Source organism: Carcharodon carcharias, chromosome 31 (genome assembly GCF_017639515.1).
Source record: "Carcharodon carcharias isolate sCarCar2 chromosome 31, sCarCar2.pri, whole genome shotgun sequence".
Lineage (NCBI taxonomy): Eukaryota > Metazoa > Chordata > Chondrichthyes > Lamniformes > Lamnidae > Carcharodon > Carcharodon carcharias.
The window spans coordinates 17,272,859-17,344,947 of NC_054497.1; the positions used below are offsets into that span (position 1 = coordinate 17,272,859).

The 72,089-nt window shown below is 43.0% G+C and overlaps 1 protein-coding gene across 7 annotated transcripts; it reads right to left on the reverse strand.

Moving 5' to 3' along the window:
• Positions 1–18,956: 18,956 nt before the first annotated feature.
• LOC121271558 (GTPase HRas-like) lies at positions 18,957–44,675 on the reverse strand. Of its 7 annotated transcripts, none has more exons than XM_041177559.1 (7): positions 40,064–40,080; positions 36,868–36,882; positions 36,505–36,635; positions 32,208–32,386; positions 28,242–28,401; positions 22,890–22,959; positions 18,957–19,570 (listed from the first exon to the last, which is right to left on the reverse strand). In XM_041177559.1, the coding sequence occupies exons 3-7, from the start codon at positions 36,613–36,615 to the stop codon at positions 19,560–19,562; spliced, it is 531 nt and encodes a 176-aa protein (XP_041033493.1). In that variant the 5' UTR covers positions 36,616–36,635; positions 36,868–36,882; positions 40,064–40,080; the 3' UTR covers positions 18,957–19,559. The 7 variants fall into 7 exon arrangements, with proteins under 7 accessions (XP_041033493.1, XP_041033497.1, XP_041033498.1 ...); XM_041177563.1 differs by lacking the exons at positions 18,957–19,570; positions 40,064–40,080 and adding exons at positions 42,605–42,664; positions 44,443–44,674 and having other exon boundaries at positions 21,064–22,959; XM_041177564.1 differs by lacking the exons at positions 18,957–19,570; positions 40,064–40,080 and adding exons at positions 42,605–42,664; positions 44,197–44,221 and having other exon boundaries at positions 21,064–22,959.
• Between the last annotated feature and the right edge of the window lie 27,414 nt (positions 44,676–72,089).

The following is a 72,089-nucleotide window of genomic DNA, read 5'->3' on the forward strand; positions in this document are numbered from 1 at the left end:
GGCAGTAATGAGGTCAGGAGCTGAGAGGCCCTGGCAGAACCCAAACTGAGCATCAGTGAGCAGGTTATTGCTGTGTAAGTGTCATTTAAAGGGGAATCCCAAAATCTTCTGTAGGCATATAAATAGTAAAAGGGTGGTAAAAGGAGGAGTAGGGTTGATTAGGGACCTAAAAGGAAATTTACACATGGACAAAGGGGTCATGGCTGAGGTATTGTTTGAACACTTGCATCCGTCTTTATCAAGAAGCTGGATGCTTCCCAGGCCATGTTGACAGACAAGGAAACTCTGTCACCAGAAGGGTTCAAAATTGATAAGGAGGAAATGTTGAATAGACTGTCGGTGCTTAAAGTTGACAAGGCACTAGGACTGGACGAGACGCATCCAAGGTTATTGAAGGAAGTGAGAGTAGAAATTGCAGGGGCACTGGCCATAATTTTTCAGTCTTCCCTAGACTCAGGGGAGGTGCCAGAGGACTGAAGAATTGCAAACGCTATGCCCTCATTCAAAAAAGGTTGGAAGGATAAGCTCATCAATTACAGGCCAGTCAGTTTAACTTCAGTGGTGGGCAGGATTCTAGAAACAATTATTTGGGATAAAGTCAGTAGTCACATGGAAAAATATAGGTTGATAAGGAAGAGCCAGCATGGATTTCTAAAGGGGAAATCATGTTTAACTAACTTGCTGGAGATTTTTGAAGAAATGACAAAAGGTCAGTGAGGGTAATGTTGTTGATGTGGTGTACAAGGGCTTTCAAAAGGCATTTGATACAGTGCCATACAACAGACTTATGAGAAAAGTTATTGCTCATGGAATAAAAGGGACCGTGGCAACGTGGATACAAAATTGGCTGAAAAATAGGAAGCAGAGATTAATGGTTAATGGAAATTATTCAGGATGGAGGAAGGTTTGTAGTGGAGTTCCCGGTATTGGGATCCTTGCTTTTCCTGATATATATTAATGATCTAGATCTTGGTGTGCAGGGGCCAATTTCAAAGTTCGCGGATGATATGAAGCTTGGGAGTGTTGTAAACTGCTAGGAGGACAGTGTAGAACTTCAAAAGGACATAGACAAATTGGTGAAGTGGGCAGATAGGTGGCAGATGAAGTTCAATGTGGAGAAGTGTGAGGTGATGCATTTTGGTAGGAAGAACATGAGGCAATATAAAATAAGGGGCGAAATTTTGAAGAGGGTGCAGGAGCAGAAAGAACTGGGCGTATATGTGCATAGATCATTGAAGGTGGCAGGACAGGTGGAGAGAGCAGTTAATAAAGCATATAGTATCCTGGGGTTTATTAACAGGGCCATAGCGTGCAAAAGCAAGGCAGTTCTGCTGAATTTATATAAGACATTCATTAGACCTCAGCTGAAGTATTCTGAACAGTTCTCGGCGCCACATTATAGGAAGGATGTGAACACATTGGAGAGAGTGCAGAAGAGGTTTACAAGAATGGTTTCAGGGATGAGAAACTTCAGTTACGAAGTTAGCTTGGAGAGGTTTGGAATGTCCTCGTAGAGAAGGCTAAGTGGAGATTTGATAGAGAAGTTCAAAATCATGAGGCGGCTGGACAGAGTAAATAGGGAGAAGCTGTTTGCACTCGTAAAAGGATCAAGAACAAGAGGGCACAGATTTAAAATGATTTGCAAATGAAGCAAATGTGACATGGGGAAAAAAACTTTTGGGCCTGGAATGCACTGCCTGGAAGTGTGGTGGAGGCAGGTTCAATCGAGGCATTCAAGAGGGCATTAGATGATTATTTGAATAGAAACAATGTGCAGGGATACTCGGAAAAGGCAGGGCAATGGCACTAGGTCATAATGCTCATTTGGTGCAGATATGATGGGTCAAATGGCCTCCTGTGCCATTGAAATTTTGTGACACTTGATAGCAGTGTCACAACACCTTTCATCGATTAGCTGATGATTGAGAGTAGACTGATTGGGTGATAATTGGCCTGGTTGGATTTGTCCTTGAGGACAGGCCATGCTTGGGCAATTTTCCTCATTATTGGGTAAATGGAAGTATTGTAGCTGTACTGGAACAGTCTGGCTAGGGGTGTGGCTAGTTCTGGAGCACTAATCTTCAGGACTACTTCTGGAATGTTGTCAAGGCCCATAGCCTTTGCAGTATCCAGTGCCTTTAGCCATCAGAGAATGGGAATTGTAACGTGAGTAACTCGCCTTGTGACTCCCCAAACCTGTCGACAATCTACAAGGTATAAGTCAGGAGTGTGATGGAATACTCACCACTTACCTGAGTGAATGCAGCTCCAATAAAACTTGAAGCTTTACGCCATCCAGGACAAAGCAGCTGATTTGATTTGCACCCCATCCACCAGCACAAACATTCACTCCCTCAATCATCGGCACACAGTGTCTGCAATGTGGTCTATCTACAAGATGTACTGCAGCAACTCGCCAAGGCTCCTCTACCACCAGAAGAACAAGAGTAGCGGATGCATGGGTACAGCACCATCTGCAAATTCCCCTCCAAGTCCCACACTGTCCTGACTGGGTCGAAATTGTGGAAGTCACTCGCTAACAGCACTGGGTGTACCTACACCACGTGGACTTTAGTGGTTCAAGAAGGTGGCTTGCCACCACTTCTGATGCCCACATTCCATGAATGAATAAAAAAACCTGAACTTTCAGTGGGAATCTGAACCTTTTTGTCACAAAGAAAGGACATCTTACTTTTATTTAATGTCATACTGGATCTCCGAGATCTGAAAGTGCTTGGCAGTGAATTACCATGTCCACTGCTATTATGTTGCCAAACACGAGCATTTGTTTTCAAGATGCCACAGACAACAAAATAATGTTAAATCGAACTGCTGAAACAAAATAATTTAAATTATAATGTAACTAACTTAATGCAGAACAGGGTATTGACGCTTAAGTCACCACATGAGGATACAGATATTGCATAACTCTGTGTATAATGGCATAATCTATAGGCTCTTAAAACTCAACCTTGCTGCATAACCATTACTCCCTGATTTAGTTCACGTTCTTTTCAACAGTTTAAAATCTTTGTTATGCCAATGCTGACCCTTCACTAAAGTTTCTCAAAATAAATGAGGCATACATGGACATGCAACAGAACTAGCAAAGATCACAGCATTATATGCTGACAGCCAATTTTTCTTTATTCTTTCATGGAATGTGGGTGCTGCTGGCAAGGCCAGCATTTGTTGCCCATCCCTAGTTGCCCTTGAACTGAGTGTCTTGCTAGGCCATTTCTGAGTCAACCACATTACTGTGGGTTTGGAGTCACCTATTGGTCAGAGCAGGTAAGGATGCCAGAGTTCCTGCCCTCAAGCATATTTTGGAACCAGATGGGTTTTACAAAATTGGTGATAATTGTCATCGTCACCATTACTGAGACTAGTTTTATGTTCCAGATTTGTTGATTGAGTTTAAATTTGACCAACTGATGTGATGGGATTTTAACCCATGTCCCCAGAGCATTAGCCTAGGCCGCTGGCTTATGAGCCCAGTGACATTACCCGATCCCTCCTGGCTCCCTGATGGGGGTGTTTCAAATGATGTGGCTTGCCTTTAGATGGAGCACTGACTTGTAATATTCATTGACTGAATTATAACATATATTGGGTCAAACTCTTTCCTAGTCATCAGTTGCTGATTATCACTTAATATGTCTGCAATAATTATTGTCACTTGCAATCATTAACTCTTTGTCAACATATATCAAGAACACCAAGGTACGGGCTGCACCCATCCATACTGAAGACCACTGCCAGCAGAACATGACCAAATAGGATAAATGGCACAGAAATAGGCCATTTGACCCAACCTGTTCATGCCAGTGTTATGCTCCACTCAAATGTCCTCCCATATTTTCTCATCTAAATTACCATCGTAACCATCTATTCCCTTCTTCAGATGCTTCTAAACTGAATAAAATCACTCATTGATCTCAGTGTGGGAAGCAGTTGTGGTTATACAATTTACCTTGTTGGCACTGGGCTAAGAAAGGGACAAAATCAGATAGATTCCCATGCCTGATCATTATCCATTGACTGTCCACCCTACAGACTGTAATGGTATTTTCTGGTCCTGTATATTCCTGTGTCTGTATGATTTGGTGGAACGTGGCTGTATGTGGAGATTGACAGTGGACATAATGACCATTACTGAGACTAGCTTTATGTTCCAGATTTGTTGATTGAACTTAAATTTGACCAACTGACGTGATGGGATTTTAACCCATGTCCCCAGAGCATTAGCCTAGGCCGCTGGCTTATGAGTCCAGTGACATTACCCGATCCCTCCTGGCTCCCTTATGGGGGAGTTTCAAATGATTTGGCTTTCCCTTAGAGGAAGCACTGACTTGTAATATTCATTGACTGAATTATAACATATATTGGGTCAAACTCTTTCCTAGTCATCAGTTGCTGATTATCACTTAATATGTCTGCAATAATTATTGTCACTTGCAATCATTAACCCTTTGTCAACATATATCAAGAACACCAAGGTACGGTATGCACCCATCCATACTGAAGACCACTGCCAGCAGAACATGACCAAATAGGATAAATGGCACAGAAATAGGCCATTTGGCCCAACCTGTTCATGCCAGTGTTATGTTCCACTCAAATGTCCTCCCATCTTTTCTCATCTAAACTACCATCATAACCATCTATTCCCTTCTTCAGATGCTTCTAAGCTGAATAAAATTACTTATTGATCTCTGTGGGAAGCAGTTAGGGTTATACAATTTACCTTGGTGGCACTGGGCTAAGAAGGGGACAAAATCAGATAGATTCCCATGCCTGATCATTATCCATTGACTGTCCACCTACAGACTGTAATGGTATTTTCTGGTCCTGTATATTCCTGTGTCTGTATGATTTTGGTGGAACGTGGCTGTATGTGGAGATTGACAGTGGACATAATGACCTCTAAGGAGAATCGGCAGTGACCATCACTGTCTGGGTGCAGGCATGACAAATAATTACCTTGGCGAGGTGCTGAAGACCTGCCCGTACCTGTAGAGTTAGATGATGATAAAGTCATCACTTTCAGAAGAGGCAGGTACAAAAGCATTGCCATGAAAATTGACTGAAATGATAACAAGATTCTAATATTGTGATTCAGATGACAGACTGAATATTGTAAAGTGATGTGAAACCCTCAGTTAGAGCTGTGCTTTGTTATCACTCACAAGTGTCCAGTATCTGTTTTGCAACATCTAGTAATGAATATTCAATTAGCTATCTTAAACTTCATTTTTCATTTTGATTTAATAGTACATCAAACGGAATGCTGTGCAATCAGAGTCAGCAGTGATGGGATCAGCTGAGCAGTGAGTATTGGGTAAATTTGCCATTTTTCAGTTTGAAGATTTTTAATAGGCAGTGTTATGGCACAGCGGATGGTAAATGCTGAGCTGCTCAAATCCCAGAGGGAAACTTGGAAACAGCTGCCACAACTGTTTGCAATTTGTGCTTCATTTCGAGATGCGTGCCTTGAATTCAGTAGTAATGAGCCCACCAAGACTTAGAGGTTTTTTTACAAAACTAAACAGTTATTAATAGGAAAGATTGTAAGCACATACATAGGTCTACAAATTACTACTATATTAAATCCTAGCTCCCTCAATTAATCTGACTCCCAGTTACACCTCCGTTAAGGCAACAGTAAAACAACATAGATTTCAACAGATCCAGGCAAAGCACATAATACCCTGGACAGGGTTACTCACAATGAATTTTGTTAGATTTGGTTCCTGTAGACAGCAGCTTGGTGCATAGATGCTGGAGGCTTTTCACACTTATTAGATCTTAGAAATCCTTCCCTTTACACATAACCTCAGCTCCTTATTACAGGTTTCTCCCTTTTTAATGTAAATTCCATGTCTCAGTATGTCTTTGCAACTTTACTTTTTCCTTAATAAAAATCTTCCATAGTACTCATATTATCAGTAATCTTTGGGAAAAATAAAACAACCTATCAAATGAAGCCTGATCCAAGTTTAATTTGGTGACAGATACCATTAAAATATAATGAGATAGGCACACTTCGCCTGACCTCTACAACCTGGTTCCCTATCCCAGTGATGTTTTCTGGTTATATGTGTTCAACATAAAATGAATATTTGAATAGAATTAATCCAATTGAACATGGGCAGATGTCCAAATCACAAAATTGCTCTTAATTTGAGATGTATATTGGGGTTGTAACATTGGGTGGTCTGATTAAAGGAATTGGTTCTATAAGTGCTGTGATTTTAAAATTGCTAGATCTGGTTAGGAGGAACAAAATCATTGAGTTAAATGTGAACCTCAGGAATAGTGACCATAATGATACTGTTAAGGCCTAAATGGAAAGGGGAAAAGTTACTACAAAAAAACCCACCAAATTGGAATAAAGCAAGTATTGGAAAGATAAGGAGCAAGCTAGCTGCAGTGAGGTGCAAAGTGAAATTGACATACAGGACAGTAGGTTAATAATGGGATACAAAAATCCTCCCCTTATCCAAACACTGAAATGGAATACTTGTTAAGTAGCCCTGCCAATTTGTGATATCCTCTATTTCTTCTCCTCACATTTAACAGTTTGTCTTTTACTGATACATTTATACTATTATTTAATATTTTTGAGATTGTCTCATCATACATCTTCTTTGCTTTTCTTATCATTTTCTTAATCATTTTTGTATTTTCTCTTTATTTTTTATCATTACAGTGGGCCCAATATGTCATCTGCTTCAATTTTAGTGTTCCTGGTCTTCATCTGCAGTATCCAAAAATTTTAAGTAGTCATCTTTTTAATGGTGTATATTTATTTAACAGCTTTGCAGTCTCCTTACTAAATATATCCAACATGGTTCTGTTCTGTGACCACTTATTTTCATTGCACATCAGTGACTTGAATTATAGCTAGACGGAGTTGTGTCCAAACTTGCAGACTTTTAACGAAAATAGGAAGCACAGTAAATAATTCTGAGGACCAAAAGAAATAGTAAGGGGACACTGATACGATGGTGGCATGAGCAAAAAGTAGCAGATGGAATTCAATACCAGTACATGTGAAATGTGATAGGGTGGGTTTTGGAGGATGTTTCCTCTTGTGGGGAGACTAAAACTAAGGGACATTGTTTAAGAATAAGAGGTCTCCCTTTTAAGACAGAGATGAGGAGAAACTTTTTCTTCCAAAGGGTTGTTGTGTGGAATTCTCTTCCTCGGAAAGTAGTAGAGGCTGGGTCTTTGAATTTATTTAAGGCAAAGTTAGACAGATTTTTGTTAGGCAAGGGAGTCAAGAGTTATAGGGGCAGACGGGAAAGTGGAGCTGAGACCACAACCAGATCAGCCATGATCTTATTGAATGGTGGTGCAGGCTTGAGGAGCCAAATGGCCTACTCCTGCTCCTATGTTCCTAAGATAGAGTTTGGTGATACCAGTATCCATAGAAGAATGCAAAAGGTCATGACCATAAAACAATTTCCAAATGTTGGGGGTCAGTATAAGAAAAATGTAATGCCCAAAGATTACTGTCAAACATGAATCTTGTCTATATATTGATTGCATCAAAAGATTCCCTATCATTGTTCATTTTATTTTTGCAGGATGCAAGTGGCTTTACTGGAGCAGCAGCTAGTGTCTGGGCATTATCCTGCTGGCCAAGCAAGGGCTGTTAGGTGAGAATGCATTTTCCAGAACAGTTGGTAATTTTTACTATTATTAACCTGGACTCAGGTGCACATTCTTGAAACAAGTTAACTATCACCATGACTAACTTAAGCAAGGGTACATGTTTAAGAAGCATAGGCAAATGTTAGCATTACTTGGATTGTTTTGTTATTTGTTACTTCTTAATTCTTTGAAGTAGAAGTCAACAAATTAAGGAAGAGGCACAGCATCACCTTACAGATAGATTTAAAAATCAACTTTCCACGGTTGATTCTTTAAACAAAGCTATAGTAAAGCATCTTCAAATGGTTAGAGTATAGACATAAAAGCCACAAATAAGGCAAATGGGTTTCTGGATTTTATACATCAGGACATTGAATATAAAAGCAAAGAAAAGATATGCACAGCACTGGCTAGTTGGAAAAACTGCACTTCTGGAAAATATAGGAAGGGATCTTAACAATGCACTTACAAAATTATAGTATGATCGGACAATGTTAAACATGGTTTTACAAAAGGGAAATTGTGTTTGACAAATCTATTAGAATGTTTTGAGGATGTAACTAGCACTGTAGACAAAGGGGAACAAGTAGATGTAGTATACTTGGTTCCAAGTATAAAGAACCACGCAAAAGGTTAATATGCAATATAGGGGCTCATGAAGTTGGGATTCATATATTAACATGGATAGAGAATTGGTTAACTGACAGGTAGAAGAGAGTAGTGATAAACAGAACATTATCAAGTTGGCAGGCTGTGGAGTGCCAAAGAGTTAGTGCTGGGGTCTCAGCTATTTACTATATTATTGTATTAATGACCTAGGCAAAGAGACCAAAAGTAATTTGAGTTTACTGACAGTACAAAGTTAGGTGGGAATGTAAACTGTGAGGAGGACATAAAAAGGCTGCAAAGAGATCTGGACATTTAAATGAGTGGGCAACAAGATGACAGATGAAGTACAATATGGGAAGTGTGAAGTTATTCATTTTAAGTCATAAGAATAGAAAAGCAAAATATTTTTTAAAAGATGTGAAACTTTTAAATGTTGATGTTTTGAGAGATTTGGGTGTAGTTGTACAAGGAACACAGTAAGTTAGATTTCAGGTACAGCTGTTAGGAAGGCAAACGGCATGTTGGCCATTATTGCAAAGAGGAAGTCTTGCTGCAATTATATAGGGCTTTGGTGATACCACACCCGGAGTACTGAGTGCACTTTTGGTCTCCATATTTAAGAAATGATGTATTTGCATTGGAGGCAGTACAGCAAAAGTTTACTAGACTGATTTATGGGAAGAGGGGGTTGCCCTATCATGAGATGCTAAGTGAATTGGGCCAATATTCTCTCAAGTTTAGAAGAATGAGAGGTCATCTCATTGAAATATACAAAATTCTGAAGGGACTTGGCAGGTTGTTTCTCCTCGCTGAGGAATCTAGAAACTGGAGGCACATTCTCTGGATAAGTGATTGATTATTTAGGACTGAAATTAGGAGAAATTTCTTCACTGAGGGTTTGGAATCTTTGGAATCACCTATCCTAGAGGGTTAACATAGGAACATAGAAAATAGGAGCTGGAGTAGGCCATTCGGCCCTTCGAGCCTGCTCCATCATTCATTATGATCATGGCTGATCGTCCAACTCAATTGCCTGCTCCTGCTTTCTCCCCATATCTTTTGATCCCTTTTGCCCCAAGAGTGATATCTAACTCCTTCTTGAAAACATAGGATGTTTTGGTCTCAACTACTTTCTGTGGTAGTGAATTCCACAGGCTCACCACTCTCTGGGTAAAGAAACTTCTCCTCATCTCAGTCCTAAATGGTCTACCCCATATCCTCAGACTGTGACCTCTGGTTCTGGACTCCCCCGCCATCGGGAACATCCTTCCTGCATCTACTCTGTCTAGTCCTGTTAGAATCTTTTGGTTTCTATGAACCCTTCCTCAATCTTCTGAACTCCAGCGAATATAATCCTAACGGACTTAATCTCTCCTCATATGTTAGTCCTGCCATCCCAGGAATCAGCCTGGTAAACCTTCATTGCACTCCCTCTATAGCAAGAACATCCTTCCTCAGATAAGGAGACCAAAACTGCATACAATATTCCAGGTGTGATCTCACCAAGCCCCTGTATAATTGCAGCAAGACATCCCTGCTCCTGTACTCGAATCCTCTAGCTATGAAGGCCAATATACCATCTGCCTTCTTTATCACCTGTTGCACCTGCATGCTTACCTTCAGCAACTGTTGTATGAGGACACTCAGGTCTCATTGCACATTCCCCTCTCTCAATTTATAGCCATTCAGAGAATAATCTGCCTTCCTGTTTTTGCTACCAAAGTGGATAACCTCACATTTATCCATATTATACTGCATCTGCCATGCATTTGCCCACTCACTCAGCTTGTCCAAATCACACTAAAGCATCTTTGCATCCTCGTCACAGCTCACCCTTCCACCCAGCTTTGTGTCATCTGCAAATTTGGAGATGTTACATTTAGTTCCCTCATCGAAATCATTAATATATATTGTGAATAGCTGGGGTCCCAGGACTGATTCCTGCGGTACCCCACTAGGCACTGCCTGCCATTTGGAAAAAGACCTGTTTATTCCCTTTCATTGTTTCCTGTCTGCCAACCAGTTTTCTATCCAGCTCAGTACACTACCCCCAATCCCATGCGCTTTAATTTTACACTCCAACTTCTTATGTGGGACTTTGTCGAAAGCTTTCTGAAAGTCCAAATAAAGCAGATCCACTGGCTTCCCCTCATCAACTCTACTAGTTATATCCTTGAAAAATTCCAGTAGATTTGTCAAGTATGATTTCCCTTTCGTGAATCCATGCTGTCCAATTCTGCCACTGTTTTCCAAATGCTCAGCTATTAAATCTTTCATAATGGACTCTAGAATTTTCCCCACTACCGACGTCAGGCTGACTGGTCTATAATTCCCTGTTTTCTCTCTACCTCCCTTTTTAAATAGTGGGGTTACATTAGCTACCCTCCAATCTGTAGGAACTGTTCCAGAGTCTATAGAATCTCAGAAGATGACCGTGGGTTGTGGATTCTCCATTGTTGAGTAAATTTAAGGCTAAGATAGACAGGTTTTTGATCTTTCGGGGAACTGAAGGATATTGGGAGCGGGCAGGAAAATGGAGCTGAGGCAGAAGATCGGCCATGATTTTATTGAATGCTGGACCAGGCTTGAGGGACAATATGGTCTGCTCCTATTTCTTATGTTACATTCTTATGATGGGAGCTAAACTTCATTAGAATGATACCAGAAATGAAAAAAATCATAGAATTGTTACGGCGCGAAAGGAGGCCATTTGGCCCATCTGCACTGGCTCTCCAAATGAACATTATGACTTAGTGCCATTCTCCTGACTTTTCCCTGTACCCTTGTACATTGTTTCTATTCAAATAATCATTCAATGCCCTCTTGAATGCCTCAATTGAACCTGCCTCCACCACACTTCCAGGCAGTGTATTTCAGACCCGAACCACTCATTGGGAAGAATTTTGCTGTCGGTGAGCAGGGGACGAGGCCCACTCGCCGATGCGTAAAATGACGTGGGATGACATTGGGCGGAATCCCCAATGTCACCCCGCCCCATTTAAATTTTCAGGAAGGCGGGCACGCAGCAAAATCAGCTCTTTTGTGTGCATGCGTGAAAGAGTGCACTCTCGCTTTTGGGGAATCCCTCCCCGCCCGCACAGGAAGGCATAGTGCTTCCCGCCGGATGTCACACTGGGCAGGCCTTAATTGGCCAGCCCACGTAAAATGGCAGTGGGGCCCGCTTCTCTGGTGGGGATTGTCTCCCTGCCCGCTGGAGATTGGGTCAGGCCTGCCCTCCCGACAGGCGGAAAAGTCTGCCCATTGTGTGAAAAAGTTTTTTCTCACATCACATTTGCTCCTTTTGCAAATTACTTTAAACCTGTGCCCTCCTTTTACAAGCGGGAACAGTTTCTTCCTGGGAAGAATTTTCCCCATGTCAGGGGGGTGGGGGGAAGTTCAGGAGCGAGTGCGTGTGGGCCCGCCTCCTCTTGGCAACCCAGGTTGGGGGCGCGCTGCCATTTTACGTGGGCGGGCCAATTAAGGCTCGCCCAGTGTGACATCTGCTAGGAAGCGCTACGCACTCCATGTGCGGGCTGGGGGGGCGATTCCTTAAGCCGGGAGTGTGCTCTTTCACGCATGCGCATGACAGAGTGCACTCATCTCCCTGAGGCTAAGTGCTGTCTCAGGGAGATTGACACCAAATTGAAAAATGGCCAATGCACATTTCCCTAACGTGTCCCCTCATGTGACACTGTCACATGAGATGGGACATGTCCATCGCTTCTATTCAAACTTTTATTAAATTTTTAAAAACCTACATGAAACCTCATCCGCCCGTGGATGAGGTTTCATGCTTTTTCCGAAGGCTGCCAGGGCTCCCGGCCTGCCCGCCAACCTTAAGATTGGAAGGGCAGGTCCATTGACTACTTGAATTAATTTTTAAATGGCCTCAATTGACTGTTGACAGATTGGTGGGCGCACATTGAAATGACGCGGGGTGACGTCGGGAGTTCCGCCCGATTTTACGCTTCGGCAATTGGGCCCCACCCACCACTTGCCGACCTCAATAACCTGCCCTATCTACTCTATCCAGCCCCCTCATGATTTTGAACACTTTTCAAATCTCCTCTTAGCTTTCTCCTCTCCAAACAGAACAGTCCCAACCTTTCCAATGTATCTTCATAACTGAAATTTCTCATCCGTGGAACCATACTTGTAAACATCATCTGCACTCTCTCCAGTGTCTTCACATACTTCCCATAGTGTGGCACCCAGAACTGTACATAATATTCCAGCTGAGGTCTAACTGGTGTCTTATATAGGTTCAGCATAACCTCCTAGCTCTTGTACTCTATCTCTCTATTAATAAAGCCCCAAGGATACTGTATGCTTACTGTTCTCTCTACCTGTCCTGCCACCTTCAATGAACTATGCACATATACACCCAGGTCCCTCTGCTCCTGCACTCCCTTAAGAAGCATACCCCATATTTAATATTCTCTTTCCACGTTCTTTCTACCAAAATGTATCACTTCACACTTCTCCGCATTGACCTCTATCTGCCATTCCATCAACTCCTTTTTAAGTTTTATACCGTCCTTCTCACAGCTTACAATGCTTCCAATGCTTTATCATCTGCAAACTTTGAAATTGCCCCGTGAACACCAAAATCTGGATCATTAATATTTATCAGGAAAAACAAGGGTCCCAATACTGACCCCTGGGGAACTCCACTACAAACCTTCATCCAGCCCAAAAGATATCCATTGGCCATTACCCCCTATTTCCCATTACTCAGCCAATTTTGTATCCAAGTTGCTACTGTCCCTTTTATTCCATGAGCTATAACTTTTCTCACAAGTCTGTTGTGTGGCACTGTATCAAATGCCTTTTGAAAGTCTTTGTACACCACATCAATAGCATTACCCTCATCAACCCTCTCTTACCTCTTCAAAAACTCCAAGTTAGTTAAACACGATTTCCCCTTTAGAAATTCATGCTGGCTCTTCCTAATCAACGCACATCTTTCCATGTGACTGCTAATTCTAACCTAAATGTAGTAGTTGTGAAAAAAAATTGGGACTTACCTCTGGAACAGTGAAGATTAAGAGAGTTTTAATAGAGGTTTTTCCATGTTTTGAGTAAATAGTGAAAAATTGTTTCTGCTGGTTGGTGAATTGATATCCAAACAGGGCTTAGGATTATCAATAGAAGAACAAAGGAATAATGATTTTAGACAAAGGATGTTAGGAACCAAAACAAAAATACTTGGAAAAACTCAGCAGGTCTGACAGCATCTGCGGAGAGGAACACAGTTAACGTTTCGAGTCCGAATGACTCTTCATCAGAACGGACTCGAAACGTTAACTGTATTCCTCTCCACAGATGCTGTCAGACCTGCTGAGTTTTTCCAGATATTTTTGTTTATGTTTTGGATTTCCAGCATCTGCAGTTTTTTGCTTTTATAAAAGGATATTAGGATATTGAATGCTTAACCAGAAGTAACTATTAAAGTAGAGACTGTAACATGATTTAAAATAATTGGGTAAATATCTGGAAAGGAAGAATATACACAGGAAAACAGGATTGGAACAAATGCTATGCTATAATTCCATTGATTGCTGAAATACAATTCCCATCTACGTCTCTAATACAAAATATGCGGGTGATATTTACCCAAAGAACAATGACGCAAAAAATTTAGCTTCTTTTATGTCTATTGTATTGAACGGAATTCTAATACGTTTTCGTTTTTATTTATTTAAATTTTATGGGTATGAGATGCTTCTGTTTGTTTGCTTTCCCCCTGGACTACTTGCCCAAATGCATACCAAAGCTGAAAAACCTCTTCCGCAGTAGTTGTAGTTGCCAAAGCCACATTGGGTCACACAAGAGCAGCATCCAAACCACACCAAGGCTGGGATCAGAGAACTGAGCAGAGTGGGGTGAAACTGTATGTGTGAAGCATTTAGCTGGAACTCATGACAAAATACAAATGTCATGACCAGTGTCCTTATGTAGTTTACAGACATAATTTGAACATTAAGATTAGATTATAGCTTTGAAATATTTTTGGCTACTGTAAAATTTGAATTAGTCCTTGGATAGTTCCTGTGCTAGGTGGAGCTATTAGTGCAGATGCTGTGTGTCAAGGGATTTTAACAGTGTGTTTATTGTGCACTGGAATGGCCAAAGCTTATTGTGTTGGAAGACACCGTGATTGGAAAGATTAGAAATGAAGATAAGGCAAATTAGAAAATAGTGATTAGGTGATGACAAATTGAGGCTTGATTATTGAAAGAAGGGTAGAGTCTGGCAGATGAGGACAAAATAAGCCTTGATCTCAACAAAAGAATTAGATACATTAAAAATGAAGCTGAATGGTATTGGAAAGTTAGAGTATTAACAATAGGCTGAGTTTTAATGAGCTTTTCCTTAGCTTTGCTGCTTTGAACATAAAGATCAAAGATGTCAATTGCTGAAAGATTGTTTAGGATAATAAATTTGCAGCTCAGGAGAAATGAATATCAATAAAAATAGTGACAATTGTAGTACTGTTAATGTCTGATGTATAGCTTGTAGCTGATAACGGATGCCAGTAGCTCATTTTATATGAATGATTCACTGGGAGTTGTCTGGTATTTTCACAAAAACAAACTGTGGATGTTGGAAATGCTTTTAAGGTCAGGCAGCATACGTGGAGAGAAGAAGGGTTAGCATTTCAGGTCAGTTTTGTCAGTTTAAACAGACGTTAACTGATCTGCTGCAGAGTATTTCCATAATTTTCTGTTCTTATATGTCTGGTGTTTTCATAAGGGATAGAGGTTAGTGAATTCAAGATTTTTTTTAATGAATAAAAGACACTTCTTGATAGATTTAGCAACAATGGAATTAATGTCTGACCAATGTAGCCACTTTCATGTGCTGTAGGACAGTGTCTGACAGGAACTTTAGTGGTCAACAAAAATCAGTTTTCTTAGTATACTATACTGTGTTAGTACCAGTACTAAATACATTGTTTGATTAAATGTGAGCAATAGTTGTATAAACCTCTTCAGAAGTAAGCAGCATAACCCATGATAATTACTTTACTAGGAATTTGTCATTTGCAAGGTTGTGAGCGTCTTTGTGCTGGATGTATGAAGGCTTTGACATAAGATGATTGACCTATGACATATTTTCTAATATTAATGAAGATGTATTGCAATCTAGGAAATCTGCGGAATGCTTTAGAAAGTAACATACTGCATTTGTTGCTTTAGACCAGTCCTGATACAGTATTGCAATTGGCAATTTTTTAAAATCTCTCTCTCTCTCTCTCTAGATACAAAGACCAGTCAGACCTGTTCATTCAGTTTTGTTCTCAGATTAAGAACATAAGCCTCGCCTGTCTTCTGGTGGTCTTCACAATGATGTTTGTGGCATTTTTTAGCCTTTTCTCCTTAGTACCCTGGTCCTGTCAGAAGCACTCCTTTGCAGAATGTACTGACAGCAGCTTCTGGTCTCTGGTGAAAGCCTTACTTTGCCCTCAAATCAGGCTAAGGCATGGAGCTCCTCCACCTGTTTGAAGCAATCATCGTGCTATTTCAAAATAAACAACCACTTTTAAATTTTAACCTGATTTTAACAAGTTACTGCTTTAAACCATTCATATACATGATAATTTCCCTTGCCAACCTATAGGTATTATTTTGCCAGATAAGTGCTTTGCTGTATCTTTACACATACGCAAGTCATAGAGTCATTACATTGAACCCATATGACTGTCTAGAGCAATCCAATTAGTACCATTCCCACACCCATGCAAGTTTATTTCCCTCAAGTGCCCATTCAATTTTCTTATGAAGTCGTTTATCGTCTCTGCTTCCACCACCCTGGTGGGCAGCAAGTTCCAGGTTATTACCATTCACTGTATAAAAAAAATTCTTCCTCACATTCTCCCCTACAAGTTCTTTCTGTGCCTATAAGAAACATGACAATTTAGACTGAATAGTATAGGCTATGTCATTAATTTATGCCTAGCTTTTGGAAACCCAGCCCAAGAACATTAACTTTTATTGATTCTCTAAACAACTGATATGAGAGGGGGAAAGCAGGAGGAGAGCATCCCATTTCCTCCATTTCATCTGGGGCTGAAATTTCTGATTTGAAATAAATTATTTTAGCAGGATAATCTTAATGCACATTTTTATTATCCTATTTCAAAGAGGGAAATCCTATTCAGCAGGCCATGTGTTTTCTGGAAATTTATTTTAAAAAACATTAAATTGAAGTAACAAATATTTCATGTTCTGCAAAGCGGTCACCCAGTCTGCTTTTAGTCTCCCCAGTGTAGAGACAACCCCATTGTGTGCAGCGAATACAGTAGACTAAATTGAAAGAAGTGCAAGTGAATCGCTGCATCACCTGGAAGGAGTGTTGGATGGTAAAGAGAGAGGAGGTAAAAGGGCATGTGTTACATCTTCTGCGATTGCATGAGAAGGTGCCGTGGGAGGGGGATGAGGTGTTGTGGGTGATGGAGGAGTGGACCAGGGTGTTAGGAAGGGAATGTTCCCTACGGTATGCAAACAAGGGAGGTAGGTGATGATGTGTTTGGTGGTGGCATAATGCTGGAGTTGGCAAAAATGGCAGAGGAGGATCCTTTGAATGTGAAGGCTCGTGGGATGAAAAGTGAGGACAAGGGGAACCCAAACGCGGTTCTGAGAGGGAGAGTAAGGGGTTGAGGATAGAAGTGCAGGAGATCGGTCACAGACACAGTTAAGGGTCTTGTCAACCACAGTGGGCTTCTGCTATGTCTTCCTTTTTCCAAGCCGAGGTTCCACTCCACCCCCCTCTCCCACCCATGAACCTGTATAAAACTCTGGTTCAACCCTAACTAGAATTAAGGGCAGAATTTTACGTGGGCGAGCCAATTAAGGCCTGCCCAGTGTGACGTCCGACGGGAAGCGTTATATGCTTCCTGTGTGGACAGGGGGGATTCCCCAAAAGCAAGAGAGCGCTCTGTCGCACATGTGCACGAAAGAGTGCACATCTCCCTGAGGCTAAGTGCTGCCTCAGGGAGATCGCTGACAGTTCCGCCGGGGCTCCTGGCCTGCTCGCCAATCTTAAGGTTGGACGAGCAGGTCCTTTATTTGTTTTAATGATCCTGTCAATGGCCTCAATTGGCCATTGACAGGTTGGTGGGCCCACAGCTGATTTTGCTGCGCCCCTGCCTTCCTGAAGATTTAAATAGGGCGGGGTGACGTCAGGGGTTACCCCCGACAGCACCCCGTGTCGGCGAGTGGGCCCCACCCCCTGCTCGCCAATGGCAAAATTCAGCCCCAAATTCTGGTTATCACACTTTAGGAAAGATATGGAAGTCTTTGAAAGGGTGCAGAGGAGATTTATTAGAATTGTTCCAGTGATGGAGCCAGGGTTAGTTAGAAGGTTAAGGTGCAAAGGCTAGGGTTGTTCTCCTTGGAGCAAAGGCAATTGAAGGCAGATTTGATAGAAGTGTACAAGATTATGACAGATTTAGATAAGGTATACAAGGAAAAACTCTTCCCATTAGCTGATGGTACAAAGGCTAGCAGACACAGATTTAAGGTTTTGGGCAAGAGACAAGAAAATTGAGGAAGAACTTTTTTTTTTACATAGCGAGTGATGTTGACCTGGAACTCGCTGCCCACAAGGGCGGTGGAAGTGAAAATAATTAATGATTTCAAAAGGAAATTGGATGGTCACTTGGAAATAAACTTGCAAGGCTACGAGAAGCAATGGATTGGGACTGACTGGATTGCACCATGGGAGCCGGTATGTACTTGATGGACTAAATGGCTTCCTCCTGTGCCATAAATAACTCTACCATCTAAATGTGATCAATTAATTTAAAATCAGAGGGAAATAAACTAATTTTAAATTGTATCCTTTATTTACATTTTATGCTACAAAGCTATTAGATAATATTACTAAAAAATGGAATTAATTTTTAAATCATGAAAGAAAAAAGTTGCACCCAGTCCTTTATTTAAAAAAGATAGTATTGAATTAAACACAATGGATTCCACTTTCATAAAAAACATTTATTGTCACGTAACACTAGTCACTTTGTCAATTTCCCAATGTACTTTTTTTAAAAAGTCAGTATTTTAAGTCTTACAGACTTTTAACATGGATTTTATGTGCAAAGAATGCACATTATGATATTTCTCTGAATAGCCAAAATTATTAAACATCACTGCAATAGCTGCATTGAATGATCAGCAAGACATTTGATCATGAGAGTCAGCTCGGATCAAGTCACCTTGTCAGGAGGCTGTGGGTTCAAAGACCACAGGACTGCAGCACAAAACATAGGCTGCTACCTGAGTGTAGTACTTGGGGAGTGCTAAATTTATAGGTGTCATCGTTTGGGTGATATGTTAAACAGAAGCTCCGATCCAGTCAGTCATTCAGCTAGATATAAAATATACTGTGGCTTTATTCAAAGAGCAGGGGAGTTTTTTTCCAGTGGCCCACTACCACTAAACCATACCTAGCATTTGTTGGGAAAATTGCCAGCTTTGCCTCCATAACAACAGTACTTCAAAACTCTCAATACCTCTGTGTTTTAGAATGTGATAAGACACTAAAAATCCAAGTTCTTTTTCTCGGGGAGAAGGGGAATCCATTACAGCACAGTGAAGCCAATTTAAACCACTGTTCAACTGTTTTTTGGGAAAAGAATGAACTAAATTATATAGAAATTCACCACCGCAAGGATACGAAAGGTCATTTAGTCTCAGTCTGTTGGCACCTGTAATCTATTTAAGTGCAAAACAAAATGAGATTTATATTTCACTTATGTCACACATAGTACAATTGTGGCAAGGGACCAAAAATAGAAATTCCCATTGTTTGTTATGTAGTCTCCATAAACTTGTCAAATACATAAGATTTTTCATTAATGACAAATCATTAAACATTGCCTTTTATACCCACATCATATCAAGACAACAGAAAAGTCATTTTATGTTATCCAAAGAACTTACTACAGCACCCTTTTCATAAAGTAACTTAATGGGTTTCAGTGTGTCAGTAGATGCAATGTACACAAAATAACTCTTTATATTAGGACATAGACTAATTTTTATCTAAATTTAGACAGTGTTAAAAATCAGACATCAAGTTAGAATGAAAGATTTAATTAACTCAGTAGGTGGAATTTTCCCAACTTAGTTCCTGGCCAAACAGCAGGGCCATTTTATGGGTCGGGAACTTGTTGATAGCTGGAGTGAACTTTGCCGAGACTCTAATTGACCCACATGTTAGTATCCCGCCTCCAGGTTCCCTAGTCAATCACGAAAGGTGGGCAGGATGATGCGTCCATTTTGTCAAAGTATTTCTAATTAAAGGAACCACAGCGTGGGTTAGAACGGCTTATCAGCATCTAGATTTTTGAGGCTGCAACAATCACAGGAATGGAGAGCTGGGAAGGCTGCTCCCCAGGGTCCCACTCTTACCTGGAGGTCCTGTTATGGGATCTGAGGAATGGCAGTGAGATGAGCTTTCGCAAGGACAGGAGGAAGAGGTCAGTCTCGCAAGCCAAGTAGACATGGATGGAAGTAGCCAAGGAAGTCAACAGTAATATGGTCCCCCCAACCAGGAGGCAATCCAGGGCCTTAGGCATAACGGATGAGTGGCACAACACTTGTAGCTGCCGAGTCCACACTTTCCCAGTAGTCTCCTGCACAGCACTCTTCAGAATAACACACATTGCAGCTCCACTCATTTCCTCTCCTTGAAGACACCTCACTTCACCAATTGAGCAGCCAATGTTCACACTCACCCTATTGCCCTCCTAAACCCAGTCCTCATGACGTTCCAAAAATGTTGTCATTTCCTCCTCTCCATACAAGCCATTACAAACACCAATATCTTTCTGCAGCAAAAGGCATAGACCCAGGAGTTGGGGTTGAGGAAATGGTCCTCCAGTGACACACAGATTATTGGGCACTGCCCACCCACTGCACTGGGAAAGAGTCTTGTTCCAGGAGGCTGAAGATATCTGCAGCGTCCTGCCTTGAGAGTCTGAGGCACTGCTGCTCAGAAATGTTGAAGGAAATGATCCTGTCTGCTCGGGGGTCTCTTTTCCTTTCAGCTGGATTGCAATATCCATCCCTTCTGCCTTGTGGAGAATCATGCAGTTGGTGCCACTACTTGATGTTGCTCCTGCTTCCCTCATCTGAGGTGTAAGGTGGAGCTACATAAGCTGCTGCTATGTCATTCTGAAGGCTGCTAGGTAAGAGCAGCTGAAGGCCAGTGAAGTCTCTACAAGTGTCTTACAAGAAGTTGGAAGTAATAATGGGACTTCTTCAAGAGTGCAATGAACAGCAGCCACTTACCTGGTCCTTGGTTGCAGCTCTTCAGTTTCACCAGTCAAAGCCTTACGAGCTTTGTCAGTTTCAGTAAGAAAGCTTTTTCTGCTGAGCACTCACCGCGCTGACTTTCCTGACTGGTCAGGAAACAAGTGCCCAGAATTGAAGGTTAAAACAGTACTTAATTAGCTTTTTAAGTATCTTAATTGGTTTCCTGACAGATCCGAGGGTATTCCCGTTTGCATCTGAACCCACCCCAGTGAAACCCGGAAGAGAGCAGCATCAGTTTTGGGAGATTTAATTGTCACCCCGCACACACAAAACCTGCCTCTTGCTTGGGAAAATTCCACCCAAGATCTTTTGTCACTTCTGTCATCAGGTGGCTGTGGAATAAATAGTTACTTCACAGTCACACATTATCATGCCCATTGGATGATTAAATGACGAACAAATCACATGATTGATACACCAAGTAACAAATTTACAGACATTATACTGGATACGGAGGGGAAGACCAGAGTTGCACAGTACTTATTATTTAATGCATAAAAGGAGGAGACACAATAGTGATCCTTTAAACAACACATCTTTTACAATCGGAGTTTATAGGCACCCCATTGGCTACAGCAACTATACTTGTGTTCGGTATGAAGAACAGTTGCAAGTTTTCCTTGAGTTACTAGTTATGTAATTTATTTGGTAAATTAGAAAGCTCAGCTGAAATAATTTCCCCACCCCCACTATGCACTTCAAAAACTGAATTCCCAGTTCTTTGTCCCCCCTGCCTCACATGGATACATGGTCAAAGAGATCAAAGACTTGAGCTGCGGTTTGTTGTGAAGATTAGGCATTTCTTAATGTGAAGCTTCACTTATTTTTACTAAATAAACCATTGATTATTTTTGAGTGAAATTATTCGTATAATAAATTGGAACATTTGTAGAATGTTCTTACAACAAGGATCTTGTTCAGTTTGATCTTAAGCGGCTTTATTATATTTGTGGAGGTTAAAGATGTGTGAAACAGAGTAGGTGGCAGCTGTTCACCAGTTAAACAAAGAGGACATATAAATCTTCAAGTTAAGAACTGCCCATTGCTACCGCCCACTACAATAACGTCTCCTTTATTTGTGAAGAAGGAACAGTTTAGATCACAGACTTCACACCCATCATTAACAGCAATTCTGAACAGTTTCCAGAAGCTGTGCATCTGCAGAATGGGATGTTGTGAAATGGAACTGCATCTCCTATGTATTTGGAGGGACTATGCCTTGATAGAGTGTTCTGCTGACTGCTCCAAATGGGGACCTGGGAATCTTGCTCAATGGCAATAAACAGGAATGAAGACAGCCATGTCTAGGGCCCAAGTCCGAGTCCAACTGCTGCATCTTTTAGCCCACCACTTTCCAGAACTGTTAACATTTTGAATCAGTTCACAAATTTGGCACAAACACATCAAAACAGCCACATATACTTACACATCTACTACCTGTCTGCACTTAAATCAGATTGCAGTTTCTTTTTAAAGTACTGGATATCTAGATCGTACCCATGAAAACACAAGTGTTCAAGATCTTTAGCTCTTCTCACATTTGTATTAAACATCATAGCTATTTAATATTCCTCAATAGCATCAGCACAACTAACATGCAAGGCTTGTTTATGTGGAATCTGTTATGTGGGACAGTGGGTGTTTAAATAATACGATGGGATGGGAGAGAATGGGTGTTTAGGCCAGCAGAGTAAAATGATGTAGTGCTCACTATCTGCCACTGATTGCTAGAGCACCTAAAAGAAGAAATTATGCACTGCACTGTGCAAAGAGTTGACTTCGTCTGTTTTCTTAATGTTGACCATCAGACCAAAGCAGAAACTGCCTGAACATCTCTCAACTTGCATTGTTTAAAGTTTGGAATTTGCAAAGATATTGGGGCAGGGCACAGGTTTTCTATATAATTAGAAAGATCAGCTTTGGAATCCAGTGTTCTGCTGATTTTCTCACAGATGTTTAATGTTTGATGTCCTAATTAAAAATGGCTGTGTCAAGATATATGCCACTATGTGGCATTGCAAAAGCTGAATGGTTCCACACAGGTTATATTTTACCTCATACTGTAAATAAACTGCAACATTAATGAGAACCTGGATGTTTAAAAAGCAAAAACTGCAACATTTCTAGTTTAGTTTTTTTCTGCATTTGTTCACTTTCAATGGGAAGGAGATATTATACTCCAATTTGTTTTCTTCCTTCTCTGATATACAGTCCTTGGAGTTTTGGATCACAAGTCTTGCACATTATTTTAAAGAATTATGCATTTTTTTTTTGAGGGCTTTTTCTTCTTTTTACCATTTTTACTGATCTTCTCTTTGTATTTGCGAATTTCTCGCACCAATGTATAGAATGCATCTTCCACGCCCTGGAATGCAAGGATGTGAATTAGAGACAGACAAGAAATAAAACAAGGTTTACGTTCTTAGTTACAATAAGATTGAGTATATAAGCTGAACAAGTGTTTAATTCACACTCCAGTGCTTGAATTAAAGGAGGGCTAGAAATGGCAAACTTTATTCCATGCCTAGCAGCACAAGGCAGCCCGTTTCTTTCACTGATTTTACATCCTGCAAATGATGTGTTATCGCTATAATGAGGATCCATTTTTTTGCGGGCAGGTAGGTAGCCTGATCAGGGTTCTGTAGCTAGATGTAAAAGGGAGTGCAGGGATTAGTGGTGGCAGCAAGTCACCACTCTACTTCAATTGGACACAGGCCTGCTTGTGTCAACCGAATGTTGAAAGGCTGGAACCATTATTTGCCCTTGCCTGGTCAGTCTGGAAGGAGACTTGAACCTGTAAACTTCTGACAGTAGCTGGAATATTACTAAAGCCAAGGCTGGCTCATTCTGAACTTGGGTATAGGAATGCAACATTTTCTGAGTATAAAAGAAGTAGGTTTGGCAACAGCAACGATGATTGGCAAAGACAAGTCATACAGACAGGTTGGCAGAATGGGTAGACAGATGGAAAAACATAGTCCAGAATCTCTTGGCATTGAGGGTCCCGACAACAGGACTAGAAGTATGTGGGATGGCTGGCCACATGCAATGATGTGGCTCTCGACCAATTAGCTATTCATGGACAAGATGCCCAGCCAATATTGCAATGGGGGCAGGCAGGAGGTTGAAAACTCCACCATTATCTTATTGGGGTTGAAAATCTGGATGCCATATTTAAAGGGCACCCAGATGGCAATCATTCCCTGCAATCCAACAACATCAGTCTGGCTGTGTGAGACTACAGCTGCTGCTACAACCTTCTGATCTACCCCCACTTAATAACTCCAACTGTTGCTACCATCTTCTCCCCCCACCCCCCCAACTTGGATAACTACAACTGCTCCTACCACCTGCTAGAGCAGACAAGTGGCCCACAGTTTAGCGATGCCTCCCTGCAGTTTTTCTCCAGGCCATCTTGGAACTGTCATGAAAAGTCAGGTCCAGCAGAAAACTCAGTGGCTGCTGGATATGCACTTGAATCTGAATTTTGTCACTGACCATAGGCTCTATACAGCGGTGGCTAGGTGATAGGGGGAATGAGGGATCTCAGTCTCCCTCAGTTGCCTCTCCTGGAGTCAGGGAGGTGCCATCACCCACCAAGGAGCTCCTGCAAACCACCCCAAAGCCATCATTTTAGCATACTCAAAGGATGTGCTGTTGCTCCTCTCTTTTGCCAGTGTTCCCATTGTCTACGGCAGATGAAGCCAAAGATTGCAACCAGACCTGTGCAGGAAACCATCAGCAGGCCAGACTCTAGGCCTTGGATCATCAGAGGACAGTGGACAAGATCATTTCAGGCAATGGGGCAGAGAACTCAGCTGACTCCCCCTCAGCTGTGGATATCAGGGTTACATGAAGGCATCGTGTTTGGAGACGCAAAGTGAAAAAATTGTAATGGCACAGAGGTGGCAGAGATGTATACATTCTATGGATATTGTCATAATCACCTTTTTTCATGTTTTATATTAATATTTTAGAAGTAACTTGTGGTTGGCAAAATTAAATTTGTACGGGTAAGAAAATTTAAATTCTAGACTTTAGGGATTTCCAGACCATCTCAAATAATGACAGTTCAAAGTGTTTATTTACTAAGGTCAGAGTAATTGGGAAGAAAGCTATAAGATGGCAGGTGGGCTTCTTTAGCTGGAGCAAAAACAAAAAAGTGCTGGAAAAGCTCAGCAGGTCTGACAGCTTCTGTGGAGAGAAAGACAATTAACATTTCGAGTCCGTATGACTTCTTCAGAGCCATACAGACTCGAAACAACTCTCTTTCTCTCCACAGAAGCTGTTGGACCTGCTGAATTTTTCTAGCGTTTTTTGTTTTTGTTTCAGATTTCCAGCATGTGCAGTATTTTGCCTTTATCCTTGTTTAGCTGGAGACCATGTTTCTGAGCTGCATTGTCCTGTCTTTGTTAAGGAGATGAATTATTCATGCAGACCTCAGGATCAAAAATGTTGGTTTTGAAGCTAAAAGATAATTAAATATCCATCAGACATCCCAACTAGCCTGTTACCATAGAGATAGGAATTCAGGATGGAGCCTTGATTGGAAATTCTGGGGGTTTAACCCAGGATTTTTCCAGAAGGTTTTGGGATTGGAGTTGGAAGCAACAAAGTTGGTGCGTGTAGATCCTGAGTTCAGAAGGCAGAGGAAACAAATTTGCAAAGAGCTTTGGAGCAAGAGAATAGAGCTATTAGAAACTGGGGCGTTTTTAATTTTCTGTTGGTATTCTGGCCATTGTAGCGCCTGGCCCTAGACCACCCCCTGGTGATTCCACTTCAGATGCTCCAGAGTTAGCAGTAGCACTTGGTGGACTTTACCCATTTTGTCGGGCTGAGGTGAACGGCAGACACAAGGCAGGCTAAGATCTGGTCAGCACGGACTTTTCGACTCCCTCTTCTAACCCAAGAACTTTTGGCCAATGGAGAGCCTATACTTTGCACACCCTGGTCTCCACCCATCCAACTGCAGACATCTCCATCCTCGACCTGTACTTTGGATACCTCTGTGTTGTCGTAGCTATATCCCTGGACACTCCCACATTGACCTTGGAGCTTGAAGCCATCACCTTGCATTCTCCCTCAGTCATCTTTGCCTTTCCCTCTATCAACCTCAACCCTCACTCCACCCTTATTCTGCCTTTGTTGACCATCAAGCTACCCTCGTTGCCCTCGACTCTCAGGACCTCACCATTGATCCTGATCTGTAACCCTGGATCTCCTCATAATCACGCTTGACCTCCCATCTGTAGATAATGACCTTCCATGTGTGGTCCAGCTTCCTCCTGCTCACCCCCACAAGTGCTTGTAGGTCTGCCATGACCCATCCTCCCTTCCCCTGGTCAGTCATATCCTGGTCCCCCTTACAAAGTCAGCACCCAATCTCAGTGCATCAGTGCCTCCTCTCCTGTGGTCCAACAAGGATTCCCAGGAAGAAAAGCAGCTCCTACTCAATCCAAATCCATCAGGAAGGTTACCTTGCTTGATGCTTGCCACCTTTAACCAGTTACAAATCAGAAGGCATGTTTCTCGTTCGCTGTAGTTAATTGCTAAGGTACCGTTTAACCTGGCAAAATGGTGTTTATAGAGTATACATGACATGCTAAGGCATTACAAATAGATTCCAGCTGCTTGCTGTCGATAAGTTCTATGTGCCCACTGCAACCTTAATTCCCTTTCATCCCGCTGCCGGGAAGCTGACATTTCGTCTCCCACATAATTAAGTGTACCCATCCGCCTCGTTGATTGCTGCCAGTAGCAGCACATGATTCCAGTTCTAATGTGTATATGGATGCAGTAATACCTATTGGAAATCGAAACATCAAATGTGCATATAGTTATTGAAAAGATATAAAAAGGGTCTGGATAAGCAGAGATGGGAGCTCAGGTACATAATTCCCTGAAGTTGCAGGCACAGGTAGATAAAGCCATTATGTATGGGGGCTTTAGATTACAAGAATAAAGAAGTTACAATAATCGTGTACAAGCATTTGGTTAGGTTTGTTTTGGATAGCCTTGGGTGCTCCATTATTGCAAAAACAAAAAGCCATAAAGAGCAGTGTAGATTCACCAATGGTGTTATGAGGCTGGGAGACAGTCAAGAGAGACCTGAAATCACAGAATTGTTACAGCACAAAAAGAGGCCATTCGGTTCATCATGTCTGCACCAGCTCTTCGAGTGTCACTCACCCGCCTTTTCCCCATACCTAGCATATTCTTCCTTTTCAGATAATAATCCAACATCCTCTTGAGTCTGCCTCCACTACACTCACAGTGCTTTCCAGATCTTAACCACTTGCTGTGTGAAAAGTTTCTCCTCGTGTCTCCATTGTTTCTTTTGACAATTACCATAAGTCAGTGCCCTATTGTTCTCGATCCTTCCATCAATGGAAATTTTTTTTTCCCTATTTGCTCTGTCAAAATGAATCACTTAACACTTTCATTGGCATACAGAAGGCCAAGAATTTTTTTTTAATATATACCCCCCTCCAGAGGTTTTTGGATTCTGATAGAATATTAAAAATCTCATTCATTTGGTTGTGGAGTCAGTGACAAGGAGTTTATTAAATCAAAACTGGCAAATACACTGAGGAAAAGTTTTAGAAATACTTCAACAATTATTTAGATTAAGTAGAGAATACTTTGCTGCAGGAAGTGGCTGAGGTAATGTTACAGGAAAAATTGCATAAATATCAGAAGCAAAAGAAGGTTGAGAGAGTTGGGAGGTAAGTTTTGGACTGCTGTAGCTTAGAGTGGGCATAGAGATGATAGTACAGAATAAGTAAGGCAATTGGGTCGATTACTTTATATGGCTCAACTTTGGTAATAGAACAGAGAATACTGTCAGAGGGAATTTAACGTGGATATATGAGCATATATTCTCATATCCATACTCCAAATAACACATCCCAGGACATGTCATCAGTTTTCTTAAAACCTTTTAACTGTTTGTGAATTAATGTATTTACAACGTAATGCAACTTTTAAAATTATGCTGTGTAGTTCAAGGACCAATGCAGGATGGCTTGTTATATTAGCCACTCTCACATGGCTAAGCAGCTGAGTGCAGGACCAGTAATGCTGGAGCAAATACCTGCCTATCCCACCAACCAGGGAAACTAAGGGCTGTGAAGAGCCAATTTTTTATTTTAAGTCGTGCTTTTTATACTGATGCACTATTGTTGTTTTTATACTGCACTATTACCACTGAGTCCTTGATGCATAAGTCTCTCTCAGTTGATTGCTAATCAAAACAGATTTTCTTAGCAGGCAATCTTAGTTAATATCAGTTTGATATTTACCTTGTATCCAACTGTGCAAGTCCCGCACATTTGAAACCCAGCAACACTACTGCAGGTCTCACATAATAGCACAGACACTAATTAAAACTGAACCAGTTACTTTAACGCACATGATTGGAGTGAACCAGAAATAGAACCTAAACATAAGAATGGGTACAGGATGCTCACTACTTGTCAATTTACAGCAGCATCAGCACAATACCAGTTATGCAGTGGCATCAGGGTCTCAAGCATAGGAGGAGGGAAGGAAAAGATTTATATTTCACCATACACATAGCAATTGTGTTTTTCCCTGTACTCTTCCTTCCCATCTGCCCCACCTCCACAATAAAAATTGGCTTTGTACCTGTCTAGTTTTAGCTGAAGTTTCTATGAATGGGATTCCATAACTTTTTGCTAGTTCCTGTGCTTGCTTTGTGTCCACAGTCCGTGATGGAAGGTCACACTTATTTCCAACTAATACCATGGGAACATCATCCGAGTCTTTCACTCGATTAATTTGCTCTCTGGAAAAGATAAAATGAAGGGGTTTTTTTGCGTTTTGTTTCTTAAACCAACAGTCTAAAACAACTACTGGATGCTTCCTCTTTCCAAGTACATTTGAAGCGAATACACCAAAATAAAGGTTTGACAGTACCACATCACGATAAACCACATATATCACAATCACTTGCACAAGTATGATATCATTCTTCCTCTAATGAAAAAAGCAAACACTGGATTCTGCAATGGCTCAGCTGGTAAGCTCAATGCTGTCCAGGGCCAGAGACCAGGAGGTCCCAGGGTTAATCCCTAGTCTGCTGAGCTAGAAAATAATGGGGTGCTACGATTGGCCTTGGCACCACAAGCTTGAAGCTGATGGGGGAAATCAAAAGGTCTCTCTTTTCGATTGCAACATAGAAAGTGCATATCTTTGTGAATGGGCATTGAGGAGAGGGTTGGGTTTGTCCATGCTTCTCCCCACAATTGAATAGTCTGAGCACAACCACTGTCAGGGCTCACACAAGAATGTTCACTTGGGTGAGGTACTGCAGACAGGACAGTTATCTGTGGAACCATACTTCAACCTGATGAAAAAGGGAGTTAGAAAACAGGGTGCAAATTTCTGCAGGGGAAAAAAGGCTTTTGCATATTATCAGATGCCCAAACTGGAGTGGTGGATAAATAGCAAGTTAGTTTGATGGGCATCTGTTGCACACAACTTACTCCTGGGAAAAATATTTCCACTAATTTATAGCCTGTTTATGCTTTGTGTTCTGATAACTACAATTACAGTTTTCATTTAAAAGTAAATCCGGTCCCATCCATGTACTTTCAGCATTTTGAATATCTTAGGCCATCTGTTGCCCAAGCAAAATAACAGTAATAAAAAAATAATAGCAGTAAGGAGTGACAAATAACCAGGGTTTTACAGGAAGTAGATGGAAACTATAATTTTCCAAAGGGGCTGAGTGGCTGGAGACAGAGTCGGGATAAAAGGCAGATATTCTGATCAGTAGGATGTGTCAAAGTCCCACATAAAAGATTAGCGTGTAAAATTAAAGCACATGGGATTGGGGGTAGTGTATTGAGATGGATAGAAAACTGGTTGGCAGACAGGAAACAAAGAGTAGGAATAAACGGGTCTTTTTCCGAATGGCAGGCAGTGACTAGTGGGGTACTGTGGGAATTAAATGTAATATTTCCAAATTTGCAGATGACACAAAGCTGGGTGGGAGGGTGAGCTGTGAGGAGGATGCAGAGATGCTTCAGTGTGTTTTGGACAAGCTGAGTGAGTGGGCAAATGCATGGCAGATGCAGTATAATGTAGATAAATGTGAGGTTATCCATTTTGGTAGCAAAAACAGGAAGGCAGATTATTCTCTGAATGGCTATAAATTGAGAGAGGGGAATGTGCAACAAGACCTGGGTGTCCTTGTACACCAGTCGCTGAAGGTAAGCATGCAGGTGCAACAGGCGGCAGAGGCAGCAAATGGTATAAAAGCAAAATACTGCGGATGCTGGAAATCTGAAACAAAAATAGCTGGTAAAACTCAGCAGGTCTGACAGCATCTGCTGAGAGGAATAGTTAATGTTTCGAGTCCATGGTATGTTGGCCTTTATAGCCGGAGGATTTGAGTACAGGAACAGGGATGTCTTGCTGCAATTGTACAGGGCCTTGGTGAGACCACACCTGGAATATTGTGTGCAGTTTTGGTCTCCTTATCTAAGGAAGGATGTACTTGCTATAGAGGGAGTGCAGCGAAGGTTTACCCGCCTGATTCCTGGGATGGCGGGACTGACATATGAGGAGAGATTGAGTCGATTAGGATTATATTCGCTGGAGTTCAGAAGAAAGGGGGGAGGGGGATCTCATAGAAACCTATAAAATTCTAACAGGACTAGACATGGTAGATGCAGGAAGGATGTTCCCAATGGTGGGGCAGTCCAGAACCAGGGGTCACAGTCTGAGGATTTGGGGTAAACCATTTAGGACTGAGATGAGGAGAAATTTCTTTACCCAGAGAATGGTGAGCCTGTGGAATTCGTTACCACAGAAAGCAGTTGAGACCAAAACATTGTATGTTTTCAAGAAAGAGTTAGATATAGCTTTTGGGGCGAAAGGGATCAAAGGGTATGGGGAGAAAGTGGGAGCAGGCTATTGAGTTGGATGGTCAGCCATGATCACAATGAATGGCGGAGCAGGCTCGAAGGACCGAATAGCCTACTCCTGTTCCCAGTTTCTATGAATAGTGGTATCTCGAAAATATTTGTGTTGGGGCCTTAACTATTCCCAGTATTTATTAATGTCTTAGATAATGGAATAGAAAGCAACATTTCAAAATTTACTGATGACAAAGATATTGAGAATTTAAGCAGTGCAGATGGGAGCATAAAATAACAAGGAGCTATTGAGATTAAATGAATGGGCAAAACTATGGTAAATGGATTTCAAGGTAGGAAGATGCCATTCACTTTGGACCTGAAAAGGATAGAACAAGGTATTTTCTAAACGATGAAAAGTTAGAAACAATGAAGGTTCATATACCACAAAAATGTCATCAACAAGCTACAGGAGATAATCAAAAAGGCTAATAGAATGCTGGCCTTTATATCTAGAGGACTAGAGTACAAAGGGTTGAAATAATGTTTCAGCTTTACAAAGCTCTGGGTATACCATACCAGAAATAACATGAGTTCTGGGCACTACACCTTAGAGAGGATATACTGACCTGGGAGGGAGCACGGTGTATAGTTACCAGAATGAAACCCAGACTCCAAGATTAAATTACAAGGAAATATTATACACATAGTGGGGTTGTATTCCCTTGAAATTAAAAAGCTCAAGAGTGAGTTGATATAAGTTTACGGTATTAAGGGAACAGATAAGGCAAATAGAAACAAACAATTTCTATTGGTTGAGGAGTTTAGGATTTGGGGGACTGTTCAGAAAAATTAGATGAGTGAAATAAAAACAGAAAATGTTGGAAAAACTCAGTAGGTCTGGCAGCATCTGTGAAGAGAGAAACAGAGTTAATGCTGAGTCCATATGAGTCTTCTTCAGAGCGGGAGCTCCAGAGCTCTGAAGAGTCATACGGACTCAAAACGTTAACTCTGTTTCTCTCCATAGATGCTGCCAGAACTGCTGAGTTTTTCCAACCCTTTGATTTTTATTTCAGATTTCCAGCATCCACAGTATTTTGCTTTCAATAGTGAAATTAGGAAACACTTTTACAAAATGAATGGTATAAGTTTGGAACTCTTCGCAAATGGCGATTGATGTTTGTTCAATTGTAAATTTGAAATGAGTTTGATAGTATTTGTTGATAAAAGGTAGTAAGGATATGGGGCAAAAGCAGGTATATGGAGATAAGTTGCATATCAACCATGATCTCACTGAATGCAGAACAGGCACAAGGGGCTATAAATGATCTATTCCTCCTACATCCCTAGACCATGTTTTTCACATTTTCTCCAATCAGAACATTTAGCCCATTCCTTATAAAAATTTATTTTTGGAGTCAGTCATTCTGTCCATTCTCTTTCTTTCCTAAGATCAAAGTCCTTTGCAAAATACTTGTCTTTGTGAACTTTGAGTAAAAGTCTATTTTTTCCATTAGAAGTACTGAGAATGGGAATTTTGACTCAAATCTCACTTGATATTCGAATCTTACAAATAGTAAATATTTATGCTAACAGTATAATAAGAGTTTAAACTTCAAATAAGAGTTTAAACTTCAAAATTCCCCAATTTTCTGCTGTGTTGTTTGGGTTGAACAGATAGAAATCTCATGTCAGTTTTCTTCAGTTCTGAAGCCTATATAATACTAACCTATACAGATGGACATCCTCGAAGGATTTGTTGTTATTGATAGCAAAGACACAGAGGAAGCCCTCGCCCGTTCGCATATATTGATCTCTCATTGCGCTGTACTCCTCTTGACCTGCTGTGTCCAGAATATCTAATAAACATGTTTCCCCATCAATAACCACCTGTTTTCTGTAGGAATCCTATGCAAGGAAAGAGTGAAAGTAAAGTTGGTAATTAAGTCATAATTATATATTTCACCACTACTTGACCCTCATTTGCCTCACCTTGCCTAACCAATAATGCACAAGTTAAAAATGAAACTGATAAGAATTGAGAGGAGTTAGAAAGAAGTCCACAGCTCCTGAGCATTTCAACTGACGTCTCTTGTGTTGGAATTTTCAAACATTTTCCTGGTTCCATTAAATTTCTCCGAGTTATTTTCATGCTATATCCATTCCCACACTAATGTGCTGGTGTCTGAGTACCAGATCTTTCTCAGTCCCACTTGGGCTTGTTGTTAGGAAGTTGCCTGCTCCAATTCCTGGAAAACATCTTTCCCCAGTTAAGATCAAACTCCCAGCATCTGGGTACTACACCACCAGAAATTCTTAAAATTATAATTTAGGGATTTGCAAAGCCTGTTGCACCTTACCTACTCTGCAGTTATTGTATTCCTCAACTGTAAAGTTCTTATCTTCTGCTTCAATCTCTCTTTGACATCACCTGACGCTATCCCCATAACCTCATCCAGCTCTACAAACTGCCCAAAACACTGTGCAATTCCAGAAGCACACCAGTAATTCAATTACTAATAAGTGAAAGGTCTAGAAAGAAGCACCATTGGTACAAGATTAAACACAAGAGATTTAGAACATTTAGCAACAGAAATATCCTTACACAATAAGAAATCGAACTTGCAGGGTTTGTGGCTGAAGCAAACAACAATCAAAATTAGATTGGATTAATCAAGATTAATTAAGTCAAATGGCCAGCTTGTTTTTTAGGATTTACTAATTTCTTGTGAGCCCCACCCACCTGTTTCACCACAACATTGGCAGCCACATCTACAGCTACTGAAAAGCTTGGCCTAAATAGCCAAGTGGTTATGGTACTGGGCTTGTAACCCCAAGGTTAAGAGTTCAAATCTCACAATGGCAAACAATGTAACTTCATCTGAATAGGAACAGATGGAAATGAGTTTGTACTCAAAAGAGTTACAGCTACTGAAAAGGCCTAAATGACCAAGTGGTTATGGTACTGGGTTTGTAACCCCAAGATCAAGAGTTCAAATCTTACAATGGCAAACTATGAAACAATGTAACTTCATCTGAAACAGATGGAAATGTGTTTGTACTTGAAAGAGTTACAGCTACTGAAAAGGCCTAAATGGCCAAGTGGTTATGGTACTTGGGGTTTGTAACCCCAAGATCAAGAGTTCAAATCTCACAATGGTAAACTATGAAGCAATGTAATTTCATCTGAAACAGATGGAAATGGGTTTGTACTCGAAAGAGTTACACACTCTGTTGAAACAGTACATTTGCTTGGCCTAAATAGCCAAGTGGTTATGGTACTGGGTTTGTAACCCCAAGATCAAGAGTTCAAATCTCACAATGGCAAACTATGAAACAACATCTGAAACAGATGGAAACGGGTTTGTACTCGAAAGAGTTACAGCTACTGAAAGCTTGGCCTAAATAGCCAAGTGGTTATGGTACTGGGTTTGTAACCCCAAGATCAAGAGTTCAAATCTCACAATAGCAAACTATGAAATAATGTAACTTCATCTGAAACAGATGGAAACGGGTTTGTACTCGAAAGAGTTACATTGGAACAGTGACTATACTTCGAACTGCTTATTTGGCTGTGAAGCACTTTTGCTTGGCCTAAATAGCCAAGTGGTTATGGTACTGGGTTTGTAACCCCAAGATCAAGAGTTCAAATCTCACAATGGTAAACTATGAAACAATGTAATTTCATCTGAAACAGATGGAAATGGGTTTGTACTCGAAAGAGTTACACACTCTGTTGAAACAGTACATTTGCTTGGCCTAAATAGCCAAGTGGTTATGGTACTGGGTTTGTAACCCCAAGATCAAGAGTTCAAATCTCACAATGGCAAACTATGAAACAATGTAACTTCATCTGAAACAGATGGAAACAGGTTTACTCAAAAAGAGTATCAAGAGTTCAAATCTCACAATGGCAAGCCATGTAACTTCATCTGAAAAAACAGATGGAAACATGTTTGTACTCAAGAGTTACAGCTACTGAAAAGGCCTAAATGGCCAAGTGGTTATGGTACTGGGTTTGTAACCCCAAGATCAAGAGCTCAAATCTCACAATGGCAAACTATGAAACAACATCTGAAACAGATGGAAACGGGTTTGTACTCGAAAGAGTTACAGCTACTGAAAGCTTGGCCTAAATAGCCAAGTGGTTATGGTACTGGGTTTGTAACCCCAAAATCAAGAGTTCAAATCTCACAATGGCAAACTATGAAACAATGTAACTTCATCTGAAACAGATGGAAACGGGTTTGTACTCGAAAGAGTTACAGCTACTGAAAGCTTGGCCTAAATAGCCAAGTGGTTATGGTACTGGGTTTGTAACCCCAAGATCAAGAGTTCAAATCTCACAATAGCAAACTATGAAATAATGTAACTTCATCTGAAACAGATGGAAACGTGTTTGTACTCGAAAGAGTTACAGCTACTGAAATCCTACATTTGAACTTGCTTCCCTCAACCCCTTCTGGCTCTCAAGTTTCATCTCTTATTTTAAAGGGTCTCCTTAAAATCTGTCTCCATCTAAGATTTTGGTCACTCTCCTAATCCTCTCTCTCTTGGCTGAACATCTATTTTCCTTACATGTCTAGGAAATGATGCATGGTAATTTTATGTTAAAGACATTACATATGTGCAAATTGTTATTGTGATTGATGAACTAACCATTTGTTTTCTTCCTGCTGTCTACTCTATCTCCCTACAGTATTGGCTCTACCATTGCACCCCTTGATCCACCCTGCACAAATTCAAATAGCTCATCAGAATGCAGTTCAATTGCAAGACACTCCTGGTCTGTGTGGCTTAACTACTCATTTGGCTTGACTAATTCGACCATCAGAGCACACCTTCCCAAGCAATGCCGCAAGTCGATGATATACAGTGCAATTCAGATGACAGCAGCATTGGGTAGAAACAGATACTGCCATCGGCAGGGGTCTAAGAGGTTATGTGTCTCAGCAATTAACTATTACTCTCCATAATTTTCTAATTTGTTCACTTGGCAAAACTAATTGCAGTTGCTTCCATCATGGGATTGAGGTACAAATTCTGTAAACTTCACTAGTTAAAGTTTACAGGGTTATAAATTGCACATTAGATAGTTTTCTTTTTAAAAAAACAATTGAGGGTTACCAGTAAATAAGCTACAATGACAAGTGCACTCCCTTGTAGTCAGTATTAACATGGGGCCACCAGTAATTACAGACTGGATTTTAAGTGTAATCTCCAGCTCATACATGATAATCCTTGGCTGAAACAAATCGTATTGGAACAATAATAAATGCTACAGACATGATTTTCTTCAGTATTAGCACAACATTACAAAGAAAACACTAAGATAAAAACAAAAAACTGCGGATGCTGGAAATCCAAAACAAAAATAAAAATACCTGGAAAAACTCAGCAGGTCTGGCAGCATCTGCGGAGAGGAACATTAACTGTGTTCCTCTCTGCAGATGCTGCCAGACCTGCTGAGTTTTTCCAGGTATTTTTATTTTTGTATTACAAAGAAAACCTCAGCTTTAACCATCTTTGCTTCTCCCATTTAGCTTTACATTGTAACTTCAGCACCTATTAAATATAGCTAAAGCATCTTAGATACTTCTTTCATTTCTCATTTTTAATCAAGTTCTGAACCAACTCTTAAGCAATTGCTGATTGGCTATGAGCCACTCCAAAAATTGCTCATTTTTTTTTTAAAAAGGCCCAGGAGGGAGTCTGAACACTAGTTTGCCCAGTGGGAGCAACCAAATTAAATCACTAAATAAAAATTCAGCCCATCAATAATGTTTAATTAGAGTGTTTAATAAGACAACTTATCATTAGCCATCTTCAGCAGTACTTTTTAGGGAAGCAAGTTTATCGGAAGAACCTAAAAGATTACAGTAAACATTGAAACTAAATGCATGATTCATCTCCCTGTCTTTAATCTTCACTGCCACAGTTCAGTATGGCATCTCCTCAATTATCCGTTACCTAGATTCCATTTGCCCCTCTAGTCTCCAAGGCAGAATTTTATTTTTTTGCCTCACCTCTATGGTTGGATCGTATTCATCCACAAAATGGTTCTGTATCAGCTGAATAGTCAGAGCACTTTTCCCAACGCCACCAGCTCCTACCACCACCAATTTGTATTCTGTCATCTTTCTGTTAAGTGTAGCAACTGGAACAAAAAAGAGCAGGCAATACCATTAGTAAAACACATCCCACAATGGTAATCTAATCATACAGAACAGGCTAATACAAATAGTAACTTTTCTTTCAGCAATATCAAACTAGTTGATTCTTTTAAAATAACTCTTAGATGCTCTTGATATTTTCAAATTGTTGTTCTAAAAAGATTCTCCAACTTCTAATTTACTCAAATTGAAACAGAAAATGCTAGAAATACTCACCAGGTCTGACAGCATCTGTGGAGACAGAAACAGAGTTAATGTTTCAGGTCTGTGACCTTTCATCAGAGTTCTGCTAATTATTTCAAGCATTTTCTGTTTTTATTTCAGATTTCCAGCATCCACAGTATTTTGCTTTTGTGCCACATTCAGTTGAAATGATCTCCCCACCACCACACACCCTCCCCACTCACCCCTGGAATAATTTATTGGGACATCTTTTAAAATACCAGCACATCAAATTCAAAACCAGGGATATGTACTCACACAGACACACACTCCCACACACTGGTATAATCCAGCAGGAAACCAGCAGGAGAAAACCAACAAAGTTCACCTTTCATGGAATAGCTTGAGAGGAGATCTAGACAAGTGTCAGCCTTCGCTAAGTGGCAGTGACTCAGAGTCAGATTTTGGGATCAAGTGTTCCCTCCTGTGACTTGGACGCATAATCTAAGGGAGGGAGTACTGTGCTCAGAGGTGCAGTCTTTTGCATGTGGACATAGAAGGTTCCATGGTACTATTTGAAGATCAGAGAACATAAATAGAAGTAGGTCATTTCTCCCCTCGAGCATGCTCTGCCATTCAATAAGATAATGGCTGATTTAATTGTGGCCCTAACTCCACTTTCCTACCTGTCCCCCATAACCCTGAACTCCCTTGTCAATCAAAAATCTATCTAACTCAGTCTTGAATATATTCAATGGCACAGCCTCCGCTGCTCTCGGGGGAAGAGAACTCTCAAATATAATGACCTTCAGAGAAGAAATTTCACCTAATCTCAGTCTTAGATTGGTGATCCCTTATTTTAGAAACTGTGCCTCGGGTTCTAGATTCTCTTATGAGGGAAAACATCCTCCCAGGGTGCATCTACCCTATCAAGCCCTTCAGAATTTTATATGTCTCAGTAAGACCACCTCTCATTCTTCTAAACTCCAATAAGTATAGGCCCAACCTTCCCTCATAAGAAAACCCTTTCATCCCAGCAATAAGCCTTGTGAACCTACTCTGAATCACTTCCAATACAAGTATATTCCTCCTTAAGTTAGGAAACCAAAACTGCAGACAGTATCCTAGGTGTGGTCTCACCAACACCCTGTGCAATGGCTACAAGACTTCCCTATTTTTGTATTCCATCCCTTGCAATAAAGGCCAAGATTCCATTTGCCTTCCTAATTACTTGCTGTACCTGAATGCTAACTTTTTGTGATTCATGCATGAGGACATCCAGATCCCTCTGTACCGTAGCATTCTGCAATCTTTCCCCATTTAAATAATATTCTGCTTTTGTATTCTCCCTACCAAAGTGGAAAACCTCACACTTTCCCACAGTATATTCCGACTGCAAATTTTTTGTCCAATCAATTAATCACTTAACAGGAGTAGAAGTTCTAAATTGGGGGAAGACAAACTTTACAAAGCTGAGCTGAGCTGATGAGAGTGGACTGGATACAGCTATTAGAAGGAAAAACTGTGTCAAATCTGTGGGAGGCATTCAAAGGCGAGATTACGGACACCATGTAGACATGTCCCCACAAAGAGAAAGGGTGGTAATGTCAATTCTAGAGCCTCCTAGTTATCCAGAAGCATACAGGGCAAGATAAAGCAGAAAAGGAAAGTTTATGATGGCCACAAAAGACTTAATACCGTAGGAAACCTAGAGGAGTGTAGAAAGTACGGGGCGAAGTAAAAATGGAAATTAGGAAAGCAAAGAGAGGATGTGAAAAAAACATTGGCAGGTAAAAATCAAAGAAAACCCAAAGATGCTTTACCTGTACATTAAGAGCAAGAGAATAACTAAGGAAAAGGTAGAGTCTATCAGAGATGTACATGGTAAGTTGTGGGTTGATGCTGAAGATGTGGACAAGGTTCTCGATGAGTACTTTGTCTCTGTCTTCACTAAGGAGAGGGATGATGCAGATATTCTAGTTAAAGAGGAGTGTGAAACATTAGATACAATAAGCATAGTGAGAGAGGAAGTACTGGAGGGACTGGCATCCTTGAAGGTGGATAAATCACCAGGGCCAGATGGATTGTAGGTTGTATCCCAGGCTGTTGAAGGAAGCCAGGGAGGAAATAACGGATGCTCTGAGGATAATTTTCCAATCCTCACTAGGCGAGATCCCAGAGTATTGGAGATCTGCAAATGTTGTACCATTATTTAAAGAGTGATAGGCCAGAAAATTATAGAGTTAATCTGACATGGGTAAATCATTGGCAAATCATTTGAAACAATTCTAAGAGACAGGATAAACTTTTTAAAAAATTCATTCACAGGATGTGGGCTTCGTTGACTGGACCAGCATTTATTGCCCATCCCTTGTTGAGATGGTGGTGGTGAGCTGCCTTCTTGAACCACTGCAGTTACTTAGAAAGACACAGATTGATCAGGGATAGTCAGCAGGTTTTGTTAGGGGAAGATTGTGTCCTACTAACTTAATAGAATTTTTTGAGGAAGTAACAAGGAGGATTGATGAGGGTAGCACAGTGGATGTTGTCTACATGGATTTCAGTAAGGCATTTGACAAGGTCCCACATGGCAGTCTGGTCAGGAAAGTGAGATCCCATGGGATACAGCAGAAGGTAGCAGGTTGGATCCAAAATTGGCTCAGTGACAGGAAATAAAGGGTAATGGTCAATGGATGTTTTTGCAAATGGAAAATGGTTTTAAATGGTGTTCCACAGGGCTCAGGCATGGAGCCCTTGTTATTTGTTGTATATATTAAAGATTTAGACTTAAGTATCAGAGGCATGATTGGGAAATTTGCAGACAACATAACAATTGGCTGTGTAGTTGATAGTGAAGAGGATAGCTGTCAACTGAAGAATGATATCAATGGTTTGATTGAATGGGCTGAGAAGTGGAAAATGGATTTCAATCCGGTAAAGTGTAAGGTAATTCATTTAGGGAGGGCAAACAAAGCAAGGGAATACTCAATAAACCTCTGTCTAAGGAAAACAGCCCAACCTATCCAATCTCTCATAGCTGCAATTTTTAATCCCTGGCAACATTCTTGTAAATCTCCTCTGCACTCTCTCCAGCGTAATTATGTCCTTTCTGTAATGTGGTGACCAGAACTGTACACAAAATTCCAGCTGTGGCCTAACCAGCATTTTATACAGTTCCATCATTACATCCCTGATTTTTGTATTCAATAACTTGCCCAATAAATGAAAGTATTCCATATGCTTTCTTTACCACCATATCCACCTTCAAGGACCTGTGGACATGCACTCCCAAGGTCTCTCACGTCCTCAACCTCTCTCACTGTGCCATCTTCAAACCCAAGTCTCTTCATTCCATGGCACTGCAACGTATTTTCTATGAATGGGAACTAAATATTCACAATGTATATCCCTGAGGTTTTGGGTTACCATAAATAAAATGTTCAAATATAACAAAAAAGCTGGCAGTGTACAGAAGTTGCAAGTCAATCTTATGATTTATCTGGAATACAAACTGTTCAAAATTCACAATCTGTAATATTAGATATTCATGATAAAGTATAGTTTTGTAACATCTCAAGTAATTTTATGATCCAAAAAAAGCCCTGTTCAACTGGAGATAAGATCCATCAGGAAGTAGTTTCATAGAACTGCTATTTCTCATATAAGCACCCAACAAGTATTACATATTTAAATTGTAATTGCTGTTTTTTCTCCATCCACATACATCAGGGAATCAAATAGCAGATTCTAAGTTAATTGGGATAGTTGCAGTAGACACCTGTGCTTGAAAACTGAGCAAATCCCAGCTGAACAGCATTCATTTTGATTCCCCACAAAGAAAATTCTCTTTTACATCCGCAGTTCTTGTACCTAACCACATCTGTCCTAATAATTGCAGGCTTTAATCAGATGTGAATGCCTTCTTGTATTGTCCTGACACACTGGCCAGCACTACTTGACAATCTGTCCTTCAGCATTTACCAGATTTTCTCTGCTCTTTTGCCGAGGCAATTACTTTTGCTGGCACAAGTCCCCCTGAAGTACCTCACTCAAGTGGCTTTTCTCCAAATGACGAAGAGGGTAAATACTGATCAGTCCAGGCAGGGCTTTAAAATTAAGCTTGATTGCATCCTCATCCAACAGATGTGCCCTTCCATCACAAATAATTACTTTGACAGGAGATGGAACCCTACCTGATTTACTCCCCTGCTTAAATCAGAAGTCCCGCATTTCATTTTGAATAACATTTCTTCTTTGGAAGATTATGACTGTATCCTCAATTTCTTTGCATTGGGCTTGAAGATTTTGCCACTGTTCCTCTGACCCTTCTTCCCGTCAAAATTAAACCATATTACAGTTTCTCCTACTTTAACTCACTCTCTCCCAGAATTGTGGCACTCTTTAATCTCCATTTGTCTTTCCATCCTTGTACAGAGCTTTGAACACCCAAGCTGGACCTCTCTTAATCATGACTTTCTGATTTATCTGTTTCTCTTTTACTCCTGTTCTGCACTACAGGCCCTAGCTTAACACCTAGGATTTAATAAAAAAAACTAAAAACATTGCATTACTCCAGAAAGCCCAAAGTATAGCATATAGTAATACCCAAAGTATTTTGCTTCATAGCTGCATTTTTGTACTGCTTGTACTGATTTGGAGTTAATATCCATAGAGCTTGCAAGTTTGGCAAATCTCAAGTTTTGTTTCATGAACCATATTTTTCACCTAAATTCAAACTTTATCATGTTATCTATTATTATTTTTATTATTATTTAAATGCAGACCATTTTTCTACAAGTGAGTTCTTAACTTGTATTAAAGATTAAGGCTGATGCTTAGGATAAAAGTTTCACCAGGAGTTCTCGATAGTTCAATTGGTAAATGCACCAGCAGAAGAAGTTCTGTGCCATGCAGACCCTGAGCTGACTGGGCCCCACAGTCATTCATTTGTATACTAGAATGAAGGCACATCCTGCTCCATAACCGAGGCCAGTGAACCTAATAAGAAGACACTCTCCGTTGAAAGATCATCAACTTGAAGCATTTATTTTGTTTTTTCTCTCTCCACAGTTCTGCCTCACCTGCTGAGTATTTCAGATTTTCAGCATCTGCAGTATTTTGCTGCTGTTTTAGACCTTAAAAGTTTGAGCTAGGTCATTCAGGAAACATGTCTTCACACAATGGGTGTGGAAATCTCAAAAACATCCCCCCCCACCCCCCAAAAAAAGCTGTTCAGATGTGGGAATCAAGCGAAAACTTCAAAACAGAGATCTATTTAATGGCCTCCTCCTGTGTCTATGTGACCGTCTCTCTCAGGCAGCTGAAGAACCCAATCTTGCCTTCATCCAGTGACCCCAGATGAGCACTTTGTCCAAGAATCACTATCCAGCACTCTGGAGCAGGAAGCCTAGCTAATTATCTCCTCCACAACCTGGAAACCAATTGCAGCTTCCCATACTCCAGTCTGGATAACGCAGCACAGTTTAGGAGTTGGGACCTAGTAACTTTTGCCCAAACTGTTGCAGATTCCAATTTAACCATGATGACACCATCCCTTTAAATGGGGCTCTTAGTTATTCATATTAGAAAAGTTAGCTGGGTGCAAGACAGTTGTAAACCTGTATCATGAAATCTATATATTTCACAACAAGCATCAAACCGCACAAATATATTACAAAATCTTTCCAGTCAATGAACAAAGCGCCTGTGTCACAACAACTCCCATGAGCTTTCAGTGCATCATTTCCAGTTCCTGAATTTAATGGAAACTTGCCGAATTTTGACAACTCACCTTAAAGTGCACGCAGCAAGGAGTCAAAGCCACTTAGGTGTCAAAGTATCAGCCGGTATGCTGAAAATTTAACAGTAAAAACATTTAGCAGGTTAGACAGTAACTAATTAATGTTTCAGACCAATGACCAGTGCTCCTAAGCTGTGCAGTTGCACAGGCACGCAGCAGTGTGAAAGGTACCGCTCAACCCTTGTTCTGTGATAAATAATAAGTATGCCAAAGAAAGTTATAAGGGCTACGGACAACAACTAAGGCATCTTTGTCAATCACCTTTCATTGGAACTGGAAACTAGACTTCTCACCATTTTTAAACAAGTACACAGCAAGGTGGTGGTGGGGTTAAAGAGACAACAAAGGGTAAGGCCTGTTGATAGGGTAGAGTGCAGAAAAGATTCACGAGAATGGTTCCAGGGAAGAGCAACTTCAGTTATGAAGATGGATTGGAGAAGTGGAGACTGTTTTCTTTGGAAAAAAGGCAGCCAAAAGGAGACTTGATAGAGTTATTCAAAATCAAGAGGGATCTGGACAGAGCACATTAAGAGAAACTATCCCCCAGTTGCAAAAGGATCCAGAATGATCGGACACAGATTTAAAGTAATTAGTAAAAGAAGCAAAAAAGTGATGAGAGAAAAAAGCTTTCATGCAGCGAGTGGTTAAGGTCTGGAATGCATTGTCTGGGTGTGTGGTAGAAGTAGGTTCAATCGAAGCATTCAAAAGGGAATTTGATTGTTATCTGAAAAGGAAGATTATGGGGAGAAGGCAGAAGAATGGCACTAAGGGAATTGCTCATTCAGAGACCCGGTACAGACACGATGGGCCAAATGGTGTCCTTCAGTGCGGTAACAATTTCTTGATTAAGTGACAAAAGTAATAATGGGTGGAAGGCAAAAGGATCTCATCTCCTGTCCATCAATCTCCTATTTCCACTAAGTAATATCACTTGACTCCACCCATGTCATCATACCTGCTGCTGAAGCCCTCATTCTTGCCTTTGTTACCACGAGACGTGACTATTCCGATGTCCTCCTAGCCATCTTCCCTTCTTCCACTCTCTGTAAATCTGAACTTGTCCAGAACTCTCCTGCATTTCAAGTATCATTCACCCATCATTTGCTCCCAGTCCAGCGACCCCTCAAATTTTAAGACATTTTCAAATCCCTCCATGGCCACAGTTGACCTTATCTCAAATTTCCTCCAGCCCTACAACACCCAAAGAGCTCTACATTCTTCTGACTCTGGCCTCTTGCTCTCCCTGTTTTTTGAATGGTTACTGTACCTCCAGTTGCCCGGGTTGTAAGCTCTGTAATTATCTCCACACATCCCTCCTCCTTTGAGACGCTCCTTAAAACCTACTTCTTTGAACAAGCTTTTACATATTTGTCCCAATGTCTCATTATGTGGCTCAGTGTCAAATTCTGTTTTATACTTCTCTGAAGTGGGACACTTCATAACATTAAAAAGGTGCTAAATAAATAAAGCTGTTGTCAGCAGGCAATCACACAATCTGTATTTGACTTCCCAAATGTACATTAGGCTATATTGTGAACAGCAAATGCAGCATATTAAGAATTACAAACAAATCACTTGTTTACCTGAATGACATAAGGCTTGTCAACACTGGACAATAATGAGACAATAATGGAACAAGAAGTTGTTTCTTTCACTTACTGTAAGTGAGACAGCAACACGCCCGAAATAATTTTCTACTTACACGATCCTACCATCACTAGAGGATGATTGTAGGGATAAGCAGGCTATAAGGATAAAATAAAAAGGCAAAATAGAGAAATTGGAACAAAACTAAATGATTCCCCAGGATCAGGGTGTGTGGGACTTACCATACAAAACACAAGGAAACTCTCCTCGTCCCTTTCCTATTTCTTAATCTCACAGATAAATTTAGATTCTAGAACCCAAAAAAATTGGCATTTACACCGATGTACCTGAAATAAACATTTTGTGTTTCAAACCCAAATAAAGTCACTGCTGAATTACATTGTTGCTAATTTCCCTACACGGCCACAATGTAACAATGTAACACAGGAAGTACCGCCTAATTATTGATTGGCAACCTGACGGGTCAGTAGCATCACCGGAATCTGTGACATCCGACCAATCAGCTTTCACTGAAGGCGGGACTTTGCAAGTAACGTTTGAAGGATCCTAAAGGATTGTCTCTGGCAGTGCCTGAGAAACGCTTCTGAACCGTAGACATGAGAACACACTTTCGGATCTATTTTTGATTCATGTGAATTAATTCTTGCTAACTGTGGTTGCTTTACTCTCAGACAAGATAAGAGAAAGTACAGGCATGTAGAAAGATAAAAATGAGGACCTGGAACTCCCAAGCAGCCGCTGGGGGGTCAATTTGAGAATTTGATATTACAATAAAAGTAAAATATTAGAAATGCTGAAGATTTAAAATAAAAACAAAGCTCTGGAAAAACTCCAGGTCTAACAGCATCTGTGGAGAGAGAAACAGAGTTAATTACTTTCTGTTTTTATTTAAGAATTTGAATTCAGTTTATAAAAATCTGCAAATTAAAAAGAATTGGTGAAAGTGACCATAAAGTTCTTGGATTATTGTAAAATTTCAACTGGTTTACAATCGTTTACAAAAGAAAATTGGTGTTTTTACCCAGTCTGGACCACAGCACCTTGGTACAGAGGGACATTCAAGAGGGGGGAGAAAGAGAAATGTCACAGTAATAGGGGATAGCATAGTTAGGGGAATAGATACTCTTCTCTGCAGCAAAGACAGAGTCCCGAAGGCTGTGCTGCCTACCTGGTGCCAAGGTTAAGGACATCGCTTCTGGGATGGGAAGGAACTTGGAGTGGGAGGATCCAGATGTCATTGTCCATGTAGGTACCAGCGACATAGGTAGGATGAGGAAAGAGGTTCTGCTGTGGGACTATGAGCAGCTCAGTGCTAAATTAAAAAGCAGAACCACAAAGATAATAATCTCCGGATTACTACTTCAGCCACGTGCAAATTGGCCAAGGGTAAATAAGATTAGAAAGGTAAATGCGTGGCTCAAAGATTGATGTGGGAGAAATGGGTTCCAATTCGTGGGGTACTGGACCAGTACTGGGGAAGGAGAGAGCTGTTCCGCTGGGGAAGGCTTCATTTGAACTATGCTGGGACCATTGTCCTGGCGAATCATATAACTAGAGTTGTAGATAGGACTTTAAACTAATTAGAGGGGGCGGGGGGGTGGGGGGGGTTCAATTGTAGAAAAGTTTAAAAAATCAAAATGAAACCAGAGAGCAGAGGTGCAGGGTAGAGAAGAGGTGAACAATAATCAAAGTGTGACAGGAAGGGGCAGAAAATATAAGCAGAAGAGTGCAGCAGAAATCAGAACTAGAATGAGTAATAATGGTAAAAATTCAAAGCTCAAGGCTCTTTATCTGAATGCACACAGCATTTGTAACAAGATAGGTGAGTTGATGGCACAAATAGAAATAAATGAATATGACTTGATAGCTGTTAAAGAGACATGATTGCAGAGTGCCCAAGACTGGGAGCTCAGTGTTCAAGGGTATTCAATGTTCCTGAAAAATAAACAAAAAAGGAAAAAGAGGTGGGGTAGCTTGGTTAATAAAGGAAGGTATCAGTGCTGTGGTGAGTAGCAATATAGGTGCAATAGATCATGAAGCAGTTTGGGTGGAATAAAGAATAGCAAGAGAAAGAAGTCACAGGTGGGAGTCGTCTATAGGCCCCCAAAGAGTTGCCTCACTGTAGCACAAAGTATAAATCTGGAAATAATGGAGGTATGAAAGAAGGGGCTACAATTGTCATGGGTGATTTTAATCTGCATATTGACTGGACAAATCAGATTGGCAGGGGTAACATGGAAGATGAATTTGTAGAGTGTATCAGGGATTGTTTCTTAGGGCAATACGTTGCAGAACCAACCTGGGAACAGGCTATTTTAGATATAGCAATGTTTAATGAGGTAGCTTTAATAAGCGATCTTGTAGGCAACGATCCTCTATGGGGTAGCGATCACAACGTAGTAGAATTTCAAATTCAGTTTGAGGGCGAGCAACTCGGGTCTCAAACCAGTATCCTCACTTAAATAAGGGCAATTATAGACGTATGACGAAAGAGTTGTCTAAAATGGGCTGGGAAAATAGACTAAGGGGAAGGTCAGTGGATGAGCAGTGGCAGACATTTAAGCAGATATTTCATAACGCTCAGCAAAAATTTATCCCAGTCAAAAAGGACTCGATGAGAAGGATGAACCATCCATGGTTAACAAAGGTGGTGAAGGAGAGTATCCAATCAAAAACCAAGGCATAAAAAGCAGCGAAAACTGGTGGTTTTGCCTTTATATTATGGTAGGCCAGAGATTGGGAATCTTTTAGGAACCAGCAGGGGACGACTGAAAAACTAATAAAGAGGGAGAAAATCGATTATGAAAGTAAATTGGAAAGAAATATAAAAGCAAACAGCAAGAGCTTCTACTGGTATATAAGAGAGTAGCTGAAGTGAGTGTGGGTCCCTTGGAGGATGCAACTGGAGAGTTGATAACGGGGAACAGGGAAAAGGCAGATAATTTAATTCAATATTTTGCATCGGTCTTCAAGATGGAGGGCACTATAAACATTCCAAAGATATCAGATGTGCAAGGAGCTAATGGAAGGAAAGATCTACAGGTATTTAAAAAGGAAAAGAGTAAGTAAAAGTGAGTGTGGGTCCTCTATAGAGTGACAGTAGGGAGTTAATAAAGGATAATAATGAAATGGTGGAAGAAATGATCAAATATTTTGCTTCTGTGTTCACTATAGAAGATACAAAAAACATTCCAGTAATAGCTGCAAATCACGGGGTGAACAGAAGAAAGGAACTTGGTGAAATTGAAATCACTAAGGAAACAGTACTGAGAAAATAGATGGAACTGTGGGCTGGCAAGTCTCTGGGTCCCGATGGACTACATCCTAGGGTCTTAAAAGAGGCGGCGAATGAGGTAGTTGATGCGTTGGTGTTAATTTTCCAAAATTAACTAGATTCTGGAAAGGTCCCATCAGATTGGAAAGTAGCAAATATAACCTCTCTATTCAAGAAGGGAGGGAGGCAGAAAACAGGAAACTATAGGCCAGTTATTAGAAGTTATTAGAATTGATCATTGAGGAGGTTATAGCTGGACACTGAGAAGAGCTCAAGGCAATAGGGAAGAGTCAGCATAGTTTTATGAAAGGAAAATTGTGTTTAACCAATTTATTGGAGTTTTTTGAAGGAATAACATGTGCCATGGGTAAAGGGGAGCCTGGAGACGTACTGTAGTTGGATTTCCAGAAGGCATTTGATAAGGTGTCACATCAAAGATTATTATGGAAAATAAAAGCACAAGGTGTATGGGGTAACATATTAGCATGAATAGAAGATTGGCTGGCTGGCAGAAAGCAGAGAGTATGCATAAATGGGTCTTTTTCTGATTGACAGGATGTGACGAATGGAGTCCCACAGGGGTCTGTGCTGGGGCCTCAACTTTTTACGATTTACATCTATGACTTAGATGAGGGGAGTGAAGACATGATAGCTAAATTTGCAAATGACACAACGATAGGTAGGTAAGTATGTTGTGAAGAGGACATGAGGAGGTTGCACATGGATACAGATAGGTTGAGTGAATAGGCAAAGATCTGGCAAATCGAGTTTAACGTGGGAAAATATGAAGTTGTTCACTTTGGCAGGAAGAACAAAATGGCAGAGTATTACTTAAATGGAGAATGGCTGCATAATTCCGAGGTGCAGAGGGATCTACGTGTTCTAGTGCATGAGTCACAAAAAGTTAGTATGCAGGTACAGCAAGTAATTAAGAAGGCTAATGGAATCCTATCCTTTATTACGAGAGGGATTGAACATAAAAGTAAAGATGTTATGCTTCAGTTATACAGGGCATTGGTGAGACCGCACCTCGAATACTGTGTGCAGTTTTGATCTCCTTATTTAAGGAAGGATGTAAATATGTTGGAGGTGGTTCAAAGGAGGTTTACTAGATCGATACCTGGAATGAATGGATTGTTTTATGAGGAAAGGTTGGACAGACTGGGCTTGTTTCCACTGGAGTTTAGAAGAGTGAGGGGTGATTTGCTTGAAGTATGTAAGATCCTGAATGGTGTTGACAAGGTAGACATGGAAAGGATGTTTCCTCTTGTGGGTGAGTCCAGAACTAGGGGGACACTGTTTTAAAATTAGAGGTTGCCCTTTTTGGACAGAGATGAGGAGAAAATTTTTCTGTCAGAGGGTTGTGCGACTTTGGAATTCTCTGCCTCAGAAGGTGGTGGAGGTGAGGTCATTGAATATTTTTAAGGCAGAGGTAGATAGATTCTCGTTAGGCAAAGGAATCAAAGGTTATCTGGAGTTGATGGGAATGTGGAAATCGAAACACAAGCAGATCAGCCACGATCTTATTGAATGACGGAACAGGCTCGAGGGGCCGAATGGTCTACTCCTGTTCCTATTTCTTATCTTCTTATGTTCTTATTTTGTAACAGTCTCTATCATGAGGGACAAAGTATTTGACAAACTAATGGGACTAAAGGCAGACAAGTCGCCAGGACCTGATGACCTGCATCCAAGAGTATTAAAGGAAATGGCTGCAGAGATAGTGGAGGCATTGGTCGAAATATTCCAGAACTTTCTGGATTCCGGGAGGGTCCCAGCGGATTGAAAAACTGCTAATGTGATGCCCCGTTCGAGAAGGGAGGGAGACAAAAAGCAGGAAACTATAGGCCAGTCAGCCTAACATCTGTCGTTGGGAAAATGCTAGAGTCCATTATTAAGGAAGAAATAGCAGGACATTTAGAAAAGTTTAACGCAATCAGAGTCAGCGTGATTTTGTGAAAGGGAAATCATGTTTGACAAATTTGTTAGAGTTTTTTGAGGATATAACAAACAGAGTTGTTAAGGGGAAACTGGTAGATGTAGTGTATTTGGATTTCCAGAAGGCATTTGATAAGGTGCCACATAAAAGGTTATTGCACAAGATAGGAGTTCACAGTATTGGGGGTAATGTATTAGCATGGATTGAGGATTGGTTAACATACAGAAGACAGAGAGTCAGATTAATGGGTCTTTATCAGGTTGGAAAGATGTAACTAGTAGAGTGGCACAAGGATCAGTCCTAGGGCCTCAATTATTTACTATCTATATTAATGACTTGGAGGAGGGGGCAGAGTGTAAGGTATCCACATTTGCTGATGATACAAAAATAGAGGGGAGGGCATGTTGTGATGAGGGCATAAGGAATCTGCAAGGGGATATGGTTGGGTTGAGTGAGTGGACAAAAACTTGGCAGATGGAGTTTAATGTAGGAAAGTGTGAGGTTGTGCACTTTGGTAGGAAGAATCAAAAGGCAGGCTATTATTTAAATGGAGAGAGACTCCAAAAAAGTGCAGCATAGAGGGATCTGGGTGTTCTTGTGCATGAAACACAAAAGGTTAGCATGCAGGTGCAGCAAGTAATTAAGGCGGCAATTGGAGTTTCGGCCTGTATTGCTAGGGAGTTGGAGTTTAAAAATAGGGAAGTCCTGTTACAACTGTACAGGGTGTTGGTGAGGCCACATCTGGAATACTGTGTGCAGTTTTGGTCCCTGTATTTAAGAAAGGATATACTGGCATTGGAGGCAGTTTAAAAGAGATTCACTAGGCTGATTCCTGGGATGAAGGGGTTGACTTATCAAGAATGGCTAAACAGGTTAGGCTTTTATTCATTAGAGTTTAGAAGAATGAGGGGTGATCTTATTGAAACATACAAGATTCTGAGGGGGCTTGACAGGCTAGATGTTGGGAAAATGTTTCTACTAGTGGGGGAATCTCAAACTAGGGGACATAGTTACAGAATAAGGGGACACTCATTTAAAACTGAGATGCGAAGGAATTTCTTCCCTCAGAGGGTTGTGAATGTCTTGAATTCTCCACCCAAGAGAGTTGTGGAGGCTAGATCAGTGAAAGTATTTAAAGAGGAGGTAGATAGATTTTTGAAATATCAGGGAGTTGAGGGCTATGAGGAGCTGGCACGAAAGAGGAGTTAAGGCCTGGGGCAGATCAGCCATGATCTTATTGAATGGTGGGTCAGGTTTGAGGGGCTGAATGGCCTATTCCTGCTCCTATTTCTTATGTTCTTATTCCTATCCCAGTCTATATTTTGAAGTCCCCTATTATAATTACTCTATAATTCTTGCACCTCCTTGTAATTTATTTGTAAATTTGTTTCCCCACATTCCTTCCACTATATCCTACACTGATCAATGTTATTGTACCTTCTTCATTCCTTACCTCTAGCCAGAGAGGTTTTGTCCTTGACCCCTCTGGAACATCCTCTCTCTCTGTTACAATAATGCCATCCTTAATCAATAAGGCTGCCTCCACTTTTCTTCCTTTCCTGTCTCTCCTAAACACATTGTACCCAAGAATATTTAACGCCCAGTCCTGCCCTCCTTTGAGGCAAGTCTCTGTTATAGTAATAATATCATAATTCTATTTGTCAACTTGTGCCTGTAGTTCACCAATCTTATTAATCATACTTTGTACATTCGCATACATGCACATTAATCCTGATTTAGGCTTTTTACTTTCCCCCTTACTCTGACCCCATCTAATGACTTATTATTGCCTACTCTAATTCTTTCAATAGGTATTCTATTTACCTTGATACTACTCTCTGATATATCCTCATTATCAGTTAATACTTCTTTACTTCCCACTGCCAGTTTTTCTCCTCTCCACTCTGAATTTCCCCTCAGGTTCCCATCCCCATAGTTTAAACCCTCCCCAGCAGCACTAGCAAACCTTCCTGCAAGGACATTCGTCCTAATCTTGTGAAGGTGTGACCCATCCTTCTTGTACAGGTCCCACCAGGCCCATGCCCCAATGCCTCAGATATCTGAAGCCCTCCCTCCTACTCCATTTCTCCAGCCACACATTGAACTGCTCAATCTTCCTATTCTCATACTCACTAGTACGTGGTATTGGGAGTAATCCTGAGATTACTGCTCTTGAGGTCCTGCTTTTTAATTCCCTTCCTAACTCCCTAAAATCTGCTTTCAGGACCTCATCCCTTTTCCTACCTATGTCATTGATCCCAATGTGGACTACGACCTCTGGCTGTTCACCCTCCCCCAAAAGAATGTCCTGCTGCTGCTCTGTGACATCCTTGACCCTGGCACCAGGGAGGCAACATACCATCCTGGTGTCACATTTACAGCCACAGAAACACCTGTCAGCTCCCCAAACTATGGAATCCACTACTACTATAGCACTTCCACTCTTCCTCCTCCCCTCCTGTGCAGCTGAGCCACCTGTCGTGCCACAAATTTGGCTCTTGCTACAGTCCCTCTGAGGAACCATCTTGCTCACCTGTATCCAAAATGAAAAAGTGGTTAGCGTGTGAGATAGCCTCAGGGGATTCCTGCAATTACTGTCTGTTTCTCTTAGATACTCCAGTGGTCACCCATCCTCTTTCTGCCTGTGTACTTCTTAGCTATGGTGTGGCCACCTCTCTCAACATGATAGTCACATAGTCCTCAGCCACAAGGATGCACCACAGTGACTCCAGCCACCCGCTCTAGTTCTGCAACTCTGAGCTCAAATTTCTGCAGCAGGTGACAGTTCATGCAGATGTAGCATCAAGGGCACTTTGTGCCTGCACAACTTCCCACATCCTGCATGATGCGCTTTCCACATGGCTGAGCTGCGCTGACATAACTTAAACTTTATATAAAGCATTTACTACAGTTTGGTATAAAATAATAACTCACCTGTCACTCACCAATGGTCTCCTCTCTGCTGAGTCCAGGAAGGCTTATACTTACCAACTAATCAACTTATGGGACTCCTATGACATTTTTTATCTGTGAACTCCTGGCTTTCTCTCTCTTTCTCTGCTTTATGGGCTCTCTCTCCCCAAACTCAAGCTGTTTTATGAGCTTCCTCTGTGGCAAAGTAAGAGTCAGCTACTGGAGGCAAACTCCAACTTAAGCACTCTGATGGACACAAAGCAACATTCCACCGCAGACCAGTGCAGAGTTTGCTGTGAATTATTAGTAAAATTGGATCACAAAACCTGAGGGATTATGAAAACAAGCCACCTATTATTTTAAAAACTAATTCAAAACACCTTCTGCTTATGGAGAGGTGGTAAGAGGAAATCGGTGCAATTTGAATTGTCTCTCTCCTGCCAGAACACTTTGGGATTTTGTAAATATGAATAGGCCACACAGAAATGCAACTGAGGTTTCTGTAAGCAAAGCTGTGAGATAAAACACAACCCAGCAGAGGGCAATGATATTCCACACACTGCCCCAGGGTTCTTCAATAGTGTTTGCTGTGAAACACTGTTGGAGGTAAAGCAGTTTGATATAACAGTGAATTACACAACTGTAGTTTCTTTTCTTGCTCTTCTGCCACTTCCTGGGTACAGATTGCCACTGAACACTCTGTTCCCAGCAGACCTGATCCTTAAAAACAAAAAACTGCGGATGCTGGAAATCCAAAACAAAAACAGAATTACCTGGAAAAACTCAGCAGGTCTGGCAGCATCGGCGGAGAAGAAAAGAGTTGACGTTTCAAGTCCTCATGACCCTACAACAGTTCTGTTGAAGGGTCATGAGGGCTCGAAACGTCAACTCTTTTCTTCTCCGCCGATGCTGCCAGACCTGATCCTTTCTCTTCTTCCCATCAAATTAACACAGAAATGCAGAAAAGAAATTGTAGCATGAAACCTAAATCAAAGGGAACTGGGTCCACCATGTTCCAGCTGAATAATAGGTTCAGATATTGTATTGACCACATGGAAGCAAATATCTGGGAATCTGAATAAAATGAACTTTGGAGTAAAAGATGCTAAAGAGACACGGGGCTGGATTTTCCCGTTTTTGGCAGGGTGAGGGATGCAGAACGGTAAGTGCGTGCTCCACTCATTCCTGCCCCTGCCGTTTCAGCTTGGCGAATCAAGCAAATCGCCCAGTTAGTGCCACCCAGCAGGATGGCCGGCCAATTAGCACTAGGGGGGGGGGGGGGGGCTCCACACCCAACCAGTCGTGTAGGGCTGGACGTTCAGCAGGAGCAGGGTTCGGCTATGAACTGGAGAGGTCACAGCCACTCATTGAAAAGCTCGCTGGCACTGGCAGCTTCAGAAGGAATCCATGTTTGGTAATAACACTCCTTGAGGAAGGCAGGATCCAAAGCGGACACTGAGGCAGTAGCATGTTTTTTTTTCCATTCTGTGGACTATTGTTCCAGTGTGTTTCTTTCAGGGCCCTTGCTAGGGAGGAAATAACATCTGCGCACACCTTTCCCATTCCCCTTCGAAAAAGAGTCATTGTTATGGACAGGGGAGGGAGACAGACTGAACCCCTGAATTCTTCTAACCTTCTGTCCATAATCAGAGTGAGTGAGGTGTGTTTCCCAAACCCTGTTAATGTGTAACCAATTCTTTAACAAAGTCACTAGCAGCAGGACTTTGCTGGATTTTTAAACCAGGAGCATTACTTATTCACACTCACACACACACACACACACTTACACGCACACACACACACACTATCTCAGCAAAGGTTTGCCATTACTACATACACACAAGAAAGAATACAATAAGAGAAAAGAGTCTCACTTCTGTTTGGTTTTAGTATTTGCAGAATAGTTAGCAGTTCAAATGAATACCAGAGTCCAGTGCGAGGGGTTCTTTCAATCAGGAATAAATCTAGGCAAGTCCAGGTAGCTGAAGACAGGATTTTGTAGAGTTTTCTTTGGAATAAGTGATGTGCAGCAAGTTGAAACAGGTAGCCTTGATAATACTAGTAGCCAGTGGATCAGTTTGTTTTTCTAGGCAAATTTAGAATCTTTCTGAGAACAGGTTTCAAGAGCACTTTAAACTTTAAGCCTTGTGGTTTGGTAAAAAGTCTAGATGTTAATAGCCATGCTTCTGCAGTGATAGGACATCAGTATTTTTTGCTGCAAGCAAACAAAATTTATAATTTAAAAGGCTTTTAGAAATGAAGGAGTTTCGATCAAGTGACAATTGGTCATTGATACACAAAGGAAAGCAATCAATAGCCTGATCATATTAACAAAGTAACTTCCGCCTCCCATGGCCAAAACCATTGACATACGATGGAGGTAGTTAGGAGTTCTTAGTGCTTCCTTGTGGGATTTTAGTTTTGGTAACTCCCCTTTATTACCTGGCAGTTCTGGAGACAGGATGTCTGAGGCTTTATTGTTCTTTCTGTTTTGGGCTGAGTCTTGACAATGGCAGGTGTGACATTCCACAAGGTAGTGATCATTGTAACCCACTGTTAGAAGCTTCCAGAAGCTTGGCCAACTTGCAGCTCCAAAAGTCAGGTGATCTGTGGCAACCATTTTAAAAACCCAACAATGTCCATATTTAAAAGAAAGTACGATTTTTAACAATTTGTAATATTCTCATATCTGCTCGACACAACAGTAATATTCTACCCAGAGATAAAAACAAAAAAACTGCGGATGCTGGAAATCCAAAACAAAAACAGAATTACCTGGAAAAACTCAGCAGGTCTGGCAGCATCGGCGGAGAAGAAAAGAGTTTACGTTTCGAGTCCTCATGACCCTTCGACAGAACTTGAGTTCGAGTCCAGGAAAGAGCTGAAATATAAGCTGGTTTAAGGTGTGTGTGTGAGGGGCGGAGAGATAGAGAGACAGAGAGGTGGAGGGGGGGGGGTGTGTGGTTGTAGCGACAAACAAGCAGTGATAGAAGCAGATCATCAAAAGATGTCAACAACAATAGTACAATAGAACACATAGGTGTTAAAGTTAAAGTTGGTGATATTATCTAAACGAATGTGCTAATTAAGAATGGATGGTAGGGCACTCAAGGTATAGCTCTAGTGGGTTTTTTTTTTATTTTATATAATGGAAATAGGTGGGAAAAGGAAAATCTTTATAATTTATTGGAAAAAAAAAAGAGAAGGGGGAAACAGAAAGGGGGTGAGGATGGGGGAGAGGACTCACGACCTAAAGTTGTTGAATTCAATATTCAGTCCGGAAGGCTGTAAAGTCCCTAGTCGGAAGATGAGGTGTTGTTCCTCCAGTTTGCGTTGGGCTTCACTGGAACAATGCAGCAAGCCAAGGACAGACATGTGGGCAAGAGAGCAGGGTGGAGTGTTAAAATGGCAAGCGACAGGGAGGTTTGGGTCATTCTTGCGGACAGACCGCAGGTGTTCTGCAAAGCGGTCGCCCAGTTTACGTTTGGTCTCTCCAATGTAGAGGAGACCACATTGGGAGCAACGAATGCAACGCAGCATTTCACTTGCATTTCCCCCAACTTAGTCTACTGCATTCGTTGCTCCCAATGTGGTCTCCTCTACATTGGAGAGACCAAACGTAAACTGGGCGACCGCTTTGCAGAACACCTGCGGTCTGTCCGCAAGAATGACCCAAACCTCCCTGTCGCTTGCCATTTTAACACTCCACCCTGCTCTCTTGCCCATATGTCTGTCCTTGGCTTGCTGCATTGTTCCAGTGAAGCCCAACGCAAACTGGAGGAACAACACCTCATCTTCCGACTAGGGACTTTACAGCCTTCCGGACTGAATATTGAATTCAACAACTTTAGGTCGTGAGTCCCCTCCCCCATCCTCACCCCCTTTCTGTTTCCCCCTTCTCTTTTTTTTTCCAATAAATTATAAAGATTTTCCTTTTCCCACCTATTTCCATTATATAAAATAAAAAAAAAAACCCACTAGAGCTATACCTTGAGTGCCCTACCATCCATTCTTAATTAGCACATTCGTTTAGATAATATCACCAACTTTATCTTTAACACCTATGTGTTCTATTGTACTATTGTTGTTGACATCTTTTGATATTCTGCTTCTATCACTGCTTGTTTGTCGCTACAACCACACCAACCCCCTCCACCTCTCTGTCTCTCTATCTCTCCGCCCCCCACACACACACCTTAAACCAGCTTATATTTCAGCTCTTTCCTGGACTCGAACTCAAGTTCTGTCGAAGGGTCATGAGGACTCGAAACGTCAACTCTTTTCTTCTCCGCCGATGCTGCCAGACCTGCTGAGTTTTTCCAGGTAATTCTGTTTTTGTTTAGTAATATTCTACCCTTTAACTCTGTTTGCCTCTCCACAAAGGCTGAAAGACTGCCTGACTATTTCCAGCACTTTCTGCTTTGAACCCTCAACACCTCTTGCACTTGCCAGGCTAAATGGTGGGGCTCATAACACGGATGGCCCCACAGTTCAATAATTACTTCTTGCTCACCCTTAGACTCATCCTGAGACTTGTCATCAGAGGACGCTGCTTGCTCCTTTAGATCATCTTTGCCAGGGCCTCTCCTGTCTGGAATGCCAGGTTGTGGTGTATGGCCATTGGTGAAACCCAAGCTGGAGAATATTGCAGAGAGCTGCTTGCATGGCCCAAGCATCAAAATCGATGACCCTGGATGTGTGGATCTCATTGTACCACATCGCAGTCTCTGCCCCCAGATTTCTCATCAGACTCTTAAGCCACCACTTGAGTGGGTAACCCTTATCTTCAATTAGCCAACCCTCCAATGGCTCTGGTGGACAAAACACCCATGGCACCTGCGAGGGGCTAAGGATGGAAGAGTTGTGACTGCTCCCAGGATAGGGGGCACACACCTGCATCATCCTCTGACCATGGTCACACACAAGTTGGACATGGATGGAATGAAAATCTTTATGATTGACACATGTCACTGGCTGGCCCCATAGAGCTTTGATGGCCCCATACGCACAGCCTGTCACACCTTAAATCCAGCAATACATGTGAAGCCTCTGGCTCTCTCAGCCTGACTAATATCATTGGTGGTGAAGGTGATGAAGTCATTTGCTTGCCTGAACATTGCACCCGTGACTACCTTTATGCAATGGTGAGCTGAAGCTTAGATATCCCTCAAAGGTCTCCGGATGGTTCCTGGAATGAGACCAATGCATAAGTTCAAGGCCATAGTCATCTTGAGAGCAACAGGCATAGGGTGGTCACCAACACAATTTGAACTGACCTCTTCTGCCAGCAGTTCACAAAAGGAGGTCATTATTTCCATGGAGAGCTGCAGTCTGTGAAGATACTGGTGCTCTGAGAGCTGAAGGTAATTCATCCTTTGCCTGTAAACCCTCTGTGCAGGATGGTGTGCTCTCCTACCACAGACTGCCTGTTGTTCTGGCCCTTGCGCAGCAGCAGGTCCCTTACCTGCCTGGACCACAGAACACACCTGTCCCTGGACAACTGACCTCCCTGTCTCATTCTCTTCATTTCTTTCTCCCCTCCAGAATGCACAATCCCCATGGGGACAGCAATCTCTGGTTCCTCTCCTAGATTGCTCACCCCCCCAGGATAGCCCTGTCTCCAGGCTCCCTTCTCTCTCACTTTCTCAGTTGTAATATCAGCTTACAAAACTGAAGAAATAAAGTCTACTTAACATCCAAATGCTGCCACCTTCAGCAGGAGACCCCGCTGCAGCTATTGTCCCGTTTGCAGACCTTTTCATCCACATTTGTGCTGCTTGCTCATTCTGTAGTGGAAAGGGTTCATGTTAAATATGCAAATAGACAGTCTATATCATCAGTGATATAAGATCTCACAACAATAAGATGACATGACAATAGAGCTTACTGAGGGACTGTTCTGTGCGAAGCCTTATCCTGTATATAGTTGGAAAAATGTTTAATAAAAGGTAAAGTTTACCAACAGTCTTGTCTCCAGCAGTCTCTATCGATCCTAACCAACGTAAGCTAAGACCCATAATGATGGTAACAGGAATATTTTGTCTAAATCACCCCCAGAGTTTTTCCTATGTAACTACTGAAAAATGAAGTGGGCAACGTAAAATAGCAGGTGAAGTTCAATAGCTAATTGTTTCTTTCAAAATGGTGGCTGAGCTCCTGATTCCTCTGCCCGCTTGTTTCCTGTAATATTAGCAACTGGTGGGATGTTGTTGTCTTGCTGACCCGAGGTCATCACGTCATATTTAAAATAAGCACGAGGGGGCGGAGGGTGCGGTGACGCTGGAGTGAAATTATGCACCATAATTACCACAGGCGACAGAGCTACTGAAAACCTGAAGTCAGAAAATGGCGCTTGCTCCACTCCCAGCACCACCTGCATGGCACCTCTTGCCAGGAAGGGAATGCCACGCAGCACCAAAAGCTTTTGCTGTGGGCAAGTCAGCCATTCTGGCTGCTTTGATGCATGTTTTTGAAACCTGGTCTGCTGGAGGCCTGTGCTATTCACTCGCAGCTGGACATGTTCGCAAAGCCCAGCCACCCAACTTGCAGGGCAGCTGCTTTTGATTTACTGTTGAAAGGTTTGTGACAAAACTTGTGCGGGTGCTGCTGCATCCATACAGTTATAGCAATTGACTTAGTGACCTGTTAGAAACAAAGGCTACAACAGTGCGAGGGCTGTAGCTGCAGCGCCTCTGGATCTGCAACATCACAAACAAATGGAGCAGAGAGGGGAAGCTGTGCTTAGAGGCAGGAGGAGGAAGGATCTCCACAGAAGGCCCTACACATCACAGCTTTTCAGGGGCCTGACATGCCTGAGAGTTACTGAGAATGGAGTCACTGCCCTTTCTCTCAACATGACTGGCAGTCTCAGTGTAGAGTGAGGACAGCCCTGCCAGTGGTTGTCAAGGTCACCATCACTCTATGTGTGACAAGAGGGAGCAAGTGACATAGTGAACATCTCTTGGTACACCATCCATCACTACATCAGAGAGGCGATGGTGCCAAGTTCTGGTAAATGGGTTTAGCTAGGTAGGTCAGGTGTTTCTCACTTGTCGGTGCAGACTCGATGGGCCGAAGGGCCTCTTGTGCACTGTGTGACTCTGTGATTCTGTGAAGGAAGCCCTGCAGGTTAGGAAGTGCAAATACATTGTTTTCCCCCAAAGCAGAGAGAAGCAGAATGAGCAGCCGTGCGGCTTTGCAAGGTTAGCGGGGTTCCCAGTGGTGAACCAACTGCACACGCCTTCTCTCAGGCTCCAAGTACAAAGGGGAATAGACAGGAAGCGCAAAGGATTTCACTCCATATGCAGTTGGTGTAATACCACACACAAACCATCATGTCAGTGAATGTCCACTATCCTGGCATCAGCTACGATCCCTCCACCCTGAGGCAGACTGCCATTCCTACCATCTTTGGATCAACATAAAGAACCAGTCAGTGGCTGCCCAGAGACTAGGGATAGCCCCTGTACAGATGGATGGTGATCCCCTCTCCACCATTTGACAACACCAGAACAACAATGAGAGTCATGTTGCCACCAGAAACATTGTGAAGCAGACCATTGGCATTCTTACAAAATGGTTCTGTTGCCTGGACTGATTGGGGAGAGCCCCACGTTCACTGTGGAGCATGTTTCCTAGTTAGTGCTGCATTCTCCACAGTATCATTGTTGCTGTGGACATGGACAGTGCTGGTTATTGTTGGGACAGGGCAGTGCTAGTTAGTGTTGCCATGACGTTGTGCTAGTGTTAGACAGGATAATGCAATGTTTCAATTTGCACTCACTGGGCTGAGCGCTCCCAGATCAGAGTATTTGCCGCTTTGCAGAGTGTAATGTGGGGCCTGATGGCTTCAGGTGCAGTTTCCGACATCGTCCAGCCAGTTTGCAATAATACAGTAGGCGGGCAGGTCAAAAATTCGGAAACCAACCTGCGTTATTCAAATTGCAATTGAGAAAGAAAGTAAAGTTGTTAACCACCCAACTCTCACCAAAATCCACTCTGAAGGCAATAATACGTCTTCAGGGTGTGAATCACGACAGGTGGGGAATCTGTTTTTTTGATGGGTAAGCTGGTTTGAGACCAGAGTCTCAGCTTTGCAGTTAACACTTCAGTGAGTGCAGGGACTGCTCGTGTGAATGAGCAGAGGAACCTTTTGGAGAGTGTTACATCAGGAGAACTCTCCTCATTTTCAGAGGGCTGTATTAGCTTACGAGACCTATAGCAGACTGGACCCAGATTGCTCATACTGACACCATACTCACCCTGGCCAACCTCATGAGGTCATTAAGCCTTTTGTGGCACTGAGACCAAGTCCTTCTCACTGTGCCCGCATGGCTGACCTCTTTGGCCACCTCTCCCATGCACCACCAGTCTTTCTGAGCTTCCCCCTTTTGCCAGTGGTTGCCATGAGCTGGCCACATTGTTTATGAACTGCATGCAGGTGGGCACCAAAGGCTGAGTCTGGGGGCTGGTTTGGCCCTTCTGTTATGCCTCTCCCATCTCCACTTGCTCTGATGGTGCTGACATCTATGTCTGGGAACATATAACAAATGTACAATCCTCAATGCCAAAAGGTGATTTTAAAAATTCTACCACCTCTGAAGATTGACATAATTTGCAGAAATTTAACTACAAAATGCATTTACCTAGCCAGACTGGAAAATGCACAAATCTTCTCTCTGTCTAGTTAACCCATTAGACTGATCAGCTGATGGGTCACCTGACACTGCCCCATACCAAGTGGCCCTTTGAAGTGCTGGCCCTGACCTTATTGTGGGTCACAGATTGCAGCCTCTGAGATCAGACATCCCGCCCTCCAGCACTCGTTGTGCGGGATGAAGGTCTACAATACATCCATTCGGCTAATTACTGTATTATCGGGCACATGTTGACAGTGGGCCCGGAGGTCAGAATGCCACCAACCTCTGGGTGGGGAACCTGCCCTTAGAGCGCGACCATATTATTCAGCCCACTGGGTCTGCTTCACACCATTTATGTAGAATACTGTTGGCTTCAAGCGGGGAGAGGATGTCCTCAATCGCATCTCGGTTGATCTGAGCTCAGTTTGAATCCTGGTTATAGATGCAAAAGTAATGTGAGGGATAAAATCTTTGGAAAAATGGCTAGATTAATACTAACATGAAATGAAATCAATTTGTTTCATGAGATTTTGGTTTCATTCCAATTCTGTTCATCTGTTTGATGAAAGTTGCAGTAATGCCAGCAGATCAGAGCCAATAAAGTAGCTTCAGTAATATTCACAAGATGGAAAGTCGGCCCTAATTTGTTTCTTCATAATAACATTTTCCCCTAACTTTCTCAGTAAATTAGCTACCTGTGTGACAAGCTCTAAACTTAAGGCAGATTCACTCAGTTTAATTGGATTTGCAACTCTATATCCGCAACTTGTGTGTGGGTTTCTACCGAGATTGATCTCTGAAATATTTTGCATGAGCACTCAAACCCATTAGTCATACGTTGTGAGAATTTCTCTTCGTGAGTTTTTCACTGATTTGATGACTCAGAAAATTAACTATTTCACTTCTGACTATTTTGGAAGAGGCTTCATGCTTCTGGATTTAAACCAAGAACCAAGCTTGAAAATGCTGTAATTGCCACCTGAACGCAGGAATAAGATGAAAGTCTTGAAGTCGATCCTGTGAGACACGTTTAGAATCAGCCATGGATGCTGTGGGGGATTTTGGCTTCTGGTTTTGGCAGAGTCTGAAAGCCAGGACACAGGATGGTTGATTAGTCCACATTGAGTGACTAACGATGGCAATCCTATCGCTCCACAATTATCAAATAACAATCTACAAATAATTATCATGAAGTGAAATTTTCATTACAGAATATTACTGAAATATTTGTGGCTACTAATTCAAATGTCAAGACAGTCTCAGGACTCAAATTGGCTGCTGTTTTTATATGATGTGCTGTTATGTTTCATAAATAATTCAGAACACTTTGCGTGCAGAGAGCACAATGCTCTCTAGTATATGGCACCTTTTTGAATACATGGGTAATGATGTATAGAGACTGGCTGCTTCTATCTTTCAGCTTTTGTTTGCTTCAAAAGCAGCAAGATTGGAAACTACATTTTGTGCAATAAACAATAATTCCTTCTCTCAGGGCATTGTGTTCTGGTTCCAGTACCGCTTCAATCTTCAATTTCCATTTCATACTTTCCTGTCACATTTCTAATTCTGCAATAATTTCTTATCCTTTCCTATTCATTACAGGTACATATGTTTATCCCCCTAATGCATATCTTAATTGTTTACATGCAATGCTTAAACCTATTAATAATGCATCTTTAAAGTTTAATTTATCAGATTCTGAAGGCGTGTTTTAACATTTAAATTTATTCATTTTTCAGCCTGTTAAGACAAATTGATTCCATTAATCATCAGTGTATCCAGACTAAGATTTGCATAAATGTTTAAATGAAATTATTTTGCTCAATATTGAACCACTTATACTTCCCACAACAAGAACTTGCTTTTATATAGCACCTTTGACATAGCAATAAGTTCCAAGGCACGTCACAGAAGCATTATCAAACAGAGCCAGATAAGATGTTAGATGACAAAATCTTAGCCAGAGAGGTAGGTTTTAAGGAGTGTCTTAAAGCAGTAAAGAGAGGCAAAACAAAAACAGAATTACCTGGAAAAACTCAGCAGGTCTGGCAGCATCAGCGGAGAAGAAAAGAGTTGACGTTTCGAGGCCTCATGACCCTTCGACAGAACTGAGTGAATCTAAGGAGAGGCAATCAGGTTTAGAGAAGGAATTTCAGAGATTAGATGGCTGTAGGCACAGCTGCCAATGTTGGAGTGATATGGAAACCAGGGGCAAGGAGGAGGCCAGAACTGGAGGATTGCTGGGGGGAGGGGGTGGGGGGGGGTGTGGGTACAGGGTTGGAGAAGGTTACAGAGATAGGGATACATTTCCTGCAGGATATAAATACTCCTAATTCTGCATTTATTGGCATAAAATTGAGACTTTATTTTGCCAGTGCAAGCATTGAGTGTGAGGGAAGAATGTAAAAGGAAAAAGAGGAAAAGAAGCTCACATCAATAAGGGGCTGAAAACCAAGCAAATATGGGCTTGCTGCTGATACAATTGTTGCTGTGTGTTTGTTACGTAGAATCACAGAGAATCTACAGCACTGACAAAGGCCAGAGAGCCTGGGTATTTTTAAGGTGAAGCTTACTTTTTAATGGTCACTTGCTGACTGTAAAGTAAATCACTTCGAAACATAGGGCAGAGTTTTACCTCCCACGGGCAGGTGCGCACCCGATTCGATCGGGCGTAACATTGCACGAGAAGATATCGGGCAAGCATCCCATCGTCATTGTGCACTTGCGCGATATTTCACTCAGCCGGCGCGCACACAAGTCAGAGGCACGCCTGCCGACAATTAAGAAGGCAATTAAGCCCATTAACAGCGCAATTGACTCTGTCTTTTCATTGCCCGTCCTACCTTACAGCTGGCGGACGGGTGAATCGGCCAGGCGGCCTTTGCATTTTTCATCCAACCATGTGCCAATATATTACCCCAATCCCATGTTCTTTAATTTTATGTGAGACTTTATCAAAAGCTTTCTGAAAATCCAAATACACCACATCCACTGGTTCTCCTTTATCTATTCTGCTAGTTACATCCTCAAAGAGCTCTAGTAAGTTTGCCAAACATGATTTCCCTTTCATAAATCCATGTTGACTTTGTCTAATCCCATTAATATTTTCTAAGGGCAGAATTGTAACCTTGGCGAGCAGCCATGAACCTGACATGCCCGAGTGTGAAATAAAGTGCGTTGACCTTGGACGAGCATCCCGACATCAACGCAGACTCTTGCGATATTTCGCTAGGTGGGTGCGCGATGGGAGTGGAGGCGCACCCGCCGTTAATTAAGTGGCCAGTTAAGGCCCTTGAGACAACAATTCTCTCCGAGTTTATGTAGCCCGTGCAGTTTTTAGGCTGTCGCACGGGCAAGGTGGGCAGGACACAATTAGTAAAACCTCATCCATGGGTGGGATAAAAGGGGGCGGTGATCTTGACAAAGCGATTAGTGAGGAGTTTTGGATATCACTTTCTGCTGCTGCTTCTTCTGTGAACGGGACCGCTTCATCTCACTTCAGAGCTGCATTTAGAGGCTTCAGTTCAGGACTCAGTGTTGTCTTCCAGGCCCCCGGAGGATTCACAGTGTGTGGGGCCTTCCAGGTACCAGGCAGCCTTCCCTTACCCTGGTACTGGGGGTTGTGCTCTCCGCTGTTGGCACCTCCTCTGAGGAGAAAAAGAGGGGCAGAAGGGAGAGGAGGCCAGATGACCCAATGCAGCTTCCGCGGGAGGGACTTGTGGAAGGAGAGGCACAGGCACAAGGGGCGCAGGGCCAGCAGGTAGTCCAAGGCCGAAGGGGCTGCAGAAGACGCCACTATCCTGCTGCCAGAGTTTACAGGCGGCGATGCAGCTACCTCAATGTGTCCGAGGTGCAATGCCGAAGGAGGCTCCATCTCTCAAGAGAGACGGTCACCTCCATTTGTCAGATGATTGGCCCTGAGAGCAGCTCCAACTGTGTGGGTGGACACCCCATGCCAGTGGCGCTGAAGGTCACAGTGGCCCTCAACTTCTATACTTCCAAATCTTTCCAGGGCTCAGTGGGGGATCTGTGTGGAGTTTCCCAATCAGCTGTCCACAGTTGTGTCAAGCTGGTGACAGAAACTCTGTTCAGGCAGATATTGACTTTTATTCATAACTGTGTGGATGAGGCCAGCCAGACACAGTGAGCCAGAGGCTTTGCGGCCATTGCTGGCTTCCCTCGTGTCCAGGGTACAATAGACTGTACACAAGTGGCCATCAAGGCACCAGTAGGTGAGCCCAGTGCCTTCGTCAACAGGAAGGGCTTTCACTCCATGAACATGCAGATAGTGTGTGATCACGGGATGCTGATTCTACAAGCCTGTGCAAGGTACCCAGGCAACTCTCATGATGCCTACATCCTCAGACACTCCCAGGTGCCGGGGCTCTTCAGTGCTCCAGCTCGGCTGGATGGATGGCTGCTGGGTGACAAGGGCTATCCCCTCAAAAAGTGGCTCATGACCCCTCTCCGCCATCCAAGAACAGAAGCTGAGCAGCGGTACAATAGGAGCCATGGCATCACAAGGTGGTGGTAGAGAGAACCATCAGTCTTCTCAAGATGCACTTCCGATGCCTGGGCCGTTCAGGGGGCGCACTCCAGTACCCCCCAGAGGTGTGTCACTGATAGTGGTTGCGTGCTGTGCTTTCCACAATCTGGCACTGGAAAGGGGGGGATGCAGTGGAGGAAGAAGATCTTACCACAGCTGCACAGGCAACAGATGATGAGTCCAGTAGTGAGTCCGAGGACGAGCACAGTCAGGAGAATGCTGAGGGGATAGACACTGACCTGGGCAACCTCCAGGGAGGCAGGGACACCCGGGAGGCTTTGATCCAACGCTCCTTCAGCTAGACTCCCAAAATAAGAACCACCACAACATGTCAGGGCTGCAGGTTCCATACTCGACCCCTGACAGGACCAGTTCCTTGGTCAACAACATACACCTTGTGCCTTTGCAATAAAGTTTAAGGAGTCACACGTCCATCATAACATCATGGCTTATCCTGCACCTACAGGGCAAAATGAAGCGTCCATGCAAAAAAAAACATATAATTTACTGCTGACTGAAAATATTGCAGAAATTAACATTGACCGGTGTTTTACATCACACCATTAAAAAAAAACAGAAAAATGGGGAAACAAATATCACCCGTGATCAGGCTGTGTCGTGATTAAGGTGTTTTAAGTTTTCACTTGTTGCTCCCCCCTCACTGGCACCGGCATTGGAGGCAGCTGCTCACTCTGCTGTCCTGTTGGCGGGCGTCCTCTGGCCTGTGGAGCCTGTGCTGGACCCACCTGGGAGGGAGCGGCCAGAGGCACGGCTGGCATCTCCCCAGTCACTACAGCCTCATCAGATGCCACAGTCACTGGCAGAGGGGCGGAGGAGCTGCTTCCATCATCCGGAGCGCCCTGAGAGGAGCCCGCAGAGATGACAGGCAGCTCGTGTGCCAATGTCAGGTCGCTTTGGACCTCCCTGCTCACCACTGATGGACGGGCATCGAGCTGGAATACTGGGTGCCCAACCCATCTCCCACACTGACACTGACCAGCTGAGGTCATTGCCGGTGTGAGGGCTGCATATCCGAGTGCATCCCCAGGAGGCCCTGATTCTGTCCCTGGAGCATCCTCTCCATGAGAGTCTCCACTGTCTCCATGGAGGAGGCAGTGCGCTCGGCCATGAGGGTTATTGCATTGCTCATGCTCTGCATGGAGTCCTCCACAATGGACACCATGGCACACATTCCCTCAGGTATCTCCGCCAGATCCTCCCGCACACCCTGCTGGACTTCCAGCATCTGCTGCCTCAGGGACGACTCCAGAGGCCCATCATCAGCCACCGACCGAGCATGTTCCTGGTCCCCAGCAGCCCTCCGACTGCCGGCGCTCCAGGCATTCCCTACCTCCGCCTGCACCTCAAGCGAGTTTGAAGTGCCCTCACCAATGTGCACTGAGACACTAGACGCTGATCTAATGCCCATCGAGGTGCTGGTATCTGTGCTGGTGCCTGCTGGACAGAGAGGGTGTGATGCGGTGTGTGCTGAGCATGGTGGTCCTCAGGAGTCAGGGATGGGTCTTCAGGCTCCTGAGAATGAAGGGCTGCTGGTGAGCCTAAAAGGGAGAAGAAGGGCATGTCATTAGTTTAAGTCATTAGACTGTCAGTGTGCATGCCTGGCATCCTGATGAGACAGAGATCTTCATCATGGTGCCCTCGTCGTTCCATTATCAATGGGCATTCCAGTTTCGAGGCTCACATCAATAGGCAGACTACAAAAACCGACATTCTCACCTCAGTGCACTTCACCTTACCTCCCTCTGGCACTCCAACCTCAACCTGGCCACTTGACCGAGGTGCATGGCGCCTCTCCAGCTTCAGAGCCTCCTGTTCGTATCTACTGAGGATGAGGAGGTGTGAGGGTTCCCCCGCCAGTCCGCAGCCTCTCTGTATTGTTATGGGATGTTTTTTTCCTGAAAGGACAGAGGAGCATTGATTAGTCCACCCTCTACCTGCAGCAGCAATGCAGCCTGGCCAACTCCACATAAAGAACACCTCACACGGCTCAGCACATTCTTGACTCTGGAGCCACAAGGCGCTCAGTCCAAGCAGCCAGGGCTCACCCCCTTGGCCAGATCCTGCCTCATTCACATTTGCCACTCACACTTGAATGCCTCTGAGGTCCACGGGGGGATGGGCAGCTCTTAACTGTTCTGCAAAGTGACCCATGCCAACACGGTACTCACCCTTCCCCATCGCTGGAGATAGTTAAAGCGCTTCCGGCACTGGACCCATGTGCTCTTCACCCCGTCGTGGCTGCTGACCCTGGGTGCCACCTCCTGCAGGAGGGCAGTGAGGCCCCCATCTGAGAAACGCAGAACTGACTGTCCCGCTGACCTGCCCTCCCCCCTGCCGTGTCCACCCGCTGCAGTATCCGTGCCATCGACTTCCCGCAGCTTCCAGGGGCTGCCGAGGCTGCATTTGAATTGGCCGCCGGGCCACCATTGGACCTGGTGGACATTAAACCCCCACCCGCCCCTCCGCACTCATTGAAAGGCCGCGCCTCACGCTGGGTGGGCCTTAATTGGCCCACGTAAAATCGCGGTCCGCTGCTGATCGCAGGCGGTGGTCAACTTCCCGACTGCCCCCTCTGAGCCCACACACCAAGGGTAAAGTTCTGCCCTGAGCGATCCTGTTATCACATCCTCGACTGTATGATTTGTAAAATGACGACTTCTGTTTCTGCAGCTCAAATCCCCCAAATAAAAATGTTTATGATTCAAGCACAGTTTCTCTCAGATGCTTATTTTTAATCAGGGTTTGACTGTGCAGTAAGTGCAAATGTCAGGAATGTTGAAATCTTTCTTCCCAAATATATGAGAGCTTTGTACTTGTAAACATGTTCCAAACTGCAGATAACAAGTGCTGCCAGTAATTTGCTGGATATAATTGCTTCATTTTAGCACTGATGTGTTAGTCTTCAGCACACACAAGGGCCATTTCGCCTCCCCCTCTTTAACCTCTCTGAGTAGGGTGTTAATTATTCTGCAGTGATTGCTATAATGGTGCTGTGTGCCCACAGTTGACTAATTATTTCCTTTATTGAGTTCCTTAAAACATAAAACTTGCTTGAATGTTGAAAAGGGAAGATTTTTTTGTTCACTTTATCTCACCATCTCTTTTCTGTTCGACTTTCCTCCCTCCCTTTGTGAAATCCACTCATCATTGTTCGAGATTACATCTTGACCCATTTGCGATCCCAGACTGTAAGATCTGGTATGATATTTCACCCTGAGAATAATTCTCTCTCACCCAACAATTCCCAGCAGAACTCTCTTTCCATGTTGACCCTGAGCATTTCCCCTCTTTCTGTGCAAGGTGGATGGTGACTTATTGCCTCATAATTATAACAATAGATTGGCAGTTAACCTGCAAGGAAATCCAAAGATCTCCTATTAGCTGTATTAACTGTAAAACAGTAGTCAGAGGAGTGGCAGTTTCAATTAGGGACCAAAATTTATTGGTGAGGGCAGAGGACACGGGTGATGTACAAGGTGAGTACTTTGCATTAGTGCTTGCCAAGGAAGAGGATTTTGCCAAAGCTGTGGCAATGGAAGAGATTGCCGGAATACTGTAAGGGATACAAAAATAGATAAAGAGCACTAGAATGGTTAGCAGCTTAAGGTAGATACATCACCCAGTCCAGGGGGATGGATCCTAGATTGCTGAGAGAATTAAGGATAGATATTGCAGATGTGTGGGCCACAATTTTCCATTCCTCTCTGGATACAGGGGTGACATCAAGGAGTTAGATGTTTACGAATGTTATACCCTTGATCAAAAAAGGGGAGAATGATAAACCCAGCAATTACAGGCGAGGCAATTTAACCTCAATGAAAAGAATATTTGGGAAGAAAAGTAACAGCTATTTGTACATGGACTAATAAAGGAGAGCGCAGATTTGTTAAAGACAAAGCATGTTTGGCTAATTTGATTAAGTTGTTTGATGAGGCAACAGAGAAGGTAGATGAGGGCAGTGCAGTTAATGTTGTGTGTATCAACTTTGTTATGAGTCCCGTAGAGACTGATAACTTTAAAAAAGAGACTTGAACTCCCAGGTACCAACTCAAAAGATCACATGACATGATTTCACATTTTAAGACTTTTACTGTAACATACAAACTAAAATCAGCATTGAGTAAACTCAGTAGGCAACTAATACACTAAACTACAGAAAATATGTCCCCCCATAAAAGGGCATGTAACCAGCAGGCTTTGTGTGCTTGTGTGTGCGTGATGTGTTTACAGAGCTCTCCTGTAACTTATGTGTATTAGTACCAGTCTTCAAACAAAATAATCTATTTATAGTTTACCAATCCTGTGTGCGTGTGAGATTAGTGAATTTGCATGAAGAAATCAAGTAACTCAACAAGACAATATAAAGATATTGAGGAGCAGCAGAAGTTATGAGGGCGCCTTAGGTACTTGAGAAACTGTGGCTTTTTTTACAGAAAAGGAATTGAAGATACGGTCTAAGGGAGATGTTCACAATTGTGACTGGTTTGATGAAGTAAGTCAGTAAAAATGAGTCATGTAAATTTAAGATCAACACAAAGGTCTGGAATTTCCCATGGTGGATGGGCTGGGCGGGAGCCGGTGTGGTTGGGCACGGAACCGATTGCCGCCTGTGATTGGCTGTGCACCGCCATTTTATGCGAGTGGGCCAAATAAGGCCCGCTTAGCATAATACGCGGCTGGCAGCGCTCAGTGCTACCTGTGCAGTCAGGGGTAGGAGGGAGAGTCAGGGCCAGTGCTCTTTCGTGCATGCACGGAGCTGTCTGAGGGAGATTGAATGGATATGAAAATAATTAAAGAATAGAATTAAAAATTTAGTCAAACATGTCCCCTCAGGTGACTATGTCACAGGAATTGCGACAGATTTGTAAAGATGGGAACATTTATTTATTTATTTTATAAAAGCTTCAGGAAACCTAACCCTGTCCATGGATGAGGTTTCTTGAAAACCGTAAAGGCCACTTGGGCTTTTCTCCTGCCGCCAATCTTGAGGTTTTGATGAGCAGCGTTCGTAAGCACTTTCATTAATTTCTAAGCGGCCTTGAATAGGCCCTTAACATTTCGGCGGGGGTGCAGCCGACTATGGTGTGAACCCACCAAACGAAATATCGCGATGGCGTGTGCTAATGTTGGGACACACGCCCGACGTCACCACGCATTATTTTATGTGTTGGCGTGTTGGGCCCAAAGAGAACACAAGGAGAGGCAAAGAAACATGTGCCGGGATTTTCCGGTCCCACCAGAGGCAGGCGGGGCAGGAAAATTTGGAGAGAGGCTGAAAGTCAATTTTTCCCACCCCACCCCGCCCCAACCTGCCCCTCCCACTCCACCCCTCCTGCCCCGCCCCTCCCACCGCGTCACCCACCCCGCCCCGCCCCAACCTGCCCCTCCCACTCCACCCCTCCTGCCCCGCCCCTCCCACCCCACCCCAACCCGCCCCTCCCACCCCGTCACCCACCCCGCCCCACCAAACCCACCCCACTCCACCCCTCCTGCCCAGCCCCTCCCACCCCGCCACTCCCACCCCACCCCAACCCGCCCCTCCCACCCTGCCCCTCACTGCCCCACCCTGCCCCTCCTGACCTGCCCCTCCCACCCCACCCCATCCCACGCCGCCCATCCCTGCTCAGCCCCTCCCACCCCACCACTCACACCCCGCCCCTCCCACCTCACCCTGCCCCTCCTGCCCCACCCCGCCCCAAACTGCCCCTCCCGCCCCACCCCTCCTGCCCTTCCCCTCCCACCACACCCCACTCCTCCCGCCCCTCCCAACCCGCCCCTCCCAACTTGCCCCTCTCACCCCACCCCCACCCCGCCCCTTACGCCCCGCCTCTCCATCCCTGTCCCACCCCTCCAGCCCTGCCCCGCCCCGCCCCACCCCTCCCACCCCACCTCTCCCACCCCGCCCCACTCTGCCCCGCCCCACCCCTCCCACCCCGCTCCGTCCACCCTGCCCTGCCCCGCCCCACCCTGTCCCACCCCGCCCCACCCCTCCCACCCCGCTCCGCCCACCCCGCCCCACCTCGCCCCACCCCGCTCCGCCCACCCTGCCCCACCCCACCCCACCTCTCCCACCCCGCCCCACTCTGCCCCGCCCCACCTCTCCCACCCCGCCCCACTCTGCCCCGCCCCACCTCTCCCACCCCGCCCACTCTGCCCCGCCCCACCTCTCCCACCCCGCCCCACTCTGCCCCGACCTGCCCCGCCCCACCTCTCCCACCCCGCTCCGCCCACCCTGCCCTGCCCCGCCCCACCCTGTCCCACCCCGCCCCACCCCTCCCACCCCGCTCCGCCCACCCTGTCCCACCCCGCCCCACCCCTCCCACCCCGCTCCGCCCACCCTGCCCCACCCCACCCCACCTCTCCCACCCCGCCCCACTCTGCCCCGCCCCACCTCTCCCACCCCGCCCCACTCTGCCCCGCCCCACCTCTCCCACCCTGCCCCACTCTGCCCCGCCCTGCCCCGCCCCACCTCTCCCACCCCGCCCCACTCTGCCCCGCCCCACCTCTCCCACCCTGCCCCTCCCGCCCCACTCCAC

Bases quoted from the DNA above. Each gene is read 5' to 3' on its own strand.
- LOC121271558 (XM_041177560.1), bottom strand. The intron at 32,387-36,504 runs GTGAGGCAAAAA...TTCCTTGCATAG, and splicing joins AATACGATCCAACCATAGAG to GATTCCTACAGAAAACAGGT. The intron at 28,402-32,207 runs GTTAGTATTATA...TATCTTTTCCAG, and splicing joins GAGGATGTCCATCTGTATAG to AGAGCAAATTAATCGAGTGA.